Source organism: Ruditapes philippinarum, unplaced genomic scaffold (genome assembly GCF_026571515.1).
Source record: "Ruditapes philippinarum isolate M1 unplaced genomic scaffold, ASM2657151v2 ctg172_1_1_1_1, whole genome shotgun sequence".
Classification (NCBI taxonomy): Eukaryota; Metazoa; Mollusca; class Bivalvia; order Venerida; family Veneridae; genus Ruditapes; species Ruditapes philippinarum.
This window is the reverse complement of record NW_026851682.1, coordinates 222,962-273,888: the sequence shown is the minus strand read 5'-3', so window position 1 is coordinate 273,888 and position 50,927 is coordinate 222,962. Positions and strand designations below refer to the sequence as shown.

At 32.5% G+C, this 50,927-nt stretch overlaps 4 protein-coding genes across 6 annotated transcripts; 2 read left to right on the top strand and 2 right to left on the bottom strand.

The window, feature by feature from the left end:
- The first annotated feature begins 5,719 nt into the window (after positions 1-5,719).
- On the top strand, positions 5,720-14,945 carry LOC132736838 (iron-sulfur cluster assembly scaffold protein IscU-like). The gene is made up of 5 exons (XM_060724063.1): positions 5,720-5,875; positions 6,997-7,110; positions 8,180-8,290; positions 8,876-8,954; positions 13,480-14,945. The coding sequence occupies exons 1-5, from the start codon at positions 5,792-5,794 to the stop codon at positions 13,548-13,550; spliced, it is 459 nt and encodes a 152-aa protein (XP_060580046.1). The 5' UTR covers positions 5,720-5,791; the 3' UTR covers positions 13,551-14,945.
- A 4,885-nt stretch (positions 14,946-19,830) lies between these two features.
- LOC132736822 (toll-interacting protein B-like) lies at positions 19,831-30,017 on the bottom strand. Its single transcript, XM_060724040.1, has 7 exons — positions 29,857-30,017; positions 28,506-28,676; positions 27,704-27,837; positions 27,068-27,116; positions 24,413-24,565; positions 23,463-23,550; positions 19,831-20,159 (listed from the first exon to the last, which is right to left on the bottom strand). The coding sequence occupies exons 1-7, from the start codon at positions 29,908-29,910 to the stop codon at positions 19,972-19,974; spliced, it is 837 nt and encodes a 278-aa protein (XP_060580023.1). The 5' UTR covers positions 29,911-30,017; the 3' UTR covers positions 19,831-19,971.
- A 34-nt stretch (positions 30,018-30,051) lies between these two features.
- Positions 30,052-35,667, top strand: LOC132736797 (BTB/POZ domain-containing protein 17-like). 3 transcript variants are annotated; one of them, XM_060724015.1, is made up of 4 exons: positions 30,052-30,194; positions 33,087-33,333; positions 33,752-33,850; positions 34,118-35,667. In XM_060724015.1, exons 1-4 carry the CDS (start codon positions 30,158-30,160, stop codon positions 35,193-35,195), a joined length of 1,461 nt encoding a protein of 486 aa, XP_060579998.1. In that variant the 5' UTR covers positions 30,052-30,157; the 3' UTR covers positions 35,196-35,667. The 3 variants fall into 3 exon arrangements, with proteins under 3 accessions (XP_060579998.1, XP_060580004.1, XP_060580011.1); XM_060724021.1 differs by lacking the exon at positions 30,052-30,194 and adding an exon at positions 30,234-30,304; XM_060724028.1 differs by lacking the exon at positions 30,052-30,194 and adding an exon at positions 30,255-30,277.
- A 1,406-nt stretch (positions 35,668-37,073) lies between these two features.
- Positions 37,074-48,363, bottom strand: LOC132736831 (large ribosomal subunit protein uL13-like). Its single transcript, XM_060724052.1, has 7 exons — positions 48,262-48,363; positions 43,725-43,797; positions 43,471-43,536; positions 41,659-41,760; positions 41,037-41,182; positions 40,367-40,489; positions 37,074-37,213 (listed from the first exon to the last, which is right to left on the bottom strand). Exons 1-7 carry the CDS (start codon positions 48,277-48,279, stop codon positions 37,130-37,132), a joined length of 612 nt encoding a protein of 203 aa, XP_060580035.1. The 5' UTR covers positions 48,280-48,363; the 3' UTR covers positions 37,074-37,129.
- Positions 48,364-50,927: the final 2,564 nt, after the last annotated feature.

The window sequence follows — 50,927 nt, the reverse complement described above, 5'->3', positions numbered from 1 at the left end:
ATTTTATTTTTCTCAAAATCTTTGTACATTTTACTTATAATATGAAATATGATAAACAAGACCAACAAGGAAAGTTCATTTTTCTTTAAATATTTTGGTTCATCTGCAGGCATGCAGCTTTAAAGTACATGTACATAACACTGAATGTCACGTTATTGATACATGTATTTATATTCAGAAAATTCTCTATCAAATGATGTTTGGATACATTGTATGAATATTCATTAGATAAATGCAACAATGTTTACTTAGCCTGCTTTTGAAATGTGTAATGTCCATCATTAAACCTATAAATCTACCACTCATGTTTTTTAAGTGTTTTATAAAATTAAATGTCATCAAAAGATGAAATTATACCACAAGTTGTATATACTTACATAAAGCTAAATAATAAATACATATCTTGCTCCTAGAAATAATAGCTTTAATTTAATTTTAAACTGCTGAATTTGGTTAAATGGTGCCAGGGGGTATAGATTTAAAGGATTCAAAAATTATTCAATATTACAGTACTAAAGTAGTCTTAATTAAAAACCCAGCAGTATTATATATCAAACTGCATTTCAATATTGCAGTCATACCTGACTCTACAAATGAAATATGTTTGTAATCACTGCTGCTTAAATTTGGACAGTTTATGAACTGAAACATATTTTATCATCTCCAAACTATTTTTTTCTTTTGCTTCAGGGTTTCCAACATTTTTTTACAAGCGCATTTTGATCCACCTGTATGTCCTTCCATGTTCATTAAAGGTTAAATAAAATTCTCATAAAACTGTCATTTAAACTGAATTTTTTTTTCTTCAAACTTCATAGAAATTCATTTCAATAAGTATAAAACTAACCTGATCTGCTACTATTCTGTCTCACTGACAACAATGACTCTGACTGTGCCGCAGACCCAACTCTATACAAGTGAAGAACACTACCTTGACCGAGATTCAAGTCCTGAAAAAAAACCAACAGGAAAATGATTGCTTTTATTATAATATCTTGATGTCAATTTACAAAAATAATTCTTTTACATGGAAAAATAAACTCTGATAAATCTCAGTTTTTGATTTGTTCACTTGAGTGAGTAGCATATGACTTTCATTTCTTTTTTTTTTTCATCAAATAAACAAAACATCCACTACAGAAGCATTCAGCATATTTTAAATGCTTGTAGCACATATCACAAAAACATTGTTAAATGTCACAACCAATGACCCTCAGTTCGCCATTTAGGTACAGAAATATGTGTAGCATAACAATTCTAACATTTACATCCTTTCATGTTCACTGGTTGATCATCTAATGACTCATCTCTGACTTATAGACATTGCTTACAGAGGCAATTTTCAGAAGACCTTCACTTCAACCTATACGTTATTGCTTTAGCACGGGCATTCATCAACTGTCATTCAAATTTTAGATGAGGGGTAGTTTTTCAACTTGAGAAATTTCTCAAATTTCCCTGAATGCTCCACAATTTTCCCCCATTTCAAACTTAAAATAACTAAAAAAAAGCCCTGATATAACTAAAATGTTTGCTATTGGTATAATGTATGAAAGAAACTGACATTGATGTATTATCCCATTATGACACTGAGATCCAAGTACTGTGTTACGATGACCTTTGGACTGCCAAACTGGCTCTAATGCACTACATATGCTGCATACACATTTATGCAAAGTTATTTCCAAATCACTCTCGGACACAACCATTCATGCACTTTTGAGAAATATTATGTTTGAAATCTAAGTGTGACCCTGAACATGAGCTACAAACCTGTGTCTTGATTGCAACACATTTTTGGAAATGACAAGAAAACATTAATTCAATGAGATTCAATTTAACCCATCAATAAAAGGCTATGTCAATTTAACCCATCAATAAAGGTTATCTATCTATTCTGTATTGAAACTGCATCACACTCTTTCAAGTATTTTGTGCAGATGTAGTGATTGCATGTCAGTGTAAGGCATTAAATGAAAAAAAAAATGTATTTGTGAGAAATTCATAACAAATTGATAAAGTTAATAAAAAGTTAGTTATACAGGTAAAATGTTAAGAACGCTCAGAACTAATGGGATAGTTCAGTTACCCCTTGCCAAAACTGATCCAGGGTAGGGGCTTGTACAACATTGGCCAGAGGAGAATTTTAATGTATGATGGTTGCTGGGTGAAAAGAATGCCAAATCTTTCACTTTGAGAGTGAAACATCTTGATGTGAATCTTCTTGGGAGTGAAACATCTGTCTACTGGTAAAAATTGACTTATACGTTGCATGGAGTATACATTTAGTCTGTACGAAAGGGAATCTTGTGTCTAGTGAGCCGGGTAGGAGTTGTAACATAAGGAGGCATTTGTGCTGCAACCACTTCATGAACAATCATATATCTTACATCAGTAGCCTGGTATCAATCCTTCTGAATAAAAGGGAATGCATGTTTGTGACACTGTTACCCTTTTATTTAGTCAAAAATAGCACATAGCTGTTCTACCAACAACCAGTAGTTCTACTTGCTACCAGTGTAAGGATGTGTAGATAATTGCCATTAGGTAAACAAGAACTGTCCAAGGAGCAGCGCCCTAAAACCAAGTAAATAGCTTTAATAGTTTCTGTGAAAATTGACCTTTATCTATTATATATTAAAGGTCACAATGACCTTCATCTTTTGATCTCATAATAAATGTGACATGTAGAATAAAGTGTTTGTTTGTTTGTTTGTTTCATTTAACGCCTTTTCCAAACAGTATTTCAGTCATATAGGCGGGTAGTTTCCTAACCATCGTTCCTGGAGAGTTACACCAGTACTAGACTACATTCCTTCGCCCTTAACTACCAAAGCATCTCCCGGGGATCGAACCCACGCCAGAGAGGTAACTGGATTAGAAGTCATCGACTCTAACACCTAGACCACGGAGGCGGTTAGAATAAAATGTATCCACATATGAAGTTTCAATGTTATAGCTTAGTAGTATTGTTAAAGACATAAATGAAAACTTCACCAAAAAGGTTAACAGACACAAACAAGTGGGTCATGCCAATACTTCATTTTCTTTCTTAGAAAAGTGGACGCAATAATCCTTGATAGTACCTGCACTGCTATTTAAACTGTCCAGGGAGAGAACCAATTGCAAAATAATATTAAAACTTTCACATTCTTACTCCATTTACAAAATGTTTCAACAAATTCAAACATGGCCCTCGACTTTGTCATATTCAAATGCATCATGCATAGAACGTGAAAACCAGTCTGTCTCTAGTGGGAAGCATTTGGAAATATGCTGGTTACCATCAGGGTCTTTCTAATTGATTTGAAATACACTTAACAAATCTTATAAGATTGCACCTTTTATGTCATTATAACTTTTTCGTTCATCAATATTTCTTAACAAAATTTTGTGTTCTGAGTATTTCCACACTTTTCCTGTGCTCAAGCTTGTCAAATTTAATTATGCAGCGCATTCAACCATGAACGTACAAAATTCACACAATGCACGAAAAAATTGTGTGAATGCATGAAAGAAAATTGAACATGATATTCTCGGATACAACAGAGATCCACATATCAGAAAAACATAACATAAATTAGGTACATTATCTATTCTACAGCATGGCATAGCCCTAGGATTGGTCAATGTTGAGTACACCAAGTAGAGATTGGTAAAAAATAATTTGTTTAATTCCTTTGCATTGTAAAAGCTGAAAATCATTTAAATTCAGTTTCTACCAAAGAGGAACATATATGCATATTTGGTTTTTACTTATTACATGTCTATATCATTTGAAGGTTGCGCAACGCATGGTGTTCACCGCAATGTAATAACAAGGCTTAAGAAGTCTTATTTTCATAACAAAGTAACTGGCAGCGTTGATAACATTCCTCGCCGACCCAAAAATGATCTCCAACGGTATGTTAGATCGATGTGACGACGTTCCAAGGCTGTAATGCGCAGTCAGAGTGGCACGCACGGTATCAGAACATCATTTTGCAACATCGACTTTCAACACGCACTCACATTTTTTTAGAAATACATCTTAAAACTTATCTTGAATGAAAAAGGAAAACCAATAAAAATGATAACCTGTCTATTTTCTGTATTTATTGAAAATTTCAGCATGATCGGGCAAATATTGATACCCCTATGAGACCATTTATGCATGCACACTTTTAAGATTTGTTAAGTGTACACTGTGCCTACATTCAAAGTGCACTGCATTAGAGAACGGCAAAGCTGAGAGCCACTTTTGAATTTGTTGCAAGATTTTGTAAATGGAGAAAAATATTTATTCTGAATATTGAGTGCTTTACATCAACAATGAAGCTTAAAATTGACCATGATCGTGGAAAATAATATATACCATGTGCATGCATGGTCAAAATGATTATGTGACAATATATACTGTGCTCCTCTTAGTTCACGGTACTTAACGCTTTGAAGCAAGAAAGAAAACAACACATAAAACTTATGGTACAAAAATTGTCATAAGCTGTAACATATAGGTATTTTCTGCTGTATGACACAAGGAAACAACAATATATTTAGTCAAAATCAGTTTAAATGAGCCAGACGTAGACCATATGTCGGCCATTTTGAAAACAGTATGTCATCATTTAAATCGCGGTAATGGTGTTTTATTTCAGTTTTTTCATGTTTCAGTTAAAATTTCTACATGTTATTTTGCATAATTTTAAATATTAAAAGTATCTTTACATTGTAACTCAAAATTTATTTTTTCAACAAACAAGAACATTTAGAAAATGATGATTGTTTCAGACATATGCACAAATTTAACGGACTATTGTTGCTTTTTGCAGAAGTTTGTAAAATGTTGTTCTGTTTTACATAAAAATCTATAGATTTAAAATATTTTGCACAAAAACTTTGTTGTTTAGGTGTTTAAATAAAATATGTCAATTCTGACCAATTTTAACACTGGTCACATAGAAATATGCCATTACCGTGAAATAAGTGATGACGCTGATTTAGTGACATTGAGTATATATACAAATGTATGCAAGGGAATAACTTGCAAGGCGATTTTGAGGGTATGCTGATTTTTTCAAGCAAACATTTTTATTTTATTCTTCATTTACATTAAATTATCTAATGAGGGTTGACAAATATACAATTAATTTAGATTTGAATGCATTTGGAGCTCCACGCCCCTAGTGTGGTGTAAAAAGTTTTAGCACCTTCAAGGACGTGTCCACTGGCAGGAGCTTTCCACAGAAAAGCAAATCAAATTCGTCTGTATTCATGCCAGTTTTCTTGCAGAGCTCATTTTTAACATCAAGAATGCAATTTGCTTGAGATATGTCAATGACTTGCTGCTTATTTTTCGCCAGCTGAATATTAACTGAAGTTGACATTTTCCTAAATAAACATGGCTAACTTAACGCGGGAAAAGGGACAAGTTGGTTGTAAAATTCTTATGATTTATGTCTCCAAAGCAAACGACAAAATATTTACACAAAACTCTTAATAATTGATATAAAATCATTCTATTCTATTTTTTAATCTCTCATTCGTAGGTAATTTAATAATTAAAAAAAAAAGAATTTATTGCTTGTCCCTCCGAACGTAGATCCGTCCAAGGTTGAAAAATATGAGATTCATACGCCATTTATTTTCACATCTTAATTATATCTTATATTTAATGTTCATTTCATAAAATAGTCTTGTGTCTTTATATAACAGGAAATTAGATGTTAAAATTTGTATGTAGATGAGTAACTCCTTTTCTTTTCTGGACTATTTTGTGTGCAGTTCTATCTGAAAATTTATGTAAACAAAGATGGCCGTCTTTCGCAACCTTCAGAAAACTTTTCTACAATTTGAGAAGAATTTAGTGTCACCAGTGGCTCTTTATCATAAAAATGTAAATATTTCAATACTAATGTAAATCTTGTTCCAGACTTGTTGTCAACAGTAATTTTACTCGGACAAATATTTCAATCTCCTCTATTTATTTTCAGAAGAATCGTACTTTTAACTTTTCGTACACGTGCAATGTTCTAGAAAATTTAATTTAGTTGTTAAAAGAAAAAGTAACGAAATAAGATCAGCCATGATTAATGTATTTTTTAAATATATAGTTATATCTTTATATTACCTGACATCACAGACTTAAATTACATAGGAGCAAGAATTGATATTAATTAAACTTATGTAGATCTATTTATATTTATCTGCAAAAATTATGCTACTCCTTAGCACAGATATATATATATATACAAAGGATAGGAAGCTCCAAAATAGACGACATTCAGATTCAGAACCACAATCCTTTGTGGGCTTTGGTGATAATCAGGTTTTCCCCCTAATCTCTGATTTTCGTGCTCTCTTTCAACGTTGGCGATATCCGTGAATTATTGTTTACATTGCCGACATGGATTTCCATCAGAGAAATATTTGTGAGGAAAAGTGTGTATTGTACATTTTAGAATAAATACAGATATATATACATCGGATAGGAAGCTCCGAAAATGTATGATAGTCAGATGATCATGAAGACCCACAGTCCTTTCCGCGCTTCGGTGATAATCAGGTTTTCCAGCTAGTCTTCGCTTTTCGCGCTCTCATTTAATTTCGACAATGAATTGTTGTTTACATTCCCATCGGAGAAATATTTGTGTGGAAAAGTGTATGTTGACAGTAGGTTTTAGAATAAATAACTATTGCTTCTTATATAAGTATAAAATGCTTCGTCTTTTTTGTCATGTACCCTCAGGAATTCGATATGGCAGTATTTTGGCTACTTTTACCCAGGATGCATCAAATCTCGCAAAATCCCGCGACATATGATAACTTACGTGAACACAATGCCGCCAATACTGAATTTAACTGTGTGACATCACTGTTTCTTCTCAATCTATATTTAGCTCCATGTCCTTACATATGATAAGAAGTTACATTTAGGTGGCCAATAAAAGATTAGTTAAAGGATACATTGCTAATTCAATTAATTAGTTCATGTAAAGGAAATACTTCTCATTTTAGGTGATTGATCATTATGAGAACCCTCGCAATGTTGGATCCTTGGATAAAAATGACAAGAATGTTGGCACAGGTCTAGTGGGAGCACCAGCATGTGGGGATGTCATGAAACTGCAGGTAAATGTGCTCATGTTACTTCTTGCTTAGATTTTATTTGCCACATACCTGCACAATTTCTAGCCTGTCTGTTTGGAAGAAAAGGACAAAGTATAACGACAACTGCTGCATCATTGTCATGCAAAAACTTTAATTTATGCCATTACTCTAATAATTTTAAAGGTATCAATATGACACTTGGAATACCTGCTTAATGTGACAAGAGACAGTTACAAGTAAGACAAGAGGCATAATTCTGAAAACTATATTTTTGAAGTTATGCCCCCTTTTAACTTGGATTTTTGTCAAAAGTGATTATTTTAACAGGAAAGCGTTTACACAGCATGATGTACTCTGTTGTAATGTGAATTTTGAGCAGTCAATTCAAAGTTTCAGGGAAATCAATATCAAAATACAAAAACTGAGTTAACAATTAACAACAATACAGAGCTTAATCAGACTGCATGAACATGCAGGCTCGCCTGATCTATACTGATGACCAAGGCCTTATCACTTTTTGCTAAATAAGCTTAAGTTTAAGTTAAGGGAATAAATGAATTTAAATAATGAATCCATATGAAATATCAAAGATTATTAGATAGTTTTTAAATGATTGAAGAGTTTAAGATTTTTTTATATTAGTATTTTTTGTTTATTTTAAAATAAATACTTAATTTTGTACTCTCAATATTTAATTATACATGTACTGCCTGGCCTTTGTATTATGATACAGTCATGCAGTATATCTAAATTAAACCTCATTGAAGTACCATTCATGTACTTGACTACGCTCCCTTCGCAGCTCACTGAATACACTCACATTACTTCAGACAGTGAGCAATAGTGGAACATTCAACCGATGCGCAGGAGAGTAGTACTTGATATATCACATCTAAACCATGCTCACATAAACATACGAATTCATAATAGTGATTTCATAAACTTGATTTAGTACTACTCTTATTTAAAGAAATATGTGTATGAGTATTCAATCTGTAAGAAATTATAGAAATCAAATATTTTAGGAAAATAAACAATGTGCACAGTATTTATATTATTATTATTGTAAGATGGAAGTAATATATTTCAGGTTAAAGTTGATGAGAATGGGAAGATTGTTGAAGCGAAGTTTAAGACGTTTGGCTGTGGATCAGCCATAGCCTCTAGTTCCTTGGCAACAGAATGGGTAAAGGGCAAAAATGTAAGTTCCTATTGCTGATGAATATTGATATACTATTAATTCACGACCCATGAAAAATATGTTGTCACAAGCACAACACAAACATTTAATTCTTGTTTTGGTTTAAACATTATTTTTATTCTAGAACATGTTTACATACATGGCATTTACAATAAATACAAAAATGGATTAGACTGGAAGCAGCCTTCTGCTTAATGAAGACTTTTTCCAATGTATAATAAGTAAAAGTACAAGATAAGGCGAGTATTAAATGTGTTATTTCTTGATGAAGAAGGCTGTTGTGTTTTATCTAACATCGAAAAATAAGAAGATACTGAGCCATGTAAGATACATAAATATTAATAAATTGTTGTTTGAATGTTGTTTGTTCAGAAACTTATCGTAGTCTTACTGAAAAATAGGGATTATTTTGTTATTTTCTTCCAGTGCAGAATTATCAGAAAAAAAGGAAATTTACTTTCATATTTCATTACTGTCACTGAAAAACTTTAAAAAATGTAGTTCAATATTGTGACAGTTAGTCTAGTAAAAGGCATGTTATAAATAATTGTTATACTGTTTTCAATGTCAAATTTTCTGTCACAGGTTACAGAGGCTGCTGGGATAAAGAACACAGATATTGCCAAGGAATTATCATTACCCCCAGTGAAGCTGCATTGTTCAAGTATGTATGAAATATAATATTATGTGGACTCTTAGAGGGATCATTATACTAAGTGTGGGTAGAAGGGCTATATAGAGAATATCTTTCTCCAGTCCCGACCATATCAGATACATGTTTTAACCTAGAACTGGAAAACTATTAAAGAGTTACAAAAGAGCTCAATAAGTCAAATTTTATTACTCTTTATCAGCTCTTCCGTTAATAGAAGTTTTGGAGTCATTTTACTCCTTGATTTTGGCTTGTGACTTCCAAAATCTAATACTTTTCCATCTTTACCTATATAATGTGACTTCCTATATCAGAGATTTTACAGTCTCTGACTTCCAAATTTTGAAACTTAATGGAAGCCCTGTCTTAAATGTACTTAACTTATTATCATAAAAGTAATTCCCTTTCCATCAAGACATATGTGGTTTGGAAGACAAATAAGTCACATCCAGGGATAGTTCTAGTTTCATTTGGACTTAAATAAAACAAACCTAGGGAAGTGTCTTTAAACACCTCCTTTGAAAGCTAGAAAGTCATGAAAGTTGACAAAATTTATAATGGGCAGGCCATGCGTCATGTTGAGAGATATGTGATGGTAGTATTTCATTGAAAAGAAGAAACATCATGTGATGCAGATAAATCTCAGATTTACATTGAATTGCATACTATAGATGAAATATCATAATGACATGTGTCTATATGTTACCTACCAATTTTTGTGTTGCCTGCTACAGAGTAGCGACTGCATGTAGGGATCACTTATCCGCATCTAGCTGTCCATCACAAAACTTGTCCGGACTACTTCTCAAAACCTACTGTTTTTATTTCATACAAACTTAAAAACAATGATCAATAACAAGTCCTGTTGTGACTGTCTTTTGCATTTGCCAGTTCAATGATTTTGTCAGAGTTATGGCCCTTTAATGATTTTATTTTTAAAATTTGTTCAGACTACTACACTTATACAACTAACAATATTTTAATGAAATTTCACAGAAATGATTGATACACCTGACCAAGTACTTGAGCATATTTAAAGGATTTTAAAGTTGAATGATTTTCAGCTGAGTTATCATATGGCCTTTGAATAAAAAAGGCAGTATGGTCTGTTATTTTACCTGCTACACAGGAGCTGCCATGTACATGCTGCTGTAGTACCTGCGACATATAGGAACCATATTGTCCAATTACCCTTCAATACAACTGTTGAATTAGCTATCATCAGGCAACACATTATGATCACTGAACGGTCGTATTTGTTTAACATTTCTATATTTTTGTGCTTCTTATTTTGCCTGTTAATGATATTTAAAAGCTCTATTTTTTTGGAGGGAGATATGTTGTATATTCAACAAATGTCCTCTGTATATTCCTTGATAGCTGATATTTTTGTACTGTGGGTAATTATTGGTGATGTCCATGGCATAGTGGTTAAGCTGGTTGACTTCAAACTACTTGCCCCTCACCACTGTGGGTTCGAATCCCAACATGGTCTTAAAATTTTTTCATGTGAGAAAACTATCCAGCAAGCTTACAGAATGTTGGTGGTTGTACTGAGGTGCCCTTTCATTTCTTCACTAGTAAAGCTGGAACGTCGCCATGGTTATGACCTATAATGTGTTAAAGTGACATAAAACCCAATCAAACAAATTCAGTGATTATTTATCAAAAAAAAAGGAAATCATGAATAAAAGATCTAAATAGAATAGATCTATTCAAAGGATACTTAATGTGATGGCCAATGGTTTCTAGAACATTTTTTAAGTGGAAAACTTCATAGTTTCAATTGGAAACTGCTTGTATTGACATTCATAAATATTGTTTCTTGTATAAAGAACAAAAAGTAGAGCTTAAACCAAAAAGAAAGAAAAATATATACAGGTACTGTACTTCCCACATGTTGTACTTTGAAGTACATGTTCTTTTCATGGGCGGACATCCACATCTCCATCAAATATTTTAGCTGTTTGATTAACAGACCATGTGATAACAAAGAAAAAACTTGGGTTCAGAATCAAAATTAATGATCAAGATTTAATTTTCTTTGCTATATGAAACTAAAATTAATTTAAGCATATTATCTTCAATAATAATGAATTAGTTATATAATTTCATATTAATTTTATGCTATTCCAGTCCACTTTTATTGGTTAATGTTGAATATTAAATTTAAGAGAAATAAAAAAAAAAATGGAGATTTTTTTAAAGTTTAAAATTTTGATCCTCACAGATCTTGATCCTAAATAAGTCATAGTATACACAGTACCCGTAGGCATGCTGTGTTTCAATTTTGTTTTCATAATATGGTGAAAAACTGAATTACATCACTATCTTTTGAGCCAACATATAGCCTTTTTATTTTGTCATCATATGCCACACTTATAGGAAAGTTAATATTCTGTTTCTTTGCAAGCACAATAGATTTGACTCTATAATATGCAGACAGTCTAATGACATCATGTGGGTTGTCTTCAAAGATGTCATCATTTGAATTTTGTCGGCATACATATACTCTCCCTAACCCATCAACAGCCATTCCTGGCATTTGTAGAATGTTGTCATCTCTATATACAAAATCAACCTTTCCATCTAGAGTCAGACTGGTTATAAAGTTATTGCCTATATCAGATACATGCATGATATAAGTCTGTTTGTTGAGGGCAATAAAAAGTGGAAAGAGGAAAAGTTGGTCGCCTGTTGAATCCCTGGTAATATTTCGAATCACCGTTCCATCCAAGGTCATTATATAAATCCCGGGCTCGATTTCAGAATTTGCAATAACTACATACAGTTGGCCGTCCAAGTATTCAATTCCAATTGGTTTACCATTAACTTTTATATTGTTGTCAATTGCCAGTAATACTTCATCACTGTGACGTTCTTTATTGACAGAAATTAACTGAATCTTTTCAACATTTGAAAGTGAAACGGCAATTTTGTTATCCGTAACCTTTGTTACACACCATGGGTCAGATTCTGTGTAGAAAGTTGTTACAAGTCTTTGATCTTTTGTATTAATCACTTTTATTGATTTGTTTTCATTATCAGCAGCTATAAGAAGTGTGTCGGAAAGTATACACATACCATATATAGATGAATTATAATTCTTGTCAAAATTCACAGTGTTTGTTGTTGTTCTGTTATACATGTAGAAGTACCATAGTGTGATCAACAATAATAGAAGAATAACCACCAAGAACACATTTTGAATGATGGTAGATCTTTCTTCTTGGGATAGTATTCCTCGTCCTTCTTGCGCTATATGCTGTGATTTAGGTTCCTCATTTTTCTGTCTGTTTCGTTTCCGTAGAAAATTCTGAGCATTAGATGACCCAAGGTTGTCTTCTTCACCTTTAGCTGCCATTTTACTGATGTCAATTTACTTTGTAAACTATTTTTTGTAAGCTATTGTGGCATCAACTTGTACTTTATCACCTTCAGATTTTTGTTTTCAAATCGCAGTCAACCTAAGCAAAAGTCTGTACTTGCATACAGGAAAACATTTTGATGAGCATTGATTTTAATGTCTGATATCCAACAACTTGACAGGAATCTGCCTGTAAAGTTAGTTAGTGATGGCTTATTTTCCTTTCCTTTTCTAATTAGCATGTAAATTTAATTTAATTTCTTTTCTCACTGTTAAGATTCTTCACTGACACATACACTAATGAGGATATAAATCATGTTTTTCCATATTTTTAAACTTTTTAGATGTATTTATGTTTAAATGAATTTCTTTTTTTAAAGTCACAGTTACATGGTTATCCTACTTTTGGTTTATAGTATTTATAGTAAAAGTATAATGGTTGACTGGATCTATTTTTAGATATGCACTATACATACTGGATCAATATTTTAACTTTTATGGTGTACAGAGTCATGCCACAGATTACTGAAGTGTTAATCCAGTATTCTATACACATGTTGGGATGGGATTTTGTATCATTTTGTGAAACTACAATGCTACATGTATGCTTAAAATATCTAACTTCTAATCCTAGAAGTTACATTGCCTTATTGACCTGATATGAATTATGCCCCTTGGTTCAATATTGTCCCCAACCCAGGGGTTACTTGATTTATATTGACTTTGTATATGAAAAACATAGAGCGAGGCCTGCCTTTATTATGTTGGTAGTTCATTTGTTATACATGTTTATCTTTTTATAGAAATTCTTAAGAAGACGCTTAGTAAAGCGAAATATGTAATTGATAAACTGTGTTGGTTTATGAGTCTTTATATCATGTAGAAATTCCTTAACATTTAGCTTGATAGTGGCAACACCTTTTTGACCACTGCCTATCTTTGGCATCTGATCATGTTCTGCACTGTTCAAGTTTCAACCAGTACATACATTGTATTTTGAAATTTTCTCTTAATATGATGGTTTAGTTCCTATTGAAAGACGGACAAATTCATTCAAGATATTTAGCCATTGTAAGGGTTAAAATTTGAATGGATTGTTCCAAAGTCTATTATACATCTTAAAACAATTTAAAAGTTTAAAATATATGATATATAATTGTATATTTTCAGTGTTGGCCGAGGATGCTATCAAGGCAGCTCTGAATGATTGGAAAGTAAAGAACAATAAGTCAGATGGATAATCAAACAGTATTTCCAGACACATGTCTAGAATTTGGAATAGAAAAAAAAGACTTTTACTTTGTGATATTAATTTCAAAAGCTGGTTTTTGCATAATTGAGTTGGGTTTGTTGATAGTCATCATTTTTGTGTTACATTATGTGACCTTTAGAAAAAAATAGGTTTGTTATATTTGCAAGATTTTATGTTAGCAAGATATTTCGATCTTTATACTTATATTTCATCTATAAACTTAAAATTGATTTACATAGGACGATCATTTGGAAGGAAAAAACCTTCTGTAGCTTAATAATAATAATTAAATTTTATCTTATTACCCAGAATATTTACTATAACATTTTACTTTTATTATCCAGTATTTTTGTATAATTTAGTCACTGTGACCCCTTAGAAAAGGTCATATTTTGTGCCCACTTAGTGTATTATGCAACCAAATTAACTTTGTAGCATTGTAACACAAAGCAAATTTTGAAAATGTCTGCAAAGATAATCACTTGTGGTCACATGTTTTTGTGTAATATGTGTTGTCATTGTTAAATTTTACTCCTCAGTGTTACTGTTTTACAAGATTAAAAATAAAGTACATTATACATGTAATTACAAGAAAATTATGATAACAATATACATGTATATACAGTCAAATTAATTTTACTTATATAATAATTTATATAAACCGGTATTCAAGCAGCTTCAGCACACAGCAAATTTTCCTGCATACCAGTCATTGAATTTAAGATTTTGAATTTACTGGACCGAATTCCAGTTTTGAATTTATTCTACTATATATTTAACAAAATTTTCTTAAAATTTACACTGGCCTTAACTAATTTTCACTGGCCAACGGACCAGTGATTAATTCAATGACTGATACCACATTGACCACTGGCCGCATTTGACAATATAACGATAATTAAAACTAGAAAATACTGAATTTTTACTGTGAACCTAGACTCACAGACCAGTAACAGCAAATTGGCCACATAACACACATGAGCACTAGCTCAAGTTAAACTGTATTGGTATAATAACGTTAAGGCAACATTATGCAGTTTATGTGTGAAAGAAAATTTTGTCTTTATGGTTAATTAACCTGAACTTGCTGCACAGTAGTGACAGTAATGACCTTTATTTGAAGTCATGTCTAAATTGGCAAACCCTTAACTGCACTGTCACTTTGTCATATATTTGCATGAGTTGTGGAAAATTTAAAGAATTATTATAATGATGTTACCTGTCACTATATTGAATAAAGTGCAAATTTTAGAAGATATAACCAATCCTTTTTTTCAAGTATGAACAAATAAATTTATGACTTATCCAAAAAGCAGTTAAAGGTGCTTATAACTATGTAAATATTGTGTTGTTAATCATGCATGATTAAATAAATTGAACTCAATAGTTTGGCTTCTTTCATTTAATGTAGTCCAAATATTTTATATATAAAAAACACCACCATTTTGTGATGCCAGATGTTTAAACACCATTTGTCCTATCTTGTTAGGAATTTGCCCTCGCATTTCATTTTGGAGTTATTCTTTACATCAATATAAGGCACAAAGCTATAACCCAAGGTAAAGGGCCTTGAAAAAGCATATGTGGCAAGATCATTCTTTGGATCCTCGATTTTTTTCCTTTTTTATATAGAGTAAATTTCGTAAAAAACAACACCATCTTCTGTAGCCAAGTGTGGATAAGCCATTGCTTTAGTTTGAAGATTTTTCTCTACAGCAAAACCAAACACAAAGCTTTATCCGAAGCAAAATGTCCAATCAGATCATTACATATGATCATTATTGTGTATGTTGGACTGTAATTGTATTAGATGGGAAGAATTTTGTTAGCAGATGTTCAGGTGCCATTGGTTATCATGCATATGATTGTACAATCAAGCATAATATGAGAGCTTGATAAGAACATGATTTAAAAGAGAAAAATTGTTCTGCCTAAAGCCACAAATTTTTGTTGAAATTTTCATTTTTAACATGTACCTCTGCGATTAAACACAAAAAGTTTGGCTTCAAGTAAAATCTGTGAAATTTTTAACATATAAGTCAATGTAAAATTTTGATAAGCTATTGAAATGGCATACAGTCATTTTCTGCTGTCAATCTGAAATAAATTAGCTACCGGTATATATTAATTTCAAGAGTGTTTATTACGACATTATGGAGATTAACCAATAATAACAAGAAGTCCGTTGAGGCAGGGCAACATACGCCCGATGACAAAATTAAAAGGTGTTGTACACATGCCTTTAAAATAACAGCAAATTTATTGCTGTAAAAAGCATAAAATTTAATGATGATTTTTCCGTCAATTGTAAGATGGACCCTTATCCAGATTTAGTCGTACTGAAAGTTAGACGGACAACACCATATTATAATACATCACAGTTTCTTTGGGCATATTAAAACTGTCTAAAATATTAAAGACTGTCTGGACTCTTTATGAATGTCACATGGATTTATTACTACTATAAATATTAAACATTGCTGAAAATCATATGGGTTATTTATCATTTATGTAAAGTACATGTGGAATATAAAATTAAAAGCAATCATATGTCAAAATGCAATTTTTATTTTGACTTTTAAACCTGTATACTTACAAATTATACTTGGGCTGGAATAATGGTACTTCAAAAAGTGTGTTAAAATAATGAAACAAAGATAGAGTACAGTTTTAATTTATTGAATAATAAGACATAAAATCAATCAAATTATAAAGTACAGAATTAGATTCTCATAAAGCAAGGTGCAAATTTCAAATGTCCACCTTAATAGCAAATTTATAAATCATTCAAGAAGATAATTAAGTTAATGTCAAACATTAGGTTTATCAACATTTAAATATTTTTATAATAGAAATTACTTATTCTTTTTGACATACTAACAACCTTAAATATAACGTACATTCAAGATCGAATGCACTATAGGTCAGACCTGGGGTAATCATTAACTGTAATCATTGATTTTGTAATTGATTACACGATTACACTGTAATCATCATGTAATTGATTACCTTGCCCAAAACTGATTACATTAATTGTAATTAATCAATTACAGCTTAAATTCAGTCAGTAATTATGATTACATTTTGATTGACATTGATTACTTTCAGATTTAAAAGGAAACTATTTAAGTTCAAAGGATGCCTTTATTTTACATTATACAGTTTAACTTTTGTTTTTTAGTTATGCAGTAAAAATCCTCAATTAGACTGATAAAAGTGAACATTCTTATCATTGCTTAAATACTTTGAGACCATGGTCTACTTTAGTCATTTTGTATGAATAAACAATATGTTTATTTATATGTATCTACAAATACATTATAAAAGAATGCTTTGATATTTAATCTGATAAAAGGAAAACATATTTCTGGAGAAATTTAACGTTAATTTTACAGTATCACTTATTATATGATGTACATAAATCAAATGAAAATTTAAATTTTCAAAAAATAAATGTGCTGAAAGCAACAATGTACCACTCTAAAATTGACCTTCTCACCTACTTTCATACAATAACCCAATAACAGTTTTTCACACCTTGTGAAATCAAGTGTCATGCTAAAGAGCATTCAAGCAGATCATAACAACAAATTTAAGATCTAGATAGGTGTTCACTTCAATATCAGTGGTCTCAATAGTCACATTAAAATTAAAACAAAAATTTGGACTGACTAATAATAGTGGTCTTAAAAGTGAATAAGCAGGTGGTTAAATCTGGATCATGAAACCATCTTTTTTAAAAAAATGGTCTTAATAGCAGGGTGGTCTTAATTCTGGGGTGGTTTAATGTACATTCAATGTAATCAATTATCAATCAATTACTCTCTTAAAAGTAATTGTAATTCAATTGATTACAGAGGCAAATGTGAGTAATCAATCTTAATCAATTACAATAAAATCTGAAAGTAATTGTAATTTAATCAATTACTGATCAATGTAATCATCCCCAGGTCTGCTATAGGTACCTACAGTCATTGACTTTGATTGACCTGCCCATCACCACTTTGGGTTGGAATCTGTTTGGAGAATTTGGACACTTGAATGTGATGAAGCTATCCAGCTAAGGGGCCAATTCCAACATGAATTAATGCAACAGGTTGGAGGCACCTTATCTTTTACAGTGTTGATTTGACTTTATAACCCAATGAACTAAAAACAAGAAAAACAGTTCTCTGTATGTAACTGGTTTTAAAGTAGCATGCCTCCAGATGAGCGAGAATATTTCAGTAAATTAAACTTAAAAAAAAGTACTAAGATTTTAGGAAAAGTAGAAAAACTCAAGATTCAAGTAATAATTCACATGTTATGAGCGATTAATAGTGAATTTTTCAGTATGTTTAACTATATTTCTACTGTGTTACTTCCATGAAAATAAGCATTAATCTGTATGTGTGCTGCTTTAACACTTCTCATAAATATGCTCCATTTATGTTTTGTTTCCACGGACAGTGATATTTTGATACTTCTGTAAAAGACGGCTTGATTACATGGGAAAATCCAAATCACAATGAAGGTGAAACAAACACAGTGGCCAGCAGATCTACATGTAGATATGAACTTTAGTCAGATTAATATACAAGTATATCAATGTAAATTTATAGCCTGCATTCAACTTTAACTATGAATAACAATTCTTTTTCCTTCACATTCTAATTTCAACCACTGAAAAATCATTGAAACAATATCCTGGATATGGTGTGAAAGAAGGATTATCTTGCAAAGCATAAAAGCATTAGTGATATGTTGCAGAAATATTCTTTTGGTTGACACAAAAATGCCAGAGTGTGCTCATTGAACAGCCCTTAATACTCCTGGTCCGAGGTTATATCGAAATTTTCTAGATCAAACTCAGATTTCAGGTCTTCGATTGATCAGAAACAGAATTTTGCCTGACCAATGAAATTACTGAGATTAGAGTTAGAGACATATCTCAAAAAAAAAGTTTCATAACCTCGAAGTCAGATTAGAATTAACAACCAGTACTAATACAAAATACATAAATCAGAAAAAAATTTCCACAAAGATAGTTAAATATGTAATCATTCTACTGTAATAATTACAACTTGGGTGAAAAAGATAACTTGATCCATAAACTGGTATGTGTCATTACAATAATGATAATAATAATGATGAAATTTGTTATACTCTTAAATACTTCAATATAACTGCCTACCTAAGCAAAATAAATGAAACAAATTGAAAAAAAATAAAGAAAATGAAAACAAAGTAAAAATAAAATGGCAAAAATCATTGCGAAATAAAATCACTTTGCAATAAGCTATATAAATAGGAATTATTGTAATATTTTATCATCCCAAATTCCAAATCATTATACTTAATATATATCTTCTTTCCAAACAATAACAATAATATATATCATGTAATATAGATACAATAGATGCATAAGTTACTTCGTTTCTCCTACACAGTATTATAGAAAAGAGCCACGCCATGACAAAACCAACATAATGCATTTGTGACCAGCATGGATCTAGACCAGTCTGCGCTTCCACGCAGTCTGATCAGGATCCATGCTGTTCGCTTACAAACCCTATAACAAGTAGAGAAACTGATAACGAACAACATGGATCCTGATCAGACTGCACGGATGCGCAGGCTGGTCTGGATCCTTGCTGGTCACAAACCCATTATGTTGGTTTTGTCAAAGTGCAGCTCAAAATACCTTCTCAATGTCAGGGTAGCAGGTTTTATAGTTTCAAGCTGATCTTCTTTATATATGTATTAATCAGTATTCACCTTAGTGCAGTAACGGTTACGTCCTTCAAAAGAGTTATTCAGTTATTGGACAGTGGTGACGTATAATAAATATTCCGCACAATATTAAATATTAACCCACTGAACTAGTGTATCTTTTAAGTTGGAACAGTCCTTTCAAAGTTTAAGGGATTTCGATATGATTATATCAAAATACAAAACTTGAGCTATCAAAAGAATAGAACCTTGCGAAACTGCACAGATATTGCGTACATACATTTAATGGTATAGGTATCAAATAAAAATGCCTATACTTGATTTTCATGAATCATTGTTGAATACTTTTACATTTTCTTTTTGAATCAGACATTTTTCTTCATATTTTCATGACCAGAGTTCTTATAAATCAACTATTTTAGGCCTTAAATTTAAACTCTAAACTTGTTCATTTCCATGATTTGCTCATTATCTTAAGAAAATTTATTCAACTTTTAGCATAATTTGTGCAAACTGAAAGAAATAAAAGAAAAAATTCACAATTTTACATTTCAAAGTCTTTTGTTAAATATGCAACTAAAGATATTGTTACTCAGCATTTATTTTGGAGGCAATACAGTTTCCTAAAATAAAACCTGCTATCCAGTTAAAAATACGTTCAGCACTACATCAGTCTTGTGTTCACAGAAAGTTTTTTTTCAGTCTGCACTCATTTGTAATAAAGCATTTATCGTAGAGTCTTTATTTCCACTATTAGCAACAAAGACAGATCGAATGATGTCATCTTCCATATTTGGAAACATGTCCTTGACCTGTTTGAAATCTTCTTCGGTGAAACCTGGCTGTCTTGGTGCTTGCATCCCCATTGACGCCTGAGGTGGGTACACTGCAAAAGGAACCAAAAATGAAATTATACCAAAAATGGAAAACTCATTTGTGTTATGTGTAACAAGGTTTAAGTGCAATCAAATGTTGGACAAAGCTAATTTCTAACAGGTTCTTAAATAAATATAATAAAACCTTCTGTAACACAACAGAAATGCTGACTATGATACAAACATAACTTATTCTTTTATCCATTTTTTATTTCTTGCTTGCTTTAGGAGTTACATATGAACTGATTCTAGAAAATGAAGGTAAATGAGTAGAATCACCAACCTTTAGTAACACTGCTGGTGATAGATTCCCAGCATGTAAGTACGCAGGACATTTCAAGATTCAAATCTACAGCAGTAATAACCAAGTCATTTCAAGTCACTTATGACAAAACTATTATTTTCAATAATTAAAGTTTGACCTCTAAACTATGGTAATATTGTTATTCATTTACAGATTTCATTCATACTTGGACAAAACAACTCTAATAACACAACCAACATGTTGAATAATTTTGGTATGATCTTGACTTTAATATGATCTTGACTTTAATATGGCCTTGACCATTAAGGTCAATTTAATGAGTTTTGTATGTTTATATTGGTAAGTCTTTTTGATTATTATATTGGATACACTTACGACAAAACAGACACACTGAATTATTCTAAATTGACCTTGACCTAAAAATGAACTTGATTGCCAAAGTCAAGTTGTTGAAGTTTGCTTAAAATGCAATAACTTTGTTATTAATGGACAGATTTAATTCATACAATGCTAATGGCAACATCAACTTGTTAAAGAACATTATTAAAGTATGAACATGATCTATAATTGGTTTAAACTGTCAAGGTCAAATAAGAAAAATTAATCAAGTTATGTACAAAAAGATGATGAAAACCCTTTACCACAATGTTCTGCCTCTGTGTTGTCTATGGAAATGGGAAAAAGTTTAGTATGGCCACAATTTGCATTGGATATCGTTAAAATATCGAACTCTTATAAATCAACAATGGGACATTTCAGTTCCTAAGATGGGCCTGTCCATTACAGAAAATCTGTATGATAAGATTTTATAAAGAAACAAGATATGTTTGTAAAACATGTATGCCCCCTATCAGCAGCCAATTAGTCATGTGATAAGGTTATTATGCATGACTTCTGACCCAGTGATCAAACAATTAATAAGGGTTATAAAGTATCTACTGGTCATGACCTTGACCTTTGACCCCTTGACCCAAAACTCAATAGGGGTCATCTGCTGGTCACGAACAATCATCAAACAAAGTTTGAAGTTCCTAGGCCTAGGCGTTTTTAGTAAATTGATCAGAAACCGTTTTTACCTACAAGGTCAATGTGACCTTGACCTTTGACCCCTTGACCCCAAAATCAATAGGGGTCATCTGCTGGTCATGACCAATCACCAAGCCAAGTTTGAAGTTCTTAGGCCTAAGGGTTCTCTTATTATTGATCGGAAACCGTTTTAACATACAAGGTCAATGTGACCTTGACCTTTGACCCCAAAATCAATAGGGGTCATCTGCTGGTCATGACCAATCACCATGCCAAGTTTGAAGTTTCTAGGCCGAAGCGTTCTTTAGTTATTGATCAGAAACCGTTTTTACTTACAAGGTCATTGTGACCTTGACCTTTGACCCCTTGATCCCAAAATCAATAGGAGTAATCTGCTGGTCATGACAAATCACCATACCAAGTTTGAAGTTCCTAGGCCTAAGCGTTCTAGAATTATTGATCAGAAACCGTTTTTTACTTAAAAGGTCAATGTGACCTTGACCTTTGACCCCTTCACCTAAAACTCAATAGGGGGTCATCTGCTGGTCATGACCAATCATCACACAAAGTTTGAAGTTCCTAGGCCTAAGCATTTTTAGTTAATTGATCGGAAACCGTTTTTACCTACAAGGTCAATGTGACCTTGACCTTTGACCCCTTGACCCCAAAATCAATAGGTCATCTGCTGGTCATGACCAATCACCATACCAAGTTTGAAGTTCCTAGGCATAAGGGTTCTTAAGTTATTGATAGGAAAGCATTTTTACGTACAAGGTCAATGTGACCTTGCCCTTTAACCCCTTAACCCCAAAATCAATAGGGTCATCTGCTGGTCATGAACCAATCACCATACCAAGTTTGAAGTTCCTAGGCCTAAGGGTTCTTTAGTTATTGATCGGAAACCGTTTTTACCTAAGAGGTCAATGTGACCTTGACCTTTGACCCCTAGACCCCAAAATCAATAGGGGTCATCTACTGATCATGACCAATCACCATCTCAAGTTTGAAGTCCCTAGGCCTAAGGGTTCTTTCATTATTGATCGGAAACCGTTTTTACCTACAAGGTCAATGTGACCTTGACCTTTGACCCCTTAACTCCAAAATCAATAGGGGTCATCTGATTAGTCATAACCAATCACCATACCAAGTTTGAAGTTCCTAGGCCTAAGGGTTCTTTTGTTATTGATCAGAAACTGTTTTTAATTAAAAGGTCAATGTGACCTTGACTTTTCACCCCTTGACCCCAAAATCTATACGGGTCATCTACTGATCATGACCAATCACCATACCAAGTTTGAAGTTCCTAGGCCTTAAGGTTCTTTAGTTATTGATCGATAACCGTTTTTACCTACAAGGTCAATGTGACCTTGACCTTTGACCCCTTGACCCCAAAATCAATAGGGGTCATCTACTGATCATGACCAATCACCATACCAAGTTTGATGTTCCTAAGCCTTTAAGGTTCTTTAGTTATTGATCAGAAAACTGTTTTTGCTTTCAAGGTCAATGTGACCTTGACCTTTGACCCCTTGACTCCAAAATCAATAGGGGTCATCTACTGGTTCATGACCAATCACCATCTCAAGTTTGAATTTCCTAGCCTTAAGGTTCTTTAGTTATTGATCGGAAACCGTTTTTGCTTTCAAGTCAATGTGACCTTGACCTTTGACCCCTTGACCCCAAAATCAATAGGGGTCATCTACTGGTCATGACCATCACCATACCAAGTTTGAAGTTCCTAGGCCTTAAGGTTCTTTAGTTATTGATCGGAAACCGTTTTGCTTTCAAGGTCAATGTGACCTTGACCTTTGACCCCTTGACCCCAAAATCAATAGGGGTCATCTACTGGTCATGACCAATCACCATACCAAGTTTGAAGTTCCTAGGCCTAAGGGTTCTTTAGTTATCACTCGGAAACCATTTGGTCTACGGACCGACGGACCGACGGACCGACGGACCGACAAGTGCAAAGCAATATACCCCCTTTTTTTCAAAATGGGGGCATAATAATATAATATCAAACCTCCTGGCATAACAACCCCAGGGTAAGGCTGCATCTGAGGGAAGACCATGGGTGCCTGCATCACAGCTGGTGGGAGGTTTTCTACTGGCTGAAAAAAAGATATATATTTCTATCAATTATAATGTATTGACTTCAAACAAAATTATGCCCTTTTTATTGTGTTCTGCCTTATGCCTGTAGAAGAATTATTATACTACATTTGAATATTACTTTAGCTATTTAGTGTTGATTGAAACACAGATGCCCCTCTCATTATCGGCATGTAAGGTATGGCATATTAAGATGGAAAAAACAAATAATGTATTGAGCCCAAAACCTTCACCCTAAGCTTGTTGGTGATATACCCATGCAACCAGTGCAGACCAAGATCAGGCAGAAGAGAATTTATTTTTAATTTTCCCTAAGAATTAAGAATGGTTTTGTCCAGATTGAAAGATGGATGAGTCCATTTTAGATGGTAAGGGTTATACAACAATTGATAAGTAGTATTCACTGATTTTTAGTATTTAGCACCGTAAATTTTCTGCACAATCTCGATGAATCTAAAGCATATGAATATGCATAAGATGTAAAAGACGTAAAAGGTATTTTTGTATCTCTTTCTAAAGACAAAATCTTTTTTACTCATGTTAGTCTATAATCTTATTTTTCTAAACACTTATTGTCAAAGTATAAATATAAATATTTTTAGTTATGAAGAATTTTGACAGGTTATATGGCTATATATAAATGGTTGATTGGAAATAGCAGCTTGGGTTATATTGCAAACAACTGTTTATATATGGCCATATAACCTGTCAGGAATATTCATAACAAATTTACAATATGCAAACTTCCTTTTTCTATAGAAAAAAGTGACATTTCAGCATAAATTGACAAAAGGACTAGCCATGTCATGATTATCCAATGAAAATCAATGTTATTGTGAAATAAAGAAAAATAAAACTTACAGTAAAAGTTATGACAAGGTTTAAGGTGCCTTCTTTCTCATCACCTTGTTTACCACTGAGTGCAAACCATTCGTCGACTGTTTCCCCACTTAAAGCTGGAGGAGGAATGTTAACATATGCCCACGCTACACGATCATCTGAGGTAAATGATTTCTGAAGAAACAAGATTGCATTTGAGAAAAATGCTATGCCACCGCATTAATACAACACTAAATAGTAGTGTAGAAACAGATTTTTTTGGTTTCTATACAATTTTGAAGATTGCCATAATGCATAGATCCCTGACCTATCTGATTCCTATTATCAGATTAGTGGTTAAATCTGTTGTAAACTCAATAAAAGATTAGAGTAGGAATATATCAATGCACTCGAGTCTAGTGAATTTGGTGGTGAAGGTCATATTTCACACAGCCTAAATTTCATGACTACATCAAAGGACAACACAGTAAGACACTTTGTCAAAATCTAGGTCAGCTGAAATCAAAATTCACTTTACATCTTAATCCATGCACATGGTTCAAATTTCATAGCTGTACATTAAAGGACAAGAAAGTAGGTCACATCATCAAAATCTAGGTCATCTGATATCAAAGTTCAATTTTACAACTAAAACTGTGCACATGGTCAAAATTTCATTGCTGTACATCAAAGGGCAAGAAAGAAGGTCAATGTCCCCTTGGGCAAGGCAAAATTTTGGACCAAAGGGTTTAATTCAAAACAATCTTGATACAGGTCCACCAAACAATTATAATTTGAACAATCTTGGTAAAGGTTCCATATAAGGAAAACCTATAGCCCCCAGGGCGGGGCTAATTTTGCACTAGAGGCAAAATTTGAACAATTTTGGTAGAGTACCTATAGATGAAATCATTTAACAAATATTAAAGCTCTAAGCCTTGTACCTTCAGACAATAAGATTTTTTGATTTTTTACTATATTAAAGTTCAATTTTACAACTAAAACTGTGCACATGGTCAAAATTTCATTGCTGTACATCAAAGGACAAGAAAGTAGGTCACTGTCCCCTTAGGCAAGGCAAAATTTTGGACCAAAGGGTTTAATTCAAAGCAATCTTGATACAGGTCCACCAAACAATTATAATTTGAACATTATCTTGGTAAAGGTTCCATATAAGAAAAACCTATAGCCCCCAGGGCGGGGCTAATTTTGACACTACAGGCAAAATTTGAACAACTTGGTAGAGTACCTATAGATGAAATCCTTTAACAAATATTAAAGCTCTAAGCCTTGTACCTTCAGATAATAAGATTTTTTGATTTTTTACTATATGTATATATTGAAAATCAATGATCCCCACAAAGTCTGTCATTTTTTAACAAGAGCTGTCCGTAAGACAGCGCGCTCGACTTTTTTATTGCTTGCCAATAAAAAAAGTTTTTGCAGTAAAAGGCAATACAAGAATCTCTGTATTTTTAAAGTGAACAATGGCCATGAGCATTAAGATATTTAGTGAAGAATTATTTTACTGAATTGTGTGATACCCTTGAACACTGCAGCAAAGTTTGAAATGTTTAAGTCAAAAGACATGTTTGGGAATCATGATTGTAAACAAGTATTCCAACTTTCAAATTAATATCTCAAACAGTTCAGTCAAAAAGTGGACTGGTACTAAAAACTTAACCAAGATTCTAAGTCGATAAAAGGCCTTAATTTTTAAAACAAATCCTTGACAGAGTTACCTTCTCTTGCGTACAGATGGGGGTAATGATGTGAAATAGCATTAAAAGTTTCAAAGCAATATCTCAAAGGGTTAAGGCAATAAGTGGATTTTACCCATATTCAATGTATTTTCTAAGTCAAAAAGGGGCATAATTCTGTCAAAAACCTTGACAGAGTTATGTCCTCTTGTCTGTTGATGAAGGTCGTGATGGTAAACAAGTATGGTCAGTTTCAAAGCAATACCTCCAATGGTTTTTGAAATAAAGTGAGGTGGTACAAAAAACTTAACCAAGCTCAATACACTTTCTAAGTCAAAAAAGGGCCATAATTCTGTCAAAAACCTTGACAGAGTTATGTACTCTTGTCTGTAGATGGAGGTTATGATGGTGAACAAGTATGGTAAGTTTCAAAGCCATACTTGTAATACTTCTGAAATAAAGTGGGGTGGTACGAAAAACTTAACCAAGGTGTGACGCCGACGCCGACGCCGACGCCGGGGCGAGTAGGATAGCTCCCCTTTTCATAGAAAAGTCGAGCTAAAAATCAGTTAAAATCATTGAGTAATATCCAGTAACTTAAATTTTTACCCCTCATGTTAATAGACATATCAAGTCTAAATTTTCTACAAATGATAACTTTTAGGATGCTTTGTTTTGCATTAATAAAATGTTTCACTTTTTTTATCTTTTTATTTACAAGTTTCATTTGAAAACCATCAAAGTCAATTAATACAAACATAAATTTATTAAAATTCAATTATAAATCCATCAAAATTCAATTAATAGAAGAATTAATTTATCAAAGTTCAATTCATACAAACGTAAGTTTATAAAAATTCAATGATAAATTCATCAAAATTCAATTGCATGTACATTGTACTAATATAAATACATGAACTAATCAAAGTTCAACCAATACAAACAAGAATTAATCAGTAATTGACTTATAAAATGATAATAAAGGTGAATACCCTACCTCATCAAATATTTCAACATACATGTTATCAACACCACTTGGCAGGTAACTGAAATATATAAACCAAAAAAGTAACCTCCCACTAGGCTACACACATTGTTTTCTATCTATATACATGCATGAACATTGGTATCACAAAACATGAATTGAATGAAGAAACCCAATCTATAGTCAACCAGCGAAACAAGAAGTTAGAATACAGGTGGTCTAAATCTACAGATGGTCTGTATCCACAGGTTTAGCTTTATTATGTTCTACAACAAAATGAAGGAAGAAAGAAAAAGATTATTATTACACAAAGTTCTTTGAAAATAATAAAAATGCATAATTTTTAAATTCTATACTTAGGCCTCTCTAAACATATTTAATAATATTTCATATCAAATGAATGTAAAAGAAATCATAATACATTGCAAGAAGATAGACTTAAGTTTGTTAGTAAATTTGTTAGCAATCTCTTTTTATCAAAATTGAATGCATTTTTTCATAACCAGCATCATTGTAGAAGTTTTCTTTATTACTAGCAGACATTTGCTTTCTTTAATGAGTAAAATAAATGATACAGAGTGCAGATTTTCATCTCTTAAAAATAGAGTTCCTAAAACATATGTGAAAAACATAATAAAGAACATTTACCATTGTATGTCTTTACACCATTGCGGATTTTTACCCCCATTGTAAGCTGTAGGTGTTTCAAACACAGCATGACCGACCCTTAGTCTACAGTATGGATCCATCCTGGTCAAACCATAGTTCTTAGTAAGCTTTGCCTGCAGTTGAGAAAATATATACATGACAAAGAAATGCTATAGTCTAAAGAAATCTTTCAATATTCATCGAGAATTTGTAATGAAAGAATCCTTCTAATGGAATAGTTGACAAAGCATTCAAAGAAAGCAAATAAAAATATTGAAATAAAATAAAACAAAACTATTGATTTAAATTTACAAATTTTCTAACATTATTTTCCATTATCATCAATTTAGAATCTTTAAAGGAATTGTTTATATTCCTTTTGCATTTATATGTCTATATTAATTCAGTTTAATTTAAAACGCTAATTTGAATTTGCCCTAATCTTAAGTATTTCCTCTGTAAGGTCTATAATTATGTTCTTAATTTATTTTTCAATAAATTTTCTATTGTCATCCGGTATTGGTCTTTACGGAGTAAATACTAAAGAATAACGCAGCAGACAGCACACAATGCTATGGCCGGCATTGCTCAATGATGATACATCACTTCCCTTGTTTTGTCTGATTGTATTTGTATGTATAATAAATGCTACTGAAGAAGCCCGTCCCAAAGCTACGGCAAATTCAAATTAGCATTTTTAATAATATACAGCGAATTAGAGATTTTATTTATTATATTTTATATATAAGTTTATCAGATTTAAAATGCATGCACTTCACAAATAGATTCCCAAGAGTCACACCTGCACAACACTGATGTTAATTCTTCCTTTTATATTAGCAGGCATGGAATAGTAACCAGCTTGCTGTTGGGCCTGCAGAATCTGTGCCACTCGTTCATCTGCTAACGCCTGTTGCTGCTGTGGTGTACCATTAATTCGAAGAAAATCACCTGGCAGCTCACCCACCATAACCTATGTTAAAAAGAAAAACTCTATAAGTAAATCTGTATACAATATAGTTGATAATTTTGGTGAAATTTGAATAAACTTGTTAATTTTTAATACAATTTTATTGTTATGCCGACCCATATATATATACATGTATATATATATATATATATATAATTGTACTACAAACTGGTAAACATTACTTAGCATTGAATCTGGGTCAACTCAACCCTAAAACTAACTCAGCCCCATGAGTCATCTCGACCTTCTACCAACTTGGCACGGATCAACTCAGCCCAAAATTGTATATTACTGATTATTACTTTTTATCAAAATTACCTAAATTGTCCACACTACGGTACCATGTGTCTGGACAGATATGTAATGACGCTGATTTAATTCAGATAAAAGCTTGGGTGTTTAAATTTTTTATTTTTAAAATGATATACAAAATTTCAGCAGCAAAGCTGAAGTTTTGGATATTCTATCGTTTAATTACATTGCAAATGATTATTATAAGCTAGTACAAGAGGTAATTAAGGTATTGCCCTCTTGACGTCCAAATTTTTAACGCCAATGTTCTTGAAGTAGATATTTAAATATTACCGTTTACATTAATTGAAATAAATTTAATTACTAAATGAAAGAAAAAATATTCATTTATTGTTGATTAAAACAAAGACTGATATACTGATAACCACTGAACAAAGAAAAAGAACTAAATCAAGCATTTTTGGGACCAACCAGTACCTCTGAATTTACTCTTATAGTATATTAATTAATCCTTAAAATGTTTATTAACTAAACCAACTATATCCTAAAAGGTTTCAATAAAGTGCCGAGTATACCCGTGCCAAGTTGGTATAGGGCTGAGTTGACCCTTTACCCTTGTGGTGATGGTGCTGGTATTTTTCAGTAAGACACATTGAATTTACCAGAGCGCAGTTCAAGCTTCGCATCATTCCTGGCCAGGCTGTCCTGTTTACTAGTACTAGTTGCCTTCACTTTCGTAAGGAACTGAAACTTCTGTACATACCTGAGCAGGGGTACAGTGCAAATGACCGCAGAAAGGATTTCATGATCAATCACAGTGAAAGTGAAATGACAGTGTATGCTGGAGCGATTTCTAAATTTATCTGTTAAATGCTCAAACACTTTTTACATAATTTTTTTAACTTTTACTCCAAATTATTAAAATTCTTACATGATTTCTCCTATCGCTGCTAGGTGTATGATTTGTACCTGTTGTTTCAGACATCTTCCAAGCTTAACAACGCAATTATTCAGAACATTTATTGTTTACAAAAAAATATTTTATTTCAATAGTTCTTCTTCCTGGAAGGGAGATCACTCTGAATAACAATTTTTTAAAGGGGAATACGGTAATATTGTGACGACATGCACCGTGACGTAACGTACAACATCGTTGTGCAGCGCTAACAGTGCGTAACAACGACATTATTTAACAAAAATGAAAGAAAAATATGAAAACATGGTAAAATAAAATGGAATACATATTAGGTTACAGAGAAAATATCAGAGGTAATATATCAACTTTGATTGAACACAATACCCCTTTAAAATTCAATTAGCTATGGGAATTTAGAGTACTCTCCCATCTGAATGTAAATGCTTAATGTTTTTGTATTTTTGTAAGTTTTCTTATGCTTTGTATGGAAATATTGACTTTATTTTTTATTTTTAGCATTTTTTTTATTGTTCAATTAAGAAGTGAAAGTTTAAATGAGTATAAGTAGTGATTGCAGTAAGTAGTGTACTGCAAAATTAAGAAATATTCATCATCAATTTTAACCTGTTAACTAGATTTCTACACTAGTCATTAATAATTAAACTGAAGATGTAGGTGTATTTTATTTGCCTTAACTTAAGTACATGTGTATTTAAAGAATAAGTAGAGTACTCACCAGGCTTTCACCATGGGCATTAATTGGCACTCACATCAGAGTACACTTAAATGACTGTAAAAAATGACTGTAAAATTTGATACACCCTATCCTAATTAATTCGGTGTGAACGGTTTAATCAAAATCATAGACCGTAATTTCATACTGTCAAACCGTTGGGAAAGACATTGCCCGTCCAAAGTCATCTCTGTCATTTTGACAAGTCTATTAGATGGTCTAGCAATACCCCTGTTCTTAGATCTCATTCTGTGCAGTCTGACCAGGCTCAATTGTTGTATTTATATTGAAATCCCTTCAACTTTGAGCAGACTGTTCAAGATTCAAAGTTGGGCAAATCCATATTGCAAAAAATAAGGCAGGTTATTAGGGTTTAATTATTGCAAATTTAAGTTATTTGTGGAAAAGCATCACTTATCAAAGATTAATTGTTTTTTCATGTTGTCTAATCTAAAGTGATCATGATCACACTGCACCAATTAGTTGTAACCTCAGCTTCCACACCTGAGGGCAGTTTTGATGAGCAGAGGGAATTTAACTGAACTTTAACCATTCACCATTATTCACATGCATTGGCTTTAGAATCATCAATGGACCTTTCTCTGAGTGTCAAATCTGACAGAATGGCTATCCAATTGCAACACTGTGGTAATACATAGTCACTGGTTAACCTCAGGTTTACACAAAACAAAAGTTAACATGGTTTTGTATGTGATACTTTTATATTCATGTAAGCAGTTGACCTTAAGCAATCAATAGGAAATTCTGGGCTTATTTTTTCACTGTTAAAATCTTGCAAGGTCCATGATTAAACATGGTCTATATTTAAATGAAGTATTTAAAGAAGGTAGGTAGTATCTTTGTATGAAACCATAATTGCGTCTTCTGTAAAAAACTAGAACTATCACTAAATGTGATAAATACCCCCCACAAGACTGCTTTTGAAAGAAGGAAGTTACTAGTAACTAGTTACTAGTAACTAGTTACTAGTAACAGAATACCTTGCAAAAGACTTGAAATAGAGTTATGGTTGTGGGCAATTAAAGATACATGTAGTTGTGGTTCTTGTATGTTGCATTTCCTTTTAATGTGGTTGACCATTGATGAAGTTTTATTGAATTACTCTGTAATAAGTCCAGAAAGAGTTACGCTTCTTGAGCACTGCACTTCCTCTCATTGGCTTGACCATTGTATGAAGTTGCATTAAACATTTGTTTTTAAGTTATGCACCGGACAAGGAAAAAGAACAAAGGGTAATAACTCTACAAATACTGAAGATGGAGTTATGGTTATTGTACACTGTACTTCCTCTCATTGCCCTTTACCATTGTATGAAGTTGTTTTGAATTCCAACCACTGGATTTCAAGTTATGCACTGGACAAAAAAGTAACAAAGGCAATAACTGTAATTTGTCCAAATAGAGTTATGGTTCTTGTGCACTGCACTTCATCTCACTGCCCTTAACCATTGTATGAAGTTTCATTGAATTCCAACCATTAATTTTCAAGTTATGCACTGGACAATAAAAAGTAACAAAGGGCAAAAACTCTTAAATGAGTCAAGAAAGAGTTATGGTTTCTATGCACTGCACTTTCTCTCAATGTGCTTGATCATTGTATGAAGTTGTATTGAATTCCAACCATTAGTCTTCAAGTTATGCTCCGGACAAAAAAAGCAATGGAAAAGTAACAAAGGGCAATAACTCTGTAATTACTTTAGATAGAGTTATGGTTCTTGTGCACTGCACTTCCTCTTATTGTGCTTGACCATTGTATGAAGTTGTTTTGAATTCCAACCAGTAGTTTTCAAGTTATGCTCCGGACAAGGAAAAGTAACAAAGGGCAATAACTCTGTAATTAGTCAAGATAGAGTTATGGTTCTTGTGCACTGCACTTCCTCTTAATGTGCGAAGTTGTATTGAATTCCAATCATTAGTCTTCAAGTTATGGCCCAGACAAAAGAAAGCTATGGAAAAGTAACAAAGGGCAATAACTCTGTAATTACTTTAGATAGGGTTATGTTTCTTGTGCACTGCACTTCCCCTTATTGTGCTTGACTATTGTATGAAGTTGTTTTGTTAAATTCCAACTAGTAGTTATCAAGTTATGCTCCGGACTAAGAAAAGTAACAAAGGGCAATAACTCTGTAATAAGTCAAGATAGAATTATGATTCTTGTGCATAGCACTTTCTCTCAATGTGCTTGATCATTGTATGAAGTTGTATTGAATTCCAATCATTAGTCTTCAAGTTATGATTTGGACAAGGAAAATGCAACGGACCGCTGGACCGACATACCACCGAGTGACTCCTATATACCCCCCAAACTTCGTTTCAAGGGTATAAAAACTCACAGAAGGATTATAAAGTTCCAAAAATTTGCTTTGCTTCAAAGCAGTCACAGAAACCCAAGAAGATTTTTGGGGGTTTTTTTATAGACCCTATATCATAATAAAATTGCAGATTTGGTATGACTGCTTGCCCTTAAATTTATTTCTTTGATATATTTTCAGGGTATGGCAGAAAAAGAACCCATAAAATGTCTGCTACAGAATCGCTGAAAGATGCTCAGAGTTCTAGCGGAGTCGGTAATACATGTACAAACCCTTCTTTGGAGAATATAGAAAATAATAAATTGGTTGTGGACAGATTTGCCTCCCTTTTCAACAATGAAAAATTGAGTGATATAATAATACAAGTTGGGGACGAAAGATTTTACGCCCATAAATTCATGCTGATCATCTGCAGTGAGGTCTTTGAGTGAGTTGAACAAATAAATGAATATTATTCTTTCATTTTAATTTAATTTTTACAGTTTAAGGCAAAAAAAATAAATGAAAACAGGTCATTTATATTAAGAGCATGCATATGCTTTAATAAAATCATTTTAATTTCTTTTGACTGATTACCATGCCTGATTGCATACTGATTAAATTAAATGTACAGTATATAAATTAGATCTCTGTTATTAATTAAATTTTTAATAAAGACATCATGAAATTAAACAGGGCGAGAATAATTCTTTAGTAATAAGGCATATTGATGTAATTTAATGTTAATGCAAAATTACAAATTTGTTTGCCTAAAAATAGGAGATAATATTTCATTGATTATTCTATGTAAAGAAGTCTAGAACAGATAAAGTTAATATATTTAATATATTCTTGGCAATTTACAGGGCAATGTTAAATGAGGATAGATGGAAAGAAGCAAGCCAACCTGAGATTAAACTGACAGAGGAGGAGGAATGTATACCTGTATTTTCTCTATTCCTCCGGTAAGTTGATATATAAATGTTATTTATTTCTTTTCCAATAAAGATAGGTTATATTCCTATGATTTTAAAATGATCATTTTTTTTGCTTATTATTTCAGAAGTTGATAGTAATTTACAGTTGATAGCTTAAGTCTGATTCACAAGCAAATCTTTTTTATTACTTTACCTACCTAATAAAATTGAATAGAAATACTTATACGGATATGTGTTAAAAATAAATCTAATTATCTAAAAGACATAATTATATACCATTTCATATTTTTTCAGGTACATATATTCTGGTTCTGTTGGTCTAACAACAGATAACGTTCTGCCAATATTGCTGTTAGCTGACAAGTACTGCATCCCTGCACTTAGTACAGCCTGTGTGGAATACATGACCCGTCACATTGTTGAATCACCCGACACAAACCGAACCTTGTCATGGTACCAATACTCCAAGATGACGGGAAACAGCCTACTTGTGGATAAGTGCCGCAAATTCATCTTATCAAATTTTGAAATCATTCTGAAGACAGCAGACTGGATGGATCTGTCGAAAGATGAAGTTGTGGAGTTTTTGTCAAGTAGCGATCTTGTTATTTCAAACGAGTTTGATTTATGGCTAAAGCTTGAGCAGTGGCTGTTGAGTGAAAGTAACCACAAGGATGTTGCATTAAATGTGAAGGAAGTTGTCCCGCTCTTGAGGTTTAAAATGATGCAGCCAAAGCAGTTGTTGGAGATCGAAAAGTCACAGTTGTATGTGGATCACAAAGATATATTTTCTGATAAAATAAATGCCGCATATCGTTACCATTCACTCATCATGAATGAAGTGTATCAAAATCACAGGGATGAAATGTTCCGGAACTATATGTGCAAATTTTACTGCCTATGTATAGACCTCACATTGCTGCATTACAACTACGTAGAGAAGTTTGAGAGCAAAATCAACCATTTGGTAACTATCCCAGTTGATGTTGTTGCTTCGTCCAACAAAAAGAATATGAAAGAGATCCCTTTTGAGGTCACGTTCTGGCCCAAAGGTCCATTCAAGACATTCAGTTGGTACGGCTACACGTCCCCAAATGTCACTATGTCGTTGAAAATGCTGTGTAAAAATTTGTCTGCTGTGGACACTTCCATGTCCCTGATCTTGTACGGGATCAAAAATGGGGTAAAATACGTTGCCTTCTCCTACAATGCCACCCATAAATTTACAGCCTCGTCTAGCGTCTTCACAGAAGACAATGTTGTCCAAATAGAACATCTCAAGGCAGATAACTCTCCATACATTGTAAATGGGAACCTTGAAGCAAAGTTGTTCTTGAAGATTAAGGATGTCGAGTGGGATAAAGATAATTAACTTTCTACCTAGCAGCTTTTGTTATATCTATGTATATTAAAGTGGCTGAATTTTTAAGGCGTGTGCTTTCAGTTTTCTAGTCTGAATGTATTTTTATCTTTGAATTGTTGTTTTACAGTTAAATCTTTATGATTAAGCTTGAAATCCTATTAGAATCTCCCTTATTGAACGCGGCATTATATTAGTAACTTGTGTTCATTTTTTCATTATTTGTTTACCAATAATGGCCAGGTCTGAATTGAACAAATTTTTATTCTTAAAATTGTTATTGCAGTATCTTTTTATATAGTGTTCATGTTTCTATTTTTATGAAATACCGGTACTTACTTTTTCATATAGAAAAGCTTATTAATACTGTATTTATTTAGCAATGTTGTTTATTGTTGTTATTATATTGCTTTAAATGTATAAAACATATCAAAATTTTACATATAAAAATCTCACTTTATTGTATTAAATTGTAGTAAACTTTTACCAGTTTTTGTTTCTTATTTCGACTTAGTTTACAAAGATAATCAGCAGTTTTTCATCAAAACTGGGACGCAATCAGATGCTTTAGATAAACAACTATCTGCCTCTAAATGAGTCATTGGTTAATTTTGTTTTGTATATAAAAGGTTAGTGTCTATTCTTGTAATTCAAAAATTGCAGTGATTTTTTAAGCCTCCATCCCTCACTTTTAACAAATAGGATTTTCAAAAACAAGGGGAGCCAATATAAAGTATGTTTCTATTACAAAATTTAAGAAATGTTTATGTCAAGCCAGGATTGGTATTTTTCCCTAGAATTTTACCTCCCTTTGGACTAGAAATATTACACTTTTTGAGAAAGCTTCATCAATTCAATTGCACATTTCAAAACTGTGCGTCAACCTGGAAAAAATAGAATGAATCCTGCAATCCGGTGTCCTAGAATACACACTGTGTTGGTGTTCACAAAGTAAGCTTTTACAAAATCAGCTAAAAACAGCACAGTCACTTGAATAATTTAGTATTGTAAATGTTTACTCGTGAATACAAACCATTTTTCTTACCAGTTGATTAACTAGACCCAATTTATCAAAGTGTGTTACAATTCATAAGAAATACTGCAATTCAACAAGACAAAAAATTATTTCAGTTTCAGTTTTTTTCTTCAATTACTGCCATAAATTTAAATGTAGAGCAGTTTCGTCCATGGACAGTTGCCGACCACTTATTACTTTTTCATAATCAATTTTAATATGAACTTTATTAATAACTCAATATTGTTTCTTATGGAAACACTAGACCTTTACATAAGTCAAGGATATACAGAATATCCCTACCAATGGTGAAGATAAAGTAATACATGCTCTGGTGATACACTACAGTTGAGTGGCATCATTTCAAGATACTCAAAACACAGAGTATTAAATATTCACGTTTCTCTTAAATAAGCTTCCCGCCCCCCCAGCATTTAAATAATGCAAGTGTATTTCTCTCAGAATGGTTGTTTTCGAGGGTCAGAACTCAAAACTGGCACTTGTTAATTTTATAGGTGAAGGAAGATTCTGCGCCATAGTTCATACCAAAGTATTATTCCTTAGGCTAACCACAAGCTTGCTTTAAATAGTGGTTGGGTGGCCAACTTATTTTAAGTTTACAGACTAGTAAATTAAGGATTGCTGGCCACATGGTTCAAATCCCATCTGGGAATAGTTGTTGTTTCCTTCAGCAAAAAAAGTTTACACCAGCTGCTTGATTCCAAGAATGAATTCCAGTGTGACAGTGTATAAGCTTATAGCTTGCTTCACAATCAAACAAAAATAAATTCTGTACAAACTAGATAAGACTTCCTGATGACTCTCAAATACACAGAACATGTTATTTTAAGAGTCAACTGAAATAAAACTTAAGATTTTCATTTCGTCTGGTCAGCTTTATTTAATGTTAAATAACAGACAATGTGACAGTTTATCTATAGCCGTAACCCTCGATCACTTTCTGGTACTGTGCAATCTTGGATGCAACATTAAGACGTGCCTTGGCTCTCAAGTTCTGAAAATACAATAATATACATTTTTACATGTGTGATATCTTTAGTATTTTGCATGAACAGTTGTTATACTCGTGTCAGATACTCATCACTCAAGCATTCGCAACTATAATGACATTGTCTAAGTAACCAATTAAGAACAAGGCCAGGCTAAAAGTCCTACCAAGATATTATTAGTATAGAATATACATATAGCAGGATTATCTCAATTCCACAGTCATATCTTTCCATGCTTGAAGTTCATATACATAAAGGTTATACATAATATATAAAACATTTAATTTCATATTTTATAGAGGATTTCTTATTTACAAGTCATTGCTTCAGAGTTTGTTGACATCATTCTACATCAAGAGTAGCAAATATTATGTTATGACATCATTAGCAGTGACTTGTAATTACTTAAAATTTTGGTCAATTGAAAAAGGCATAGATACTATGATCCTAGCAATTTCATAAAATACATGGTAATATTTTTATATAGCCCTGGTTAGGAGAAAATGTCAGTTTTCATATAAAAATTGCCTTTCAAAATAAACAAACATAAGCTGATAAAAAGCTATAAGTATGAGGGCGTACTCAAGTGAACCAAGAATTTCTAACTTCAAAAACTGTCAAAATCCATGTTATGAGTGGGTGATGGATTATGACCTATTAATATGACCCCCAAGAGCAATTATAAGTTTAATGTAAAAACCTTCAATAATTTTGAAGACTGATGTAGCATGCAAGGTTTAAATCAGGAATTTTTCTAATTTCACAAAATGCCATAAGGCCATTAATCAGTCAAGTCATGCTCGAGTTATGGACCTTGGATCTTGACCTAGCATGATTTCTTATAAGCATGTGAAGTTACAGGCAAAGATCTTGATGAGATATGATGAAGTACAGTAATTTGCATGTAAAACTTCAACTTTTGTTACCCTGACACTCAGGTGAGAAGGATAGCCCCACTCCGTAAAGTCAAACGAAAATAACGGACATTTGACAGTAAAAAAAAATGTATTCTTTTGACATAGATTCATTGTCACTTCTTACTAATGTCTGACAAAAAAGATGAAAGTATAAACAGGGTTCGTACAGACTTGCTGACCTAAAATTCCATGATTTTTCCATGACAAATTTCAGTTTTCCATGATATCAAATTTCATCTGTTTAACAACACCAGTCCTCAAAATGGTAAAGAAAAAACATAAAAATGATTTCATTCATTTATTTAGTAGAATGCATTTAAAAATGCAAGGTCGTGAAAACGGAAGTAACCAAACCGGTGTCGTAACAATTTGTACCCGTGAGAAAAATATAACTAGGTGTAACACAACTAAATCCCAATTTCAAACGCCATTGTCGTATAACGTAGACGCATATAGTTAAATAGTACATTTTTATTTTAAGCGAATAATACTCTGCAAATTAAATAATTCAAGGATATTTATTAGAAATTCCATGATTATTTTGTGAAATTCCCTGATAAATTACCAAATTTCAGAATTCCCTGAGTTTTCCATGATTTCTTCACAAAAAAAAAACGATTTTCCATGACTTTTCCAGGTCTGTACGAACCCTGTATAAACCATTTCAGCTAATATTGAGTTTTCACGAAGTTTCAAGTTCGGGAAATTAACATCACCAATGGTTTATGTAGACTGTTTCTTAACATAATACAATTTGTTTCTGACAGATGTAGCATGCAAGGTTTAAATCAGGAATTTTTCTAATTTCATAAAATGCCATAAGGCCATTAATCAGTCAAGTCATGCTCGAGTTATGGACCTTGGATCTTGACCTAGCATGATTTCTTATAAGCATGTGAAGTTACAGGCAAAGATCTTGATGAGATATGATGAAGTACAGTAATTTGCATGTAAAACTTCAACTTTTGTTACCCTGACACTCAGGTGAGAAGGATAGCCCCACTCCGTAAAGTCAAACGAAAATAACGGACATTTGACAGTAAAAAAAAATGTATTCTTTTGACATAGATTCATTGTCACTTCTTACTAATGTCTGACAAAAAAGATGAAAGTATAAACCATTTCAGCTAATATTGAGTTTTCACGAAGTTTCAAGTTCGGGAAATTAACATCACCAATGGTTTATGTAGACGGTTTCTTAACATAATACAATTTGTTTCTAGAGCCCACCCCAATTGATCAAATTTTGGATAAACCAAAAATAAACATTCTCAAAAGACAACCAAGCTTTTAAAGGATGATCAATTTTGACATGTTTTTACCACAATTTAACGAAATTCATCCTCTTTAAAATTTAAATTGTGGCAATGGAGTGACAAACCTTTCCTACAAGTGCAGTTTAACTAGGCTCTTTATTTTTGACCCGATAACATGATATCCCTAATTGTGATAATTAACATTGGCAAAAATAGAAACTGAAAATGTATTTTATTGATTATTTCCTTCAACCAAACTTTTATCGCTGACAAAATACACTTTGTCGATGCTTTTCTAATCCGAAGCTCCTCCCTCTTCAACAAGGAACCTAACATAACCTAATTTGAAATATATAAATGGTTTGTTACTGCTTCAGCGTAATGTTGACATCATTTCACATCAAGAGTAGCAAATATTACATAAACATCATTAGCAGTGACAGACTAAACCAATTTTAAGACCTACAGGATTTTGAACTCAAATTATAGAAAATTCAAATTATTGAAATATTTGGAAAGTTTGACAAAAACAGTTTGGGTTTTTTTTGGTAGCACCATTAACTTGTAGGTATATACTTTACAGACCGATTAAGTAATCATGTATACTGTACATCCCCTTTCATGTAAAAAATAGCAAACTTGCATGATTTACACAAGTTGCCTGTATAATAGCAATCTAGACTAAAGCTTGAATATCTCCTGACTGATGTAGTACAAAGAGTTTAAACAGACACCTGGGTAACCAAGATAACTCTCCATCCATGCATGTTATATATATATATCAATACACTGTCTAGCTAAGCTCACTTTTACAGCTACATTGAATAGAACTAGATTTTTTCTCCTAGGTAAAATAACTTCAAAGTAAAATGTAAACCACTTCAGATCAATATTTTTATTTTTCAGTTAAGATCAAGTTCGGGAAATGATCATCACAAATGGTCTACATAGTGTATAACCTGTCCAGCCTTACTACCATACTTACATCAGCAACTTTTTTATTTTCGTAGAATTTCTTTGACTTGACTTTTCTCTTGGCCTCAAGTGTACCAATAACACCTTGGTATTTCCATCCAACTTCATGGGCAAGTCTGTTCAAATCACAGTACTGTAGGAGACACAAAGATTCAGTTTTATATTTCAAGTAAGAGTTTGGGTTTATGTTGCACAAACACAGAATACGTCATAGGCAACTTTCCAGCTTTACTTGTGGAGGAAGACCTCAGGTGAAATTCCATGCATTAATTCAGGCACAAACGGGCACCTGAGTAGAGCCACCAACATTCTGCGAGCTAGCTTGATACCTTCCTCACAAGAAAGAATCCCAAGTCCCTGTCGGGATTCAAACCCACAGCGGTGAGGAGCAAGTATTTATCATTTTGTGGTTTAGAGCGATTATGAAAGGGAGGATTCTACAAAACTCAGCAATGAAAGATTGGGCATCCACAGGAAGTACTAGATATTACGTAAATTCTAAAGAATATGGATCCACAATTTTAATTAAGAGCTATTTTCAAAAACTTTACACCTACTGCAGTAAACTATGCCAAAAAATTTAATAAAGTCATCAAAGTTAAGCATTTGTACAAAGTTTGAAACACTTACAGTACTATACATTGTAATAGCTATAACTGAACAGATTTAACAAGTCATACCCTTCTGTTTTGTTTCAGTCTGAGAATACGGAGAGCTGCTGGTACTACTTTCCTCTTCTGTTTGTCGTATGGGGGTGGGACACCCTCAAATACCTTCAAACGGCCAAGGGCTTCCTTACCACGAGTTGTGGTGTGTGGGATCATTCCTATAAAACACAAAGAAGATCATGATATGACAAAAAGAAGCACTGAGAATTTTTGTACTAAACTAATAACCAGATAGAACAAAGTGTCAAGTCAGTATCATTTCTACAGTTGATTGAGGAGGTGCAGTGGCCTAGTGATTAGGTTGTCTCTCAACCCAAGGATCATGGGTTCGTGCCCTACATAGGTCATGACCCTGTTTCCTCAGATGACACCAATACTGGTTAGGTCCAGGAAGCAGACTGTAAAATATATTATTATACAAGTCCCAAGAACTTGTCTTGCAATCGACCTTCAATATATTTAAAACTAACCTTTAGATGAAATATTTTCACATCAAATCTAGAGGTACTAAACAAGGCATTGCAAAATCGTTTGAAAAATGCTTGCATAATCCTACATTAAAAGGAGCAATTCATTTCAATTCCAGCATTATCAAAAGATTTGTGTGCTATGATATACTAGAGAGTAAACTTACCCTTTACGGCCTTGAAGAAGATTCTTGAAGGAGCACGGTAATGGAAGGGTCCTCGTGACGGGTTCACATTACATCTGTATTTCAGATACTTCAAGTACTTCACTGAAACACATGTAAGAATATTTATCAATCATCTGAATATTTATGACAATTATTTCAACAATTATGACAACATTAATGACAAGTGTTTCAACATTAATGACAATTACTTCAAAACAAGAATATTCCCGCACACTTTATACAGTAAAACCACATCAGCTGGTAGTGCATGTGATTAATTTCATTTTGCTTTCAATACCAGTGAGTTATCATCCTGTGCAGTTTTTATCCAACAACTTTCAAAAGGTTTAATATTGGGGGAATTCTTGTAACATGAAAAATGACCACATCAGCTGGTAGTGCATGTAAATAGTTTCATTTCTGCATCAATTCCAGTGATTTATCATCATACATGGTCAAAATATTATACATACAATATTGACTTGAATAAGTACAGTATATATTTTTATTGAAATTCGAACAGTTCAAGTGTCAAGTATCATAATTCAACAAAGCAAATTTGACTGTCATTTTGGCAACAATAAAAGAAAAAGAAAACCACATCAGCTGGTAGTGCATGTAAATAGTTTCATTTCTGCATCAATTCCAGTGAGTTATCATCATAAGTGGTAAGGTTGTAATATACAATATTGGAGTTGAAACAGAAAAAGTGTTGCATTTTGCAATGTGACTATATAAATTACATTTATTTTGGAAAGAAAAGAACAACAAAGAAAACCACATCAGCTGGTAGTGCATGTAAATAGTTTCATTTCTGCATCAATTCCAGTGAGTAATCATCATAAGTGGTAAGGTTGTAATATACAATATTGAAGTTGAAACAGAACAAGTGTTTCATTTTGCAATGTGTCTATACAAATTACATTTATTTTGGAAACAAAAGAAGACCACATCAGCTGGTAGTGCATGTAAATAGTTTCATTTCTGCATCAATTCCAGTGAGTTATCATCATAAGTGGTAAGGTTGTAATATACAATATTGGAGTTGAAACAGAACAAGTGTTGCATTTTGTAATGTGACTATACAAATTACATTAATTTTGTAAAGAAAGAAATGAAAACCACATCAGCTGGTAGTGCATGTAAATAGTTTCATTTCTGCATCAATTCCAGTGAGTAATCATCATAAGTGGTAAGGTTGTAATATACAATATTGAAGTTGAAACAGAACAAGTGTTGCATTTTGCAATGTGTCTATACAAATTGCATTTATTTTGGAAACAAAAGAAGACCACATCAGCTGGTAGTGCATGTAAATAGTTTCATTTCTGCATCAATTCCAGTGAGTTATCATCATAAGTGGTAAGATTATAATATACAATATTGAAGTTGAAACAGAACAAGTGTTGCATTTTGCAATGTGTCTATACAAATTGCATTTATTTTGGAAACAAAAGAAGACCACATCAGCTGGTAGTGCATGTAAATAGTTTCATTTCTGCATCAATTCCAGTGAGTTATCATCATAAGTGGTATAAAACAATCATGTATCAAATACTCAAGAATATCAACAGTTATACAGCAAAATAAATTCAAGCTTATCTGCCACATAAATGTGTAAGTACAAAGACAAAAATCTTCAGACAGGCAAGCATTTACTAAGTCCCAATGTCAGAAAAATTCCACTTTGCCCAAAATAGAATCAAATCGTTTCTTCTTTTTTTTTTCAAATTTATCGACATACTTTTTTTCCTAAAGTAATGAAATTTAAGACTATAAAAATAATGAAATTATTGACTGGATATTACTTACATTTGTTTCTGTAGAAGTTTCCAGAAATGTTGATACCTTCACATCGTACAATAACAACACGCTGACCTAAATATACAAATTAGTTTCCAATAAGTTAATCACCAAAAATAAATAAAATAATCGAAATTGCTATTACACGTAAGTATTTCGGTAAAACAAATTAGTACACTTGTTAATATTACATTATGGTGTTCAAAAAATATTTTATCAAGACAAAATTTTATGTACAAGAACAATGAATGAATTTTACAAACCTTGCAGTATAGTCTTGGCCACAATTGCTGCAAGTCTTCCCATCAGATGCCCTCTGGCATCGATGAGAATGGGCTGAAAAGAGACAAGTTGTGATGTAAGAAATTTTAATATTTTTATTACGTATACAAAGCCCTAATTTCATGGTAATTTGGAGCCTAAATTAATTTTGGCACATTGCCCTACCCAATTAACAAATGTTTTCCCCTATTTTTTTTAAGTCCCTCTCATTTTTTTTACACTAAAGACCAATTACAATATATTAAATTTATTTAAGCTTCTAGCAAAGTAGACTATTAATTTTGCTATTGGCAGAAAAAATTCCTATTTTCTGCAAAATGACACAAAATTCCCAAATCTAGTCCACTTTAGGCAATTAGGGCTTTTGTTTAAATAAATGTTAAGTTTTACATTATCAATTCCAAATTGAAGTATATCTTACAAGTATCATCAATTTGGTGTAAAAATGTCAAAATCAAATTTTAAACTTTTGTGACTCAATTCAATCAACATATAAAACCACATCAGCTGGTAGTGCATGTAAGTAGTTTCATTTTACATTCAATGCCAGTGAGTTATCATCATAAGTGGTCTTTATATATCCCATGTTATCCTTTTCCACTCTAGTAAAATTACTGTTTTTTACTGAAATTCATGCTATTAGTTGATACATAAAGTCACAACAATACCAGTTATAATCATATCTATTGCATCAATTAAATTAACCGACAGTCACCTTAATAAACATAGGAAAGCAAACAACTTCATTACAAGTTTGATATATATATTTACAGAGCAATTGATCGATGTCATCAATTTTCAGGGCTGTAGATATAAAGAAATGTATGCATCTGAAATAGACATCACCACAATGCATTTCAGGGGAAGAGGGGATTAAACTTTGAAAAAGAAAATGTTTTGTAACTGTTCAGATTTGTCAAATTCTCAATATAAACAGATGCATTTGTATGGAGTATTTTCATTGGTTGTGTGAAAACAGACCAATGAAAATACTTTGTACAATAAAATAAAGGGGAGAGCACTCTGCAGAACCATTACTTGCATGACAATTTGTCATATCAGAAAAACGGTTTGTTATAGTTTCATATATTTTGATTGAACAGTTATTACAAATAATAATAAAATTCTATCATTTTTAAATGTGCAATACAAAAAAATATTCTTCATTTCGAACAAACTGCCGTTTAGTCAGGTAATTTTGACAAAAAACCATGGTCAAGTCTCCGTCAACTTACTACACTTGCGTGAATTGGAGATTACATATCTTTTTATAACTTGAAATGATTGTAATAACTGCTTTATTTCCTTTTAAAGTTATCAATTCTCGACCATTTGGTACAAAGATTTTGAAAATTGGTAAAAAAATGTTGGAGTTACGGAGTTCATATTAAGATGACTTTGTGTGCTGAAAAATGAGCCGAGAGTTGCATACCTTTACTTAATATGCAGGATATAGATGTATCAATTTTTATTTTTTGTGGGAAAAAAAGAAAATTGGATAAAAAGCATATATGCCAAATATTTAAACATGTTTCAAATGAAAAATACTACAGTTTACATGGTTTTGAGAGTTAGGAGGGCTGTAGAGGAGGCTATTGGGGCCTGGGGGTAGTGACCAATCAACGCGACGAATACCTATGACTGTATGTGGCTAAGTATAAAACCAAACTTGTGTGATGAATTGACAACACCTACCGCTTCATGGACAGCAGCATTTGACACATATTTTACACTTACACGTTCGGCTAAGTTTTGTACTTAGCCACAAGACCGAATCCATAAGAATTTGAATGAAATAAGAATATTTAATTTAGTTTTAGGTAGTGGCTAGCCGTACAGGCCCGTACGACTAGCCAAAAGTTCTACCGTGAGTCACATACGGCTAGCAAGGACACACTATATTGGTTAGCCGTACGGCATTTTCAAAATTAGATGGAAGTCTAAAATACTTATGTTATTTTATATCTTTAAGCGAGGATTTTAACCAAGAAACAGCAATTGTCTTCGAATGTTTACTTTTTAGAGATTAATTAATCGCCTTGTTGGCTACAGTAAATAAAGTATGAATATTGATCTTTGTCCCTGAAGACGTACGTTGACAAAAAATAGCCTTTGATCGCAGTTAAATAACATCAATTGAAATAGTTTACAAAATTTTGATTTTGATGATAATCCGTTTTTGTTTAAATAAGTTTAATGTTCGACACCTTTAAAATGAAAAATTATTGTCGTTTGGATCTGATAATTGCGTCAATTACAGACGGTGTAGAAGTTTGTTTATCATTAAGGAGTTTGCATGTTCTGTGAAACGCATTTTAAAATTCTATTGTCAGTCCCTGGGTATATAGGCTTTAATTAAGGCTTATTAATTGATTGTGCTTTTATGTTCGATATTTATCTACTGTATTTGAAAATTATACAATTATTTTTGTTTTTCACCGTTTTATTTTTTTCTTCAATGTTCTTTTTATTTATTCCACTCCGATCATTATTTATTCGATCCATGTGCTTAATTAACAAAAATTCACCTTTCATACAAATAAAACAACAAATCATAATCATGAGGCAAAAAATAACATATGCATGTTCGACTTCCATATAATTTCACAGATATATAAACCAGGGTTCTCATTAGGACTTTAAAACATGGAGTCCATGGACTCCCAACCCTGAAAAAGTTGGAGTCCAAAAGCGCGTCGCAATTAATATGTTTACAGATTAGTCATTCAATGCTCACAATAGCATTGCTGATATTTTGAATCTTCAAGAGACTTCCAAAGTTTATAGTTATTCAAAAGAAACTCTGAACTACATAGTATAATTATTGTTTTGTTGTTAATTTTTATTATGGAATTATTTCATATTAATGCATCAACACATGGAAATCGTTTTTTTTTTCACTTTTATACCAAATCAAATTTTATTCTGGTTAAAAAAGTCTACTCTAAAGACAAAAAGTTTGTATTTGTAAAAAAAAACGTAAATGTATATAGGCAGCGTTTAGCGGAATGAATAGGAAAATCGTGTACAGCTTCACGCAGTGTGTAAGAGATTCATCCGATTGACAATTATTTTAGCAAATATCTTCAAATGGGGACAAATTGTAGATCGATATTTAAAGATTTAATGTTGATTAAATAATAAAGGAACAATTCATTCGCATGTTTGGCTTGGTAACCGAGAATTTTTGCGAAATTTTAGGGTTTCTGGCGAACGTGAAATCGCCGATGTTCCGGATCAATTTTCGGATAGAATAAAAGCGTATGTGTACCTGGCATTTCGGCACAATATCTTAAATTATAGAAAAGTTTTGCAAGAATGAAACTAAAGCAAAATTGTGCCTAGAAAATGCCGAAAATATTCGACAATCATTCAAAATTACACTCATTTGTAATTTGAGAAAACAGTCTTTAAACTTGCGGCGTAAATAGTCAATAAAATTATCCTTTTGTAGGTAAAATTTGCTAATTTCCAATCAACTGTTGATCAAAGGTATAAAATTATCACCTCGTGTTATATATCTGGTAATCAGAGCGTGTATACATTAGTCTGATCACTATTGCGTGATAATGATCGGAAGCGTTATCGCTGATTGGCTAATCGCTTCACGGGTCGATATGCATAGGACCGCCTACCTATAGACTGACACGCGCTGACGCATTTGTGTATTTGTGGTTGTGAACAATCGGTAATGTTTATGCGTCCCCAGGCAAAATTAAGCGTACGTGGAATCCTTGCTCTGAAATATTTGCGTCCAGCTGTATTAAACATGCGTACCGGGACGCCGAAATAAGCGTCCCCGAGAACCCTGATAAACATCTTATATTTAGCTCCATGTTAATTTTAAAAGTGCCGTACGGCTAGACAAAACAGCGAGTCCAGGCTAGTCGTACGTGACTCACGTACGACTAGAACTTTTGGCTAGCCGTACGGCTAGCCTCTTCCTTAGTTTTAACCAAAGAACAATGTGACCAACGGAATTTTATCAGTTACAAATTAGGTCTTTTTGTAATTTAGATAGTTTTTATATTGTATCAATAACATTTCTGATTATCAATTATTAGTCAATCAGCTGTCTCTGATTATCAATTATTAGTCAATCAGCTTTAAAATAGCCAATATTTAGGAAATTATATATTGCTAATTCAACTCTGTAAAATAAAAAATGGGTAAAAAATTAAGCAGGTCACACTAATTAAATTGCAGTTTTCAAAAAAAAACAAATAATAAAATTCAGACGCCACTTAATAAGACTTAAAACTACAGATAAAAATATCAATGTATGTTGTAAATCAAATAACTTAAAGAAGCAGATTCATGATGTCTAATTTTTCATTTCGTTTTTTCCAAACTACTGCACCTATTTAACATGATTATCAGTGTTTAACTGACAGATTCTACATATTGGACTCAATAACAAACGAAGATCCCTTTCATCTTCAAAAATGAACCATTAAATTTTCAAATATCTCAAGTGTGTTTCATTTAAAATCGTTCTAATGAGGGAAGCACTTCTACCTTAGTTGAGAAACCCATGTTGAAAAGAAAGAGGAAATAACCGGAAATAACGTGGGGACACGTTTTCCGGTGCAAAGCGCTCTTGGCTAAATGCCGTTCGAACCGACTTTTCCGGGTCGGAATTCATGGTCAGACTAGTCTATAGACTCGGTCAGTCCATACTACAAACGAATTTTCTCGGCAAATGAAACGACTGTAACATAAAACTTATGAAATACCTGTCAGATAAAACTTAAGAACTACAATGGAAATAAGAGTCACAACGACCCTTTTTTGTGCCAACTTATATAATGTTGATTGACATGACTTTGTTTTTCACTCAAACATGTCTGTCAGTAGTTTTACGTATGTTTTAAAATATGCCATTGCCATGTAAATACATGTATTTATTTTATGTGCAACTAAATCTATCTATCTGTCAGAAACTTTACAGTAGGGGTGGCAAATCAAAGTGCAAACTGACTTCGAAGCAGTAAAATGAAAAGGACCCATTATCAAGGACAATGTGACAGGCAGAGTTAATAAGTGAGGTTTTAAGGTGACAACAGACACTTTTCGTGGTACTCACATAAATGTCATTTAAACCAACTTATTTTAGTAATAATTGTTATTTATTTAATCTTTGTGCATTAAATGTCGTTGATCATCAAAAAAAATAACATATTTGAAAAAAATGCCTTTGTAAATGATTGATTTTTAATAAAAATCCAAACATTTTAAATCGTCATATCAAAGTCATTTTTTATTTTTTTGTCATCAAACTTTTGGAAAATAAACATACTTATAATATCTGGGGAACGGTGTCTCAAATTTTTTCTATCTTTTCTCAAAAAAATATTACGTAACGTCAAACATTTTATGCGACTTTTTTCACCATACATATTACGTAATTAAAGATAATTAAGCCGCTGATTGAGCAAACAAAAATCCCTGACACGGTTCCCTCCGTAAATGAATTCCCTTTCATGTGCTTTAAACCGAATGTTAATTGCTTGATTATTAAAAAAGTTATGCCGATTCAAAAATAGTCCGACCCACATCAAACGAAGTGTCATAAATCGGCTGTTCTCTCTCGGACCCCCTACGTTTCACGCTAAATAATTGCATAATACACAAATTTCGCACCAGAGAGGGTCACAAGTTGCGGTAACATACTCTAACAACATTTTATGACCCAGTGACATCTGACCAATTAAAAAGTTGCTGATTAATATCAGTTTATAACAGAAATTTCTTCAAATCTTAACGTGATTTACCGTCCGCACATGTCACGTGACTTTCTGTAAAATTTGAGGCACTCGGTGGGGGGAAATGGAACGTATTTGCGCAACGCTAGCGGGGTATATAATTGTTTCACTTTTAAATATCATCAGCATTATTATTATATTATACCAGTGTCACTCTGTGTATTCGTTTATGAAATTCCGTTAAAATATAAATCAAAATAACAAAAAACTGAGCTTCTGACGGTCTTTTAAAGTCCATGGTAGATGTACAAATAAGAACGGGATATTATATATTTTTTCCTCCAAATTGATATAAATGCTTAACATATTTTAATAGAAATAAAAGGTATCACTCGTTCATTAAGATCTGACCTTTTTTACTTCTATTATCATGAATATCATCTATGCATCTAAGCACGGCATAGAGATCCAGTTTCTACTGGGATATACAATAAATTCTATACTTTGTCCCAGGTTTATTAGTACTGTGTCCGATTTACTGGCGAACAATTTATTCAAACCATTCACTGATAATATATTTTATTATCTTTTTTTACTGATTCATAGAGAAATAATCAGCCTTAGACAACCTAAAATGGTTTAGAAATTTGTCAGGGACACCTTAATTACCACAAGTCATATATAGGCGTTCACATAAAAAATGTTGTCTGTTTTTGTTGTTGTTTTACTTGACATTGTTAGAAAACGAGGTTGAATGTAAAGCAAGCCCTTGAATCCGTACAAAGTCCATAAACTCAATGTAATATCTATCAGATTAACGGGACTGACAAATTATTTTCACACATTATGGATATTTTAGCAATTACATTTTTAATCAACGATTTACCGCTATACTTAATTATTTATGTTTCATACATTATGTTACGTACATTGGCCGACAATTTCTTATTTTATAAAAAAGGCTTAATAAAAGGTAGACGATATTCGGTATTTGTACGATACATGAATTACGAGTAGTATGGACCAGTATGGACCGGTAATTCACGCATATATGGAACTACCGATTTCCCTCATTGATGCCTCAACAGGGGGCGGAGCGTTATCGATAATTGACAGGTTACGCGAATAGCAGATAAAAATGGTACAGGTACCGTTTTAAAACGTTTAAAAACACATTTTTTGGACTAACTGCTTCCAAAATTAAATCACGAATGTGTTCAGAAAAGATGGATAAATCTACTAGGCAAAAAATCTCATTTTAGGTATTTTCAGTGATAATTGACTCCCTAAGGATTCTTTCTATCCTTTGATATGTATTCCACTTTCCGTAAATAATAATATTATTTTATTAAACAAAAACAAAATGATTCTCCAACACGCCGCTTAGATTTAATAAATTTTTTAATTTGTATGCGTAAATCAACTATATTCAGTATTGTAAAAAAAAAAATACAGAAAACGGGCGGCACGTTAGGTTTT

Excerpts from the sequence above, each read along its gene's own strand:
- LOC132736822 (XM_060724040.1), bottom strand. The coding sequence starts at position 29,910 with ATGTCTGAAACAACAGGTACAAATCATACACCTAGCAGCGATAGGAGA. Across the intron at positions 27,838-28,505 it reads TTAACATCAGTGTTGTGCAG|GCAAAGCTTACTAAGAACTA; the intron begins GTGTGACTCTTG and ends TCTCAACTGCAG. Across the intron at positions 27,117-27,703 it reads TGGTGTAAAGACATACAATG|TTACCTGCCAAGTGGTGTTG; the intron begins GTAAATGTTCTT and ends TATATATTTCAG.
- LOC132736831 (XM_060724052.1), bottom strand. Across the intron at positions 41,761-43,470 it reads AAACTTCTACAGAAACAAAT|TGAAGTACTTGAAGTATCTG; the intron begins GTAAGTAATATC and ends CATGTGTTTCAG. Across the intron at positions 41,183-41,658 it reads CTTCTTCAAGGCCGTAAAGG|GAATGATCCCACACACCACA; the intron begins GTAAGTTTACTC and ends TGTGTTTTATAG.
- LOC132736797 (XM_060724015.1), top strand. The coding sequence starts at position 30,158 with ATGGAATACATATTAGGTTACAGAGAAAATATCAGAG. Across the intron at positions 33,334-33,751 it reads ATCTGCAGTGAGGTCTTTGA|GGCAATGTTAAATGAGGATA; the intron begins GTGAGTTGAACA and ends GGCAATTTACAG. Across the intron at positions 33,851-34,117 it reads GTATTTTCTCTATTCCTCCG|GTACATATATTCTGGTTCTG; the intron begins GTAAGTTGATAT and ends ATATTTTTTCAG.
- LOC132736838 (XM_060724063.1), top strand. The coding sequence starts at position 5,792 with ATGGCCGTCTTTCGCAACCTTCAGAAAACTTTTCTACAATTTGAGAAG. Across the intron at positions 5,876-6,996 it reads TGGCTCTTTATCATAAAAAT|GTGATTGATCATTATGAGAA; the intron begins GTAAATATTTCA and ends TTCTCATTTTAG. Across the intron at positions 8,955-13,479 it reads AGTGAAGCTGCATTGTTCAA|TGTTGGCCGAGGATGCTATC; the intron begins GTATGTATGAAA and ends GTATATTTTCAG.